The 70,613-nt window shown below is 45.0% G+C and overlaps 5 protein-coding genes across 5 annotated transcripts in view; 3 read left to right on the top strand and 2 right to left on the bottom strand.

The window, feature by feature from the left end:
- NRROS (negative regulator of reactive oxygen species) overlaps positions 1-2,034 on the bottom strand; it is a gene marked incomplete at its 3' end in the record, with an annotated part of 2,341 nt that extends 307 nt beyond the window's left edge. Inside the window, exons 1-2 of the mRNA XM_082003893.1 lie at positions 1,912-2,034; positions 1-1,661 (exon numbers count right to left, since the gene is read on the bottom strand). The exon at positions 1-1,661 is cut by the window's left edge and continues 307 nt beyond it. Coding sequence (XP_081860019.1) covers positions 1-1,661; positions 1,912-2,019 — 1,769 coding nt within the window. The 5' untranslated portion in view covers positions 2,020-2,034. The remainder of the gene's footprint in view (positions 1,662-1,911) is intronic.
- A 13,943-nt stretch (positions 2,035-15,977) lies between these two features.
- Positions 15,978-19,323, bottom strand: FBXO45 (F-box protein 45; the record flags this gene model as incomplete). Its single annotated transcript, XM_082003640.1, has 3 exons — positions 15,978-16,446; positions 18,485-18,841; positions 19,048-19,323. The coding sequence occupies 3 exons, from the start codon at positions 19,321-19,323 to the stop codon at positions 16,261-16,263; spliced, it is 819 nt and encodes a 272-aa protein (XP_081859766.1). The 3' UTR covers positions 15,978-16,260.
- Positions 19,324-21,071: 1,748 nt separating this feature from the next.
- WDR53 (WD repeat domain 53) lies at positions 21,072-25,027 on the top strand (the record flags this gene model as incomplete). Its single annotated transcript, XM_082003613.1, has 2 exons — positions 21,072-21,548; positions 24,440-25,027. 2 exons carry the CDS (start codon positions 21,072-21,074, stop codon positions 25,025-25,027), a joined length of 1,065 nt encoding a protein of 354 aa, XP_081859739.1.
- Positions 25,028-33,474: 8,447 nt separating this feature from the next.
- Positions 33,475-39,347, top strand: RNF168 (ring finger protein 168; the record flags this gene model as incomplete). The annotated part of the gene is made up of 6 exons (XM_082003342.1): positions 33,475-33,775; positions 34,677-34,753; positions 36,346-36,522; positions 37,220-37,344; positions 37,649-37,736; positions 38,280-39,347. 6 exons carry the CDS (start codon positions 33,475-33,477, stop codon positions 39,345-39,347), a joined length of 1,836 nt encoding a protein of 611 aa, XP_081859468.1.
- A 5,330-nt stretch (positions 39,348-44,677) lies between these two features.
- Positions 44,678-69,632, top strand: UBXN7 (UBX domain protein 7; the record flags this gene model as incomplete). Its single annotated transcript, XM_082003831.1, has 11 exons — positions 44,678-44,750; positions 47,957-48,104; positions 50,122-50,189; positions 53,269-53,334; positions 55,307-55,419; positions 61,634-61,780; positions 61,962-62,052; positions 63,149-63,276; positions 63,707-64,100; positions 64,836-64,915; positions 69,471-69,632. 11 exons carry the CDS (start codon positions 44,678-44,680, stop codon positions 69,630-69,632), a joined length of 1,470 nt encoding a protein of 489 aa, XP_081859957.1.
- Positions 69,633-70,613: the final 981 nt, after the last annotated feature.

The following is a 70,613-nucleotide window of genomic DNA, read 5'->3' as shown; positions in this document are numbered from 1 at the left end:
CGGCTGAGGTAGACCTCCTGCAGGCTCTTTCCCAGCGGCGTCCGCATGACATCCAGCGGGAGCACCGGGAGGCAGTTGTCCCGCAGGTCCAGGCTGCGCAGTTTCAGGACGCCCAGCGAGGTGGGGAAGACGGTCAGGGAGTTCCCCGACAGGTCCAAGCGCATGAGGCTGTTAAAGGCAGAGAAGTCCACTGCGGTGGAGGAGAGGCTGGTGTTCCTCAGAGACAACACCTGCAGTGTCAGAGCAAGGTCCTGCAGCCACTCCAGGTCCCCGGACAGTGCCTGATGGTTGTCAGAAAGGTCCAAATGCACCAGCGACGTCCCCTGGAAGGGATGGCCGCCCAGTCCCCGCAGACCACAGCCGGCCAGGGAGAGATGAGTCAAGCTCTCGACACCCCTGATGTCCACGCAGGGGGGACTCCCTGCCTCGCCTGCGACAGCTGGCTGGGGACAGAGGTCGACCCGGTTGTAGCTGAGGTCCACGGTAGCGATCTTCCTGGTGTAGGCGAAAACCCCAGGAGGAAGCACCCGTAGCCTGTTGGTGCTGAGGTTGAAGAGCTGCAGGTTGGGCAGGATGTCCCCGGCGTCCACCTCTGCCTCCAGCTCTGCCAGCTGGTTCTGGCTGAGGTCCAGCTCTATCAGCATGGCTAAGGGGTCCCCCTCCGACAGGTGAAACATCTCTAGGCAGTTCTGGTTGAGTTTCAAGTGGGTCAGGGAGGGCATCTGGGCCAGGAAGCCCTCCGGCAAGTACCAGACCTGGTTCTGGCTCATGTCCAGGAGGCGCAGGGAGGAGAGGTTGCTGTGGCAGATCTCATCCCAGAGGCTGACCGTCGTGACGTTGGTGGAGTTGCCATCAATGAGCAGGAACTGCACCGTGACGTCTGCCAGGGACGTGCCGTTGGGGAGGCGCTGGTAGAAGCTCATCTCATTGTCCTTCAGCAGCAAGGAGTGCAGCTTGCTCTGCCGAGGCAACACAGGGAAGAAGAGGAGGCGGTTGTGGGACAGGTCCAACACCTCCAGCTCAAAAAGGTCATCACTTTCTAGGGCCAGAAACCACTCAATGATGTTGTTGCTGACATTGAGCACCCTGAGCTGGGTCAGGCTGAACTCCACTATGCACGGGAGGTAGTTGTAAGCTATGTTGAGCCTTTGCAGCCTCTGCAGCCCTTCAAAAGCTTGGTCAATCTCAAAGATGTAGTTCTTCTCCAGGTTCAGCTCCAACAGCTGTGTCAGGTTCGTGAAGACGGATGAGTCCAGCCTCATGATGATGTTCCTGGCCACAGACAAAGACTCCAGGGAAGACAGGTTCCAGACCAAAACCGATACCATGTCCTCAGTGAGCCGGTTTCCAGATAGATCCAGCGTCCTCAAGGCTGGCAGAGCAGAAAGAGCAGCTGCTGTCAGCGAGTAGTTGGTGAAAAGGAGGTTGTCTGCCAAGGAGAGCACGTGGAGGCCCTGGCTGCTCAGGAAGGTGCCTGGCTCGATGAGCTCCAGCCGGTTCTTGGTCAAGCCAAGACACCGCAGCTGGTGGTATGAGAGCAGAGAGGCATTGCCCAGAACCTGGATAGTGTTGTCATCAAGCAACAGCTCCTCGGTATCACCTCGAAGATTTCCTGGGACGGAGCTCAGCCATCTCCCAGTGCAGTTGGCGGTGCTCTGCACCTAAGGCAAGAATTGGATACGTAACGCCACTCTGAGAAGCAGCAGATGGGGGGAGATGAGGAGGGAGAAGTTTGGGGAGCAGAGTGAGGATGGAGGAGGTGGCTCTATGGTTAGAGCCTCAGCACCCCAGTCCACTCCTTAGCTAAGTCAGTAGCTAGGAGAGTGAAGGTCTGGAGATGCTGAGGTGCCTGGGCTTTGCAGGGCAGGACCAAACAGTCGGAAGGGTGAGGGTTTGCAAGAGAGGACTTACGAACTCGCAGCCGCCGGGAGATGTTGTCCAGGCTGTGACCGCCCCGCTTCCCAATCCCACTGCCAGGAGGACCAGAAGCAGGGAGAGACCAGGGAGTGGGGCCTCCATCTCAGTGGCAGCACTCCTACGGAGATGGAGACAGAAGTGAGAAGGTCAAAAGCTGCAGACTGCTCATCCCAAAAGGCCCAGGTTTTCCCAGGGAGCCCATCACAGCAGTTGTGATCCTTGTGCACCGCTGGCCTCCTGCCCACGGCTGCTGCCTGCAGGCAGGTGTGCAGCTCCCGTTGTTGCCCCCAGGAGCACCCAGAGGCAATGGGGTCCCAACATGCTGTAGAGGTGGCCACCATTCCCCAGGAGACCTGGGCCACCACAAGCTGCATATGGAGAAACGCAAAGAGCCCCAGCACTGAGCCCGCCCACCCCAGCAGGAGCCCTCGTAGGGTCCACCAAGGAGAGCCTGGAGGGCAGGAGAAGAGAAGGGACTGGGAGGTGGCAGCCCGGTCCCTGCAAAGGGCAGCGCATGTGGGAAAGGCACCCTCGTCACTGCACAGCTGCTCACAAACGCCACTGCTGCAACCCTCGAGCAGAGGCTTCCCCCTTGCCAGGGCTCGTGTCCCCCCTCTCCGGTGCCAAACGCTCCCCCAGGGGACACCGACCCAGCCACCACTGAGTCCCCTCCAGCACTCGTCCCTGCCGGAGGTCCTCCCGGGGAAGCGGAGGCTCTCCAGCGTGAAGTGCCCCGTTACTGACTTGGTGGAACCGGAGCTGACAGCATTTGCATCTGGGGAAAAGCTGAACCTCAGGCAAATGAGCAGCAAGGTCTCAGCGAGGGCTCGGCGAGCGGTGTATTCATAATTGCCAGTGCTTCAAGAAGAAAAGAGGGGTTATTTTTGGCAGCCCGGGCAGCTGGAGCCTTGCAGCACGGAGAGAGCAGAGGACACGTCCTGGCTTGTCTCTTTCCTTAGGACAGCCAAAAGTGTTAAGCTGGTGTCTTATCAAAGCGGCATTCATTAATGTGGTGGGGATGGAGAGGAAGCCCCCGTTCCCTGGGCTGGAGCTGACACACAGCAGCTTGCACCCTCCCAAGCCCTCGGTCTCCAGCAGTGCCTTGCACCCAGACACGGTGGCAGCAGAGGGACCCTGCTGTGTCCTCACTGCACCCAAAAAACAGGGGCTTCATCTCCAGCTCGCCTTCGGCTCCTGAACCCCTCTGCAGAAGCTCACACTGTCCTTCACCCAGCTCAGCCTTTCTTTGGTGCCCAGCGTTGGCCTCCCCCAACATCGGAAGTGCCTCCATCCTCCCACGCTCCTCCCTGGGGCTGCGGGGATGGTACCTGCCCGGCCAGGAGAGTGGGCAGCAGCACCGGCAGGAAACCCCTGCCCGCAGCCCTGCGGAGGAGCCCACATGTGAGAGCTCTAGGAGCGCCCGGGGTGCTCCCCACAGCACACACCAGCCCCGGCACCAGCCCACACAGCCGCAGCTCTTGCGAGCGTGGGCATTAGCGATACACGGCCGCCACGGATCTGCAAGCTGGCAAGGAGGGCTCCCCAAAAACCCACGGCGGGGTCTTCCCCCCAGCAAAGGTTATTGGGGGGGCAGTTACTCACCGCGTGGGGCGGCGTGCAGGTTTTGCCGCACCTCATCCTGCGGCCAGCGGCCCCTCGGCTGCGCTCGGGGGGCTCTCGGGGCCAAGGGTAGGTGCGACCCGCTGGGTTTCTCTCCCGCCCGCTTTCTCGCTTAGCGCTAATATAGCCTTTGCGGAAGGAGCTAACGGAAACTGCAGTCACATGGAGGCAGAGAGCGCGGCCAGGCACTTCGCTTACTGATCTCAGCACTTACACCCCGGGTCATGCACTCGCAAACAGCTCCCCAGCAAGGAGGAACCGCAGGGGCCAGGCAGGCGGTGGGGGGATGCCAGGGGGAACCGGCCCCTGCCAAGGGCCACGCAGCTCCTGGCTCTCCCGCTGCTCCTGGGGACAAGCCAGCACTGGGGACAACCCTTGCACTGTGATTCTTCTGCACAGCTCCAGCAGCAAAACCCCTGCGAGGGTTTCGGGTGGCAGAGCTAGTGACCCAGAGGGGTTCTGGCCTGCAGAGCCGTGCCACCGACCCTGCTGGGGCTGGAGAAAAGCCCCCAGCTGGGCAGCACTCCCCTGCATGGCACGTGTCCCCATTGCATGCCTCTGGTCCCACGCTTGCCTCCAGCGCCCAGCACAGGAGCTTCGACAGAAGCCAGGGGATGCGCTGCCCGCAAGGGAAGAAGGTGGAGCTGTTACTTCCCGTTGCATCCCAAGCCAAGATTGAACATGGCCCCAGATGTTGAGTCCTCGCTTTGGGACACCAGCGCCCAGCCCCTCATGTTGTCTAGGTGAGATTCGGGATGCTCAGATCCCACCATCTGCAAACCTCTGGGTCTCCTGGGGCTGCTCAGGATTTCGGCAAACCCAGCACCCAGGTTGCAGGTCAGACCCATCCGGATACAGGGAGGGACCAAGTGCTGATCCCTGTGTGAAAGTCAGCATAAATGTTTTTTCCCACAACTGCCAAGGCAGAGAGGGACAAAAATCCACATTTCCAAGGCAATATGAACAGGCAGGCCCCCTTCCTCCTCACCACCATCTACCCCTGCTCCCCATCTCCCTTCCCACCCCATGTCCTCATGCACCCCCAAATCCCCAGCAAATCCAGCCACTGAGGGTGGAAATGGCTTACCTGGATTTACATAGCTGGGAAAGGGTTAAAAACTATGGAGAAAGGATTCGGCCCTGCAAAAAGACCCTGTCCAGTGGGATCAGCAGGTACCGCCCTGCAACGTCCATGCTCCATGTCCCAGGCACCAGCGCCAACGGGACATTCTGCAGCAGTCCGGAGATGAACCATGTTATTGCGGCACACCAAGCACCCCACCAAGGGACAACACAGCCTGGGTCACCTCCACCCGCCGGACCAAGTGGCCCCCAAACTCCTGCAGCTAGCACCAATGACTGGGGAGCTATTTTTTCTGTCTTCACCCTAAATTTAATTTCTTCTCTGGAAGGAGACTGCGCTCTCCCATGTCCACTCACAAAAAAGCCCTGTGGTTTCATTTCCTCCATTTTCAAGGAAGTTTGAAGTATAAAAATCAAGAAGGAAAAGAGAGAAGCACTTCTCATCCAAGTGAGCCGGAGCAGATGGCAGAAGCTCTGCAGCAGGGCAAAATTCCCATGGCGTCGCTCGAGGTCACAGGAAGGGCTCAGACCAGCTGACAATTACAAACCCACTCCTCATCCCCAAAACCCTGCCACAAGCCCAACACACATCAAAACCGCTCATCTGGTGCTTGGAGATGCAGGAGCCAGCAGAGATTCACCCCAGGGCTGGGGAGCCCTGAAGCTGTAAAACTTGAGCATCCTCACCTGTGGCAATACTCCACACTCCAGTGATCTGGAGGCTCATGGGAGTCCTTCTGATGAGGTTCCTTCATGTGGTGCCACCAGCCAAGGTGATGCCCCAATGGTCAAAGCAGTTTCCTCCCTGCAGCCCAGGAAGAGCTGGGAGAGAAAACAATGTGCTTCATCCCCTGCTTCACCCCCAGCCCATTGCTTTGGCTGACCGAAGCCAAGCCAGCGTAACCCCCTTTCCCCAGCAGGGAAGGTGCTCACTGACGGTGCACCGTGGATTGGGAGAGCCCCCGCATCATCCGGCCGTGTTTCGCCCACCACGCAAACCAGCCGCACGCCTGGGCTGCTCCCACAGAGCAGCCGCCGGCTCCGCGCTGGGGCAGCTGGCAGCACCGTTGCACTTTCCCCACATCCTGCAGCCAGATGGTTTTGAAAACATCCCAAAGCTGCTGCTTGCTCCCCTCCTCTGCCTCTCAAGCAGCATCATGACCCCATCCAGCCCTCCCAGTAAGGACTGGATGTGTGTGCTCTGAGGGGTTTTTTTATTGATTTTCTAGTATCAGCACGGGAAAGGGATTGAGCTGCCAGGAGCTGCTGGTCTGATCAGCTCTTCGTGAAGCTCCAATGCAGCTCAATGGCACAGGTGGATTAAACTGAAGGAGATTCAGCCACCTGGAGTGGTTGTCCACACCTGCAGCTGCAATTCCCGCTAGCGGTAGGACAGGACGAGGAATACACTTAAGGTTTTACAGCCAGTGAGCTTCCTCCATTCCTTTCATCTCCTCTTCCCTCCAAACCAACTTTTTCCCTTAAAAATCCTCAAATTGTCAAGCACAAACCAAAAGAAAAGTTGCAATGAGAGGGCAGCTTCCCGGCCACCCCTGGAACCGCCGCACCCAGGACAGCACCCCACGGGAAAGGAGAAACTGCAATGGAAAACAGCAACCCCATCGCTGCACCTCAGTGTGCCCCTTGCTTTCCTGCAGGAAACGTAATTTCTTCCAGAGTGGAAGCACCAAGAGAAAGGTCACTCACGGTTCACACACCAGCAGGACCACAGCCGCGGCGGTGTCAGGGCAAAGGGAAACAGAAATGTTTCTCCGTGGGCTTCCTCTACTCCCACTGCGATGGAGAGCTGGAGAGAATGAAACAAGTTGGTCTGCAAGGGAGGAAGGCACAAAGCATCCCTGGAAAGCCTCTGGCTCTGCTCGGTCTCCAGCATTTTGCCCGACAAGGAGAGGACACAGAGAGCAGCCCTGCAATGGGAAGAAGACATGGGGAGAAGAACCAGCCGCTCTGGGAAACGAGCCTAGGGAGGCTTCGATAAATACCTACAGAAACATCAGGCTCTCCAGCCTCATGGGAAGCTGCAAACAGCATTACAGAAGATATTAGGTAGGCTCGAGCAACTGACTATCGCAGCAATATCTCGCCTGTCGGACCTCAGCAGAAAGGGAGGAGCAGCCGCAGGGTGAAGATCAGCATCTCCCTCCAGCCATTCATTCCCGGGCACTGTAGTCAGCAACAACTCTGAAAATTAAAGAAAATCTGAATTTTACCTTTGAAACCCACCTTAAATTTTCTTTTGCTGCTCAGCTGAAGCAGTGTACAGGCAGTACAAAGGTATCAAACAAGTGCAGAAGTGATTTAATTTAAATCACCTCTTCTAGATGAAACAAGGGAAGCTGAAGGTCTACCCTATCTCAGAAGCTGCTGGTAGTGGTAGTTGCCTCTAATTAGAGATAAACAATGAACATAAAAACCAGATCATTCGTTACATGGCCAAAAGGGGAAAGCTAAAACAGCCAGCTGTATATGGCTTAACTTTAAACTACAGCTCTGGAAGCTCGCCTTGCTGATGGGGATGCACCCAGTTGATCCCCAGGGAATAGGGAAGGACATGTCCCATCCCAGGAAGGCAGGGATGTATCGATGTACACAGGCATCTCAACAGCACCAGCGCTGGAGCTGAACTGGAGCTTTGCAAGCAGCACAGCTTCCCTCCAGTGCAGGGGAAACCAAGAGACAAAAATCAGCAATTTGCAATCAGCTTCAGAATCTGCTTTTCTTTTCTTCCCCCAGCCGTAGCCAAACAACCTGCTTGGTTGTTTACGTAGCCACACTCGGTTTTCTTCCAAGGAAACACATGTGCTGGCACTAACATTAGTCACTAAACTAAAGCTTCAGGCTCCGGTTTCCCAGCAGCTCATGTGCCTGGGATCTCCCCGTACTGAAGGCATCCTCCTCTGGGCCAACTCCACCATCCCGCTCCTGCTCCCTTTCCAGCAGCAGCCTACACTCCTGGTGGGCTCTCGCTCTACAATTACCCATTTATCCACAACTAAGCTCACCTTTGCTCCCCCATTTTCAGCTGTGAGGAGTCTCCTAACTCTTGCCAGGTTTTCTGATGGAAAGAGGGGTTTCAAAAAAGTCTTCTGGGTTGTTCTGAGCAGAGCATGGGGCTTGCTCGCTTGCCTTTGCGGCAACATGCCGGTTGCTGACACCTGCAGACATCTGGGCTGCGCGAGCTCAGGGAGGAGAGGGAAGGAAATAACCCCACCAGACTGACAACATGCAACGAGCCCGCAGGGACCCAGGTGAGCTTCCAGCAGGAACAGTTGGGAAAATGATGTGTTTGGGCTTGGAGGACATTGGACCGAGGACCTAGACACCAACCAGGAGCCCCACAGCAGCAATTTTCATAGAGGATCCCTGCCCTTAGACCCTTTCGTTTTCAAAAGGTGCAAGTATCCTCTACGCGGCTCAGAAGAAAGGTCTTAGTAGAAAGCAAAACCATGTTTCTGAGAGCGCAGCGCTGTGCGGGAAGGGAAGAGGAGAGCTAGTCAGTGGCTCGGCCACAGCAGCTTCCTGGACCCCGCGCCAGGGGACGAGGCTGCACCCCGGTTCCCCTCCCACAGGCAGGTCCAGCACAGGCAGCTCTGTCCCTGCAGTCGCCGCTCTTCCTTCGCCCAGACCTGACAGCGTGCGAGATGTAAATGAGGAGGAAGCGGGCTGCAGAAGGGAGAGCCACAGAAGTGATCTCATTTCCCCTCTGCTCGGCCGCACGCGCGGCCGAGCCCACCCTGCGGCCGAGCTCCTGCCGCCTCGCGTAGCCTTCACCCACCCGCCTTTCCCAGGCCAGGGGTTTGAGGTCTGCACAAGGGATCCACCACCACGCTGAAGCGAAGCTCCTCCTCAGAGAGCGGCAGAGCATCCAGATCACAAGGTCTTCGGGGCAGAGCGTGCAGCAGGACGCATCAGGCATTGAAGTAGCAGAGCCTTGTATTTCTGTAGCAGCTGGAAGCCAAGTACATCTACTCCCTTACAGCTCAAGATCTGAGACAGACACTACTGGAAGTCCAGATGCTCTAGAGAACTGCTTGCAACGCATCCGCAGGAGAAGCAAGTACCTGGAGCTAAGAGAAGACAACTGACCTTTCCTCTTGGATCTCCTTCCAGGTTGCTTAGATCTACAGTTTGGTCTTTGGTTGCACTTAGACTTGAAAGTGTTGCCCAAGTTTTTCCCACAGGGTTGCCAGATGCGGATAAATTGATCTCAGTTTCGTACTGTACAATAAAATAAACGAATAAAAGCACTAAAAACACCCAACCCACCTACTCCAGCACATTTACCAAAGTTTTTAGCACAAAACTGTCAGGACTGGAGGCTCTAAGTCACCAGGAAAAGGTAAGGACAAGTCACTGCTGTGACATCATTCAGCAATGCAAATTGTGGCAAGAAAAATTACTCCCATCTGTAGTCACACCTACTCCCTTCCCTCTGCCGTTCCACTTAAGAGAAGTGAGTAATTGTGTCATTAATGAGAAGGGAAGTGAAACTATCTCAGCTCCTTACAGAGCTAAGCGTATCCCATCCAGCTTTGGCCAGGAGAGCCAACAGCCCTGCTACGCAGCATTATCTTACAAGCAGCTCCTCTCAAGGTGGACTGCAGTCAGAGGTGGAAGCAAGCCGGAGCGTTCACATTCCAAACATCTTCCTTTTCCTGGTCTTCAGCCTTGGGGCTCAGCATCCCTCCTTTCTAGCATAATACTTCTGGGACAAGTGACAAAGCCAGTCTTCAGGGTTCCAGGAGTGGTATGCCCTCTTGCACATAGGGCATATTCCTTGCTCTCACGTAATAAAAGAGAAAAAACCTGCCAGGATGTAAGTTTCTGTGGTTTTTTTAAACAAACTCTAACACAAAGGTGACATCATTGTTGCATCTGAAACCTCATCCCTACAGCTGTATCTGGGAGAGATTCAAAGCAGGCTTTCACCTTTCAATCTGAGACCTGAATTAACACAGGAATGCAAGAGGGGAGAAAGTTCAAACAGATGAATTGATTAATAAAGTAGATCTTCCCCTCTTGTACTCCATTTTCCTTCCAAGAAGAGCCACCAGCAGTCTGCCAGTAAAGACAAGCCATGTCGCAGAGACGCACAGCATGGTGGGTTGAGACTGCTGGGCCACAGGTTGACACTTAAAACCAACTTATTTCCATATTCCACACTCCCAAGTCCCACTAATGTTTGTTCCAACTCTGCTCCAGCTCTGCATGCGTCAATTAATTTTTCCAGGATAAGACAAAATTGTATGCTAAAGCTGAGATGAAAATCTCTTGGCGGTTTACAAAGCATGAGATCCTACCCTCGAGCTCTGCTCTTGCACAAGACCTTGCAGAAGGGCTCAGGTGCCCAATGTCAGATGGGATCCAGCATGTGCTCTGTCACCTGGGCACAAAAAAAATGACCAAACAAAGGCCAACAAAAAAACCCAAAAAGGTGATTTGGAAGTGGCAGACAGAGGCTGAAAAGCTTTAACCACTGCAGTATTCAGAATGTCATACAAAAAGCATTCTGGTCAACATCCATTTCCTTACTGGCAGGTTTGTCTGGCACTTCATAATTACGACCTCACATATTAAAGCTGGTGGAGCGCACTCCCTGAAATTACTATTTAAAAGTGACAGAATGCTAAGGAAAGAAAAGAACTTCATAACCTTAGTTTAATAACTTGCTTGCAGGCTTTCAGTCTCCAACTGCTGAAATCCTTCTTGCAGCTGAAGCTGCAACCAGCTGCTTGTTACCTGTAAAGAGGTACTGTGGAGGTTTTGTGGATGGAGAACAGCCCATATCCAGCTCGCTCTCAGATTTAACACGTCACTGAGCTACGGAGAGTCCAGGGAGTCATGCACGCAGCATACGCTCACCTACTTGGGTTGAAAATAGGTCTGTGCTTCCTGTTATTGATCAGGTTTTGTCCTGCCTCAATTTTCAACTCACCTGCTGCAAACTGAGGCTGACAGACTGCTTTAAACACAGGCATCAGGAACGGAGGATGCCAGTGTGTCTTGCTGCAGGCACATAACCAAGCCTGAATGTTTGCAAGAGAATGGCATTTTGTAGCTGTAGCCTACACACTGTTGTAAAACAGCTGTTTTCACATCTGTCCGTGTCTTTGGAGTGTGTCTCTGAAGATGCACAGACTGCACTGTGCAAACGAGAGCACATTCACAGCCTGAAATCAGAAGTTCAAGAAAGGACAATAAAATTTAAACAAACAAACAAACAAAAAAATCACTTTGCAAAACATACAGCAAAATATTTGTGGACATAAGCACCCATCCTGAGCAGTAAAACACTATATATATATACATAAACACACTATATAGATATATAAAGGTGACATGTCCCAGGATGGTCACTCATTTACATGCATGGTAACGCTCCTGCTCTTTCTGGATAAAACTACCAAAAGTTTAGCTGCAGAAACTGGGAGCCCACAAAGAAGATCAGACACTACACAAAAGACAAGAATAGGCAAGGTTATACCTTCATACTTTTCCCCATTCAAACACTGCCTGCAGGTAAACACATAGCTTTTAACACAGGTAGAACAATATGGATTAAAAACACAAAATAAAGCAAGCAAACATGAAACAACTCCAGCTAGCTCACAACAAATCTGCAAGTGCGGGCATGGAAGGAAGATGACACCCTTGCTTGTTGAGCTTGTAAAACTACAGAAGAATAAACAACATTTGCAATACACAATGAGTTTTATTTTTAAATCCCTTTTCAATGATTTTGGGGTTTTTTCCTCAACTGCACTGGAATATATCTAATTTTTTTAAACATCTTTTCATGATACCAGTATTTCCTGATCACAAATGCCCCTGAAGAAGAAAAGCAAGTCTGGCAAAAAGTAGACCAATAAGTGACTGACTATGGGTACGTCCTCCCATTCAATGGCAACAGTGACATTTTGTTTGAGCGCCTCAAATCCCTTTCGGTCTTTTTAAGGTGATCGCAGCATCTCAGCTCAGTTCACTGTCACTGAAAATAATTTTCTGAACTGCAAAGATTTGCTCAGCCTAATTTCAGGATCAAGGGTTAAATGAAGAAGTATATTTAAAAAATTCCACGTCTGTTATCCACTTCTCCACGATCACCTGTTTTGTTGAGGTTTGTTGGTTTGGTTTTTTTAAGAGGCCAGGAAGCAAATGCTCACAGAGAAGGTTCCACATTAAACAGTTCTTTTGCACAACACTTAGGAAATTCAAAGTCTAGGCTCCCACAGCACTGTTAACTTTGCCCTCTTGTGGGAGGCGTGAGAATTCGTTCAGAAGTCACACAACATGTACAGCGTCATCCTGCAGCGTGCAAAAAGTTGCTTAAAGTATAAATTAGTAGGTTCAGGATCACTGCAGGAAAAGCTTTCTGCAGTCATTTACCGCTTAATTAATCTTCCTTTCAACCGAATGACACCTCAGTGCGAGGTGGAATACGTCACGTACAGAAATCAAACACATCACGCTCCTAACCATTTAATAACCTGGTTTGTAAATGTAGAAAGGATCCTAGAACGGATTTCAATAATGCCGTTTGCTGGCTACAGATTTCACCAAATTATCTGTATCGTGCAAGAACCGGCACTGTTCCAGAATGGCAGCGCATATAGCACTAATAGCTGCGTTCCTGCCAGTGCCCAGAGCTATTTATAACATGTAATGATTTACCTAGAACCGAAGTATTGGTATGGAAATACAGGAATCACTGACAGCTGGTTACCTCTCAAATACTTAGAGAAAATAAGTTTTGTACGATCAAAGTGTGATCGGGCCGAGTGGTATTTTAATTCATCACCGCTGTCATCATCCCAGTGAAAATGGAAGAGGGGAAAAAAAAAAAAAAAAAGAGACAGCCATCTGGAAAACCCACCTGCATGTTAAGGGAATTTAAAAATGTAGACCCTCGGTAAGCGGAGAGAAAAGCTAGTATGTTCCAGCTTGCTATCGGATTCAGAGGCAGGCAGAGAAGAATGTGTCCACACCTGAGGCAGCAGAGGTTCAGCCCACAGAATCAAGGCCATCTGCTCCGGGCTAGTTTTGTCACCTGAAACATGGCCAAATGTAACAAAACCAAATGGCGTTTGCTAGCAGAAGGCACACTCGGGACTCTCAAAAATGCATGCTCACCACTGCATTTTAAGTGGAGGAAGAAAACATTTTCAAGAAAATATCCCTACCAGGGTGAGTTTCCCATGCCATCTTGATTTATTAGTTCGTTCCAGCAACATCTCTGTCTTCTTACAGAAAAAGAAGTCACGCATCTGACTTCAGGCCAACACAACCAGCCACCACTGAAGCCAAGAACAGATTCTGTCCCAAAATAAATGGCCACATCGAGCTCTTCACTTCCTCAGACACAGAAACATGACCAGATCAGACGATTACCTCTTAAGCTCCCCACACATTTCACCACACACTTAAACGACCAGAAATTCTGAGTTTTATTCATTCAAATGATAGAAAAAATGCTCACTTATAAAAAAATTCTGGACATCCTGTGGAATTCCGAAGCCAAGACCTGTGAATCGGACTGATTTCTGTTATGGGAGCTATGAACAGTTGATGTTCCTCATGACCAGCAGTTAAATCACTAGTTGGGGTAGGGAAAATACTTCAAACAGCTGTGTAGCTGACTGAAAGACCTCAGACTAGAAGAAGTGATTCTACATTTTTGGCGAGCCAGCATCAAACCTCTTTGCTCCTGAAGAAGCTCGCAGAGATGTGAGCCAAAAGTTCACCGCTTAAAAGCAAATTCTTGATGCAGAGAGTTTGGAAAGTGCCTCGGAGCTCACAACCACAACACAGTCTCCTTCTTCCTAAAATCACCTACTTATTCCTAAAAGCACCACAAAATATTGAACTTCACATGGAAAGCTAAGGAAACAGAGAGAAGCCGAGAAGCTGACCTGGGAAGGAGGCACCTCAGTACAGGAGCAGGGCAGAGCAGCCACAGCAGCGAGCACAACACCTCAATTCCAATCAAGAGAACTCCAGCCATCAGGAAAGCCTTTTCCCACACTGTCACATGTGAGTGTCCCCATTTTGGAGGATGCAATTTCCCAAGCACGGCTATTAGACTACCAAGTTTGCAAGTCCTCATTAACCACTCATCAGTTTCTCTCTTCTCAAGCAGTCACACAGCGAACCACGCAGTCCCAACGCCTCCATCTTCTTGGTGCCCCATTTTTCCTATCACCACACCACGGATGTCATTACAACAATGCACACCAATATATCCTTCTGAATTGTAGCAGAGTTTATTTTAATATTTTGTACAGCCAGCACTGGTCTCCAGGAATAAGTTATAATCTTACATAAGTGAGTCCCCCCCAAACCCACCCTTAAGGAATGTTCAACTTTCAGCACTTCTAATTTAGAGGGAAATTATTTATAGGGTAAGATGCAGTCTGAAGAATGGAAATCAATCTTAACTTGTGAATAAAACTCCTCGGAAGTTCTCAGGGTTTACTTGCATCTAATTGGATTCATCAACAAGCACAGAGGTCACATCTTTCAGGACTGCACTGAGAATACATTCATCTCGGGGACAATGTTATTTTCTGAAATTGGACAGGGTTTTCCTTCCTTTTTTTCCCTCCTTCATGCCCCATGGTTCTGCTATGCAGATACATACTTTACAGTCTAGTACAATCAATGCTTGTAACAGATTTTTTCCCAAAAGATACTCGTATGCCCATCCCACATCATTTATTCAGATGTTCCCTGCACCACTTAAAACATCTTCATTTCTCACTGCATATTTTAACACCGCCAAGAGGAACCGACCTCGATATTGCCTTTAAGCAATAAACAACACGCCAACCAAATAAATACTTTAAAATCCTTTTAAATGGTAATGACATACACGCTCCATTCAAGTGCAGAACTTTGTTATCTACGAGGTAAAGAGTAGTTCAAGGACAGCTCCTCAGCAGCAGACTAGGAGCCTCACTCACCTGCTTGCACCGCTCTCCTCGCACTACTCGAGTAACGGGGGGAAGAAATGAGCAACAGCCTAAGAGGAATTCCTCTCTCTCCCATGCTCCGAGAATTGCCAGAATTAAGCAATTCACATTCTCTAGAGCAAATAAAGCAAAAAGAAGTTGTATAAATATTTCCTTCTTCCTCTCTGAAGCAGTTCAGACAGCTCTGGGAAACGCCAACCAACAAGAAACAAGAGTCAAGAGCTAGCTGCAGGGCTTACAGATTTTAGTGGCCTGTTAAAAGAAGCCTTTCTGGGGCTCCCTACAGACCTTTCAACCTCAGAGGAAAGCAGTTTCAGCAGAAAGTCCCTCCTTACTACACCCCTCCGCTTCACAGCCTCCCCAGCCTGCCCATGCCAGCACACCGACACACCAGAGGGGTTTCTACATGGTCTTTAGAAAACCAGTGCAAGTGAAAAGCCCAGATATTGAACCTGATCCAGAACCCCCATCAAAAGGTTGGTGAGAGTTTTACTCGTCCTGACTGAAAAACAGGCAGGTGAATACTTGGGTACTGGGGGATTTTATTTAATTAAAGAAAGGTTCAGCCAAGCCTGAAAGCCTTATAAAGCCATTTAAGCTAAAAACAAGGTCTGGATTCAGAAACTGAATGCTCCTTCCCCATTATTTTGAAACATTTCGCAATGGTGAATAGAAAGCGCAAGAATGCTTTTAAAAGTTAGTATCTTTGACGTTGAAAGGAAGACAAGCTCACCCCTGTGTTGTGGCCTCCTCTCCTAAAGGGGATCACAAATTATGGCGAAAGGAAACTCATGGGGAAAATGTTTTGTGTTTTCTACAGAGAACAAAACTTTTGCTAAAGCTATGGAAACTTTCACAGAAAATGACCCGATGTAGCACTGTACTGCACAAGAGCATCCCAAAATGCTATACAATACAACAGAAGAAGTACACTTACATGAATGTTATATACCTGTCTGACGTATATTTTCTGATGCCACGTAGTGGGGGGGGTTCCCTTTAAGAAACTATGTCCCAGGTAGAATAAAGCAAACCCTTTCTTTTAACTGTTCTTTTCAACGTGTTCTATATATACAACCCTTAAAATACACTTAAAAATAGCTGCACACATTTTGTATCATTATACTAGAGAAGGGCAGTCCAGACAGACCATGCTTCTCAGTATGTTAAAAATTGTAAATTGTAAATAAAATCCAACCAGGCTCGGTCTCCTCCGGTACCCACGTTGGCCCAAAGGAAGGAAGGGAAGGAACAAGCAGTTTTTAAATGGGAGTCTTTCACAAAACGCGCTACTTACAAATCTCAGGCTAATTTCCTCAAGCAGTTTTGTATCAAATCCTTTCTTAAATATTTGAGGTCACACACTGCCATCTTAGCAATGAAATCTGTTGCAACATGCATGTGTCAGCTTCCCACTCAACCAACTGCAACCCTGAGGATTTTTCTGGCCTGGTAGAAAGAGGAAATATAACACAATTCCTGAAGTATGGCTGGTCCTCCATCTCAAAACTCCATGTGATCCCCTCGGTGGTTCCTGGACACACACCCACACTTTTTTTGTTTTTCCTCGAATATACGTTTCCCTCCAACCAACATGCAGATTTCTCCTCCCAACTATCCACATCTCGATGTCCCAACGAAACAATCCACGTCATCCATCCAAAGGTTTTCCCAGGTAGACCAAAGTCACTTCTGTGTTACCATACACAGCAGACACCGCTGGATACAGGCAAACTTTTGGCAGTCCTCTGAAGGCAACTCCCAAGAACTCATAGCCCCTCTCAAACGCTAATGTTTTGTCTTCCATGTCCAGGATAACTCGAATCCTTTCACCTATCTGGAAACAGAGACAGGAAGGGGGAATAAAAAAAAACAAAAACACACAACACATAGAAAGGGTCAGCATATTCAAATGGAGGCACAAAAATAAAGCATAGACCATGTATAACGCAGCAGGTAATTTTAAAGCAAGGCTTTCCTGTTTCTCGTGATCGCATTGCTTTTATGATAGGAATTTCTCAATTTCGCTCCAATGCACTAGGATCCCAAGCACCTCTGCTGCTCGCTTCCAGCAGGCAGGCTGCATCTAACCACCTACACGATAATAAACATAACCCTTCTCACGTGAACCTTGCGAGCGCACCGAGAGTGAGCATACTGCATACCACATGCTTCAGAATAATGCAGTTTTGAACTTTGTAATGGCCTCCATGTTACCTGAATTCCGTATTTAGTTGTTGCTATTGCTGAGCTGTAATTGCTCTGTAAAGAGCAATTTTAAAGACAATGAACTTGTTTTGGAACGGTAAGTGCCATGTACAAAATATCCCACAGCACACTACTACGCAGGTGCTGTCACTGACAGAAATATTCCCTCACCAAGGCAGAAGGAAATTCCAGTTGAAAGCTTAGGCAAAATAAGCTTGAGAACATATATATATAAAAAGATATATACACACACACACGAGTGAAACCAACACTGAACACAGCAAGAGACTCGGATCTAAGCATGCACAGTGCTCCCGGCACTTGTCTAGTACATGTTATTTTAGACATAAATACAAGTCCCAGACACCAGAAGCAAGCGCAGCAGGACACTGCACAAACTTCTGATTCTTCACTAGCCAGCCCCAAAGCTGGGGATTTCTTCCAGCCAACACATTTTTCTTCTAACCAACACTAACACACACATGTGTTTCCTTCAAATATGTTTCCTGTGAGCAGACCACTGTACATGTGTTAATAAACACACAATCCTCTAAAGGATCACAGATTTGAGCTCTCACCAATTTCTACAGAGAAAGCAGCAACTGCCTTCACCCTTGAGTCCCCACACGAGCTGGGGACTCAGCTTCAAAACCTTTCATCACCCTGTTGCTGCAGAAAGGCCTAGACAAGGACAGCAGAACGCAACCACAACGGGTCATGCCTGGCAAGCGCCAACTCAATTTCCATGGTAGGGAACATGTGGATGGAAAAAAACCTAAAACTCTTTGATTACACTCATTTTAGGTATTATTGCCAAAAGCAGCAGGTATAACCTTCAGACAGAATTAAGTGCTTGGCGGTGAACTTTTACATGAAATTTAGGAACAGCAGGTGCAAGTTACTACACAGACCCTCACCCCCAATTGAAACATAAGCCAGTACTTGTACAGAGCCACAGCATTATGAGATGGAAATTATAATGCATACAGCTTGAGTTGCAATGTGAGGAAAGCCAGCAGCCAAAACGTAGTTGTGTGAGTAGCCAGAAGAACAAAGATAAACACTTCTGTAGGGACAAAAAGGTGGAATGGCACCTGCTCTTTAATAGCCTGAAATTATCTGAACATCACAACCCAGAATGCCAGCCAAGCGATGTCACCTATGGGAACGCTGTCAGCGAGCAAACAAGCAGCACTCAGCACCGCTGCAGGTTTTTACAGGAAGACTCTTCCCCAAGCACTAACCTCAGCTCACACTGCCATAAAACAAAAGGCTAAAATACCACAGACTTGCTCTGGGGCAAGTCGTTACTTCAGAAGGCTACAACAGCCTTTTCAGCTTTTATTTCAAAATGCAACATGGTTTCTAAGCAGACACCCACGGTACATGCTTCGCACTCAGTATTTGAGACAGAAATGCGGAAACAACTGAGGGTCAGGTCCGTTGACCACCACACACACAGGTGTAGCCTGAGGAAGCAGTAAATGAAGGGGGAAAGGCCTCACAAGGCAGAGTCATTTGCGTTCTGCAGGGAAGGAAGAGACACCCTTAGGTGGGCATTTAGGACCAATTCAGCAGACAGCCAGGACATGCGAGGGAGGAAGTTCTTGACAGCCGGCTGCCGTCAAACATGATGGAGCTTCCAGCCCGCGCCAAGTCCCACTCACCTGGTATTTGGGCGCGTTATTGCACTGGGGGAAACTGCCGTTCACCTCTCCATTATGCAGCAAGTTATTGTCCACCAGGTTCCAGCCCCAACTCTGGTCGTCACTCCCCAGCAGGGCCACATAACCCTGGCATTGCATGGCAGCCCGCTTCGTGGCGATGCCGATGACGGCCACGGTGCCCAGCGGGCCCTCCCACCACACCTCCCAGGCATGGCGGCCCTCGCTGAAGCCGATCTTGGTCCGCGCCCCATCTGTACTCTGGGCAATGGGGTTGCGGTGCAGCGTGAAGCCGTTCTTCTTGATGTAGACGTTCCGCGAGCAGTCATTGGTGCTGAAAGCGTGGTGGAAGGCACGGACCTGGCGGAGGAGAAGAAGGAGGGACAGGAGGGAAGATAAAATTCTGTCATGTTTCTTCAGGCCCCTCCTTGGTTTCTAACGACGGCCAGGCCGAGCGGCTGGGAGGATATCCCCGAGCGGCTGGGGGGTTGCCGTGCGGCTAAGGAGAGGTGTCCCCGAGGGGCAGGGGGGTGCCCCCGAGCGGCAGGGGGAACTGCGGGGCTCACCTTGCCCTTGTAGGTGGGCACGTTGCAGAGGATGTCAGTGCGCAGGGCCTCCTCCGCCAGGCAGCGGGCTGCCAAGCTGCGCCACACCTCGCTGTTCTCGTCGCCGTGCAGGACGCGGTGCCACAGCTTACAGACCAGCGCGCAGCTCCTCAGCTCCCGCAGCTCCAGGTAGGAGAAGACCAGCTCCAGCACACGCCCCGGCAACCGCCAGCCCGGCCCTCCCGCCGCCGCCGCCGCCGCCCCCCCGCCGCAGCCGCCGCCGGGGCCCGCCGCCATCGCCTCCCTCCCCCTCCCCGAGCGCCCCGCAGGCGGCGGGCCGGGACGTGGGGGCCGCGCTGACCCTCCCCTCGCCGGCGACAGCGGTGGCGGCGGGCCCCGGGCCGCCCGCCCAAGGCCCTCACGGCGAGGGGGCGCGCGCGCCCGGCGCCGCCATCACCGCCGCGGGCAGCCCGCCCCGCTCGGCGCGCATGCGCGGGCGGGGCGCGGGAGCGGCCGGCGGAGGCGAGGTGAGGCGGCGCGCGCGGCGCCGGGGGGCCTGGCGGGGGCTTCGCACCCCCCGCTGTCGGTGCCCGGTGCGGGCCCGCCGCCCTCGGGGGTCGGGCTGCCGGGCTCGCCCGCCCGGGGACAGCCGTCAGAGCCGCGCCGTAGCGCTCCTGAGGAGTCGCTTCCCCGGCCCCGGGGCGGCTGTCTTCCGAAAGACGGGAGTCGGGCCTACCGGGGCGGAAGGGGGCAGCCGGCAAGAAGTTACCTCAGTTCCCGAAGTACGGGCGAGCGGCTGGCCGCGAATGTGCCACCCAGGTTGCAGGTAAGGTATACGGCGCTTTCCGTAATTGCATAAGTTTCCGTAATTTAATCGACAAGACGGAAATTTTCCTGGCGAATTGAATGAATTTTAGCTGCTCTTGAGGCCAGGCTCAACAAAAATCACATGCAAAACATAACACGGTTAAAAACAAACAAACAAACAAACAAAAAGAAGCCCTTTATTGCCCAAGAATGCAATAAAACCATCGACGTTAAGGCAGCGCCGTGGTCACTGAAGCTGCTGCTGGGACAGCCATAGCTCTGTCCCGCAAACACGGCGTTGCCGTCTGCGCCCCAACCCTGGTATTAGCTCTCCTTTTCCCCTACAGCATGCCAGTCTCTCCAAAACTTGTTAGGCTTTTGTGTTGCTCGTTTTTTAACCCCCACTTAATTTTCTGCTGATTTGGTCCCCTAAACAGTCCTGTCACAGGGGCTGCTGTGGGCAGTTGCGACAAGGAAAGGGCCCGGAGTATGGTAAGCTTGATGGGCGTCCTTTGAGGCCCAATTAAATGTGTTGCAAACCTGTAACTACCCACCTTAAGCTGGTAATGAAATTTTTAAAAAGATGCCATTGTTTATCTGTTTGTGCTATTACCAGTCACAAGAAAATTACCTTCACTTTGGGAACACAAAGTACACAAATTAAGGCAGTCCCTTTTGGTATTAATCAGTTTATCCCACTCTCACCAGCACAAGTTTCTTGCTCCAGGTATTGCAAGACTGCTTAACCTCGGCAGCTGGATGAAAGACAGGCATCCGCATGTGCCTTCACCCAGACTAGAACAACGTCACCTCTCTGCAGATAGACTTTACCCATTTGCTGTCTTCCCCTTGCTCCTTTCCAGTACATCCCATTAGGAACCATGCCTCTCTTTTGTCAGGTGTGCTATGTATGTCCTTATGCACCAAGGAAACAGCTGTCACCTAGGCAGCCACGTCAGAGCAGCAGATCTACTCCATGTATGGCACAGGTACAGGTGCCAGCACTGCTGCCGTTCTTCGCTGTGGTGGCTGATGTTGATGCTATTTGAGCCAAAGCTTCATTTGGGTATTGATCTGTAGAGGTGCCTGTTTTAATTGGACACTAGAGTTTCCAGTAGTTTGCATCACAGTCAACAGGATGATCTTGTGGCTTCCATAAGCTTTCTGCTGTAGTAAGACCAACACCAGCTCAATTCAGGGTTGTTTTTTTTCGTTTGTTTCAGAGGTGTCCCTGAAACATGGCAGTCAAATGGACTGGTGGACATTCGTCCTCTATATTGTGCTTGAACATAAACACGGAAGGGCTGGTGGCTTCGGGTGCGGAGAGAGGCGAGCTCACACTCTGGGATGCAGGAGGTGCTCCGGCAGGACAGCTCCAGCTCCCGAAGGCAGACGACGTGACCTCCGTGGTGTTCTCTCCCCGCTGCCCCACCAGGCTCTACACTTCCCATGGAGAAGCTATCAGTTTGCTGGATGTCCGGTCCCTCAAGGAGCCCGTTGAACGCTTCCATGTGAATGAGGAGGAGATCAACTGCCTCTCGGTGAACGAGACCGACAATTTTTTGGCTGCGGCAGATGACTCGGGAGCAATAAAGGTTATGGACTTGGAAAACAAGAAAGTCAGCCGGTCCTTGAGACACTCAAACATCTGCTCCTCTGTTGTCTTTCGTCCTCAGAGGCCTCAAAGCCTTCTTTCCTGCGGACTGGACATGCAGGTGATTTGCATGCAAGTAGATGGTTATTAGAGAAGTGAAACAGTAACTACCCACCCGTGCAGTGAGGCACCAACAGACTTTCACCAAGAGTGAGGGTGTACAGCCCGCAGTCACCAGAATGCTCCTTAACTATCCTAAAGTAGTTTTGTCAGAGAAACTTAGCATCGAGGCTGTTTGTGCCATTTTCTACACAGCGGTTCCTCTCCTTGTTTTTATTTTCCTTGATATTTACAATCTAAAAACGAGCAGGGTAGGGGGGAAAACAGAATATGGTGCAAAGCACACTCATGCCACAGTAGCTCCCTGTTGGGCCGAGCAAAACCAGAAGTTGTCCCTAGCTATCAGTTATGGCTGCAGATGACACGCAGGTGGTAGTTAGGAAAAGGCAAAATGCCTGAAGCAGAGAGGATGCTAGCAAGAATACTTTACTGCAGGTTCATAAATATCTTTCCAAGTGGTATCTATCACTGTAAGGACAAGTAATTTTTATAATTTATCCTTTGTTCTGATTAACCTCTTGGAAGCTGTCGTGGTTTAACCACAACATTAAATGTTCTTTTGCCTTTTACACTTCTGTATCCTCATCAAGAGGAAACTTTGTCCTTTGCACACCACTTGTGGAAGCGTTCTGAGAAAAAACGTGCTGGGAGTTAATGGAGTCTTGAGTTACGTTGCCAAAGTTGGCCACCCAGAACAGCTGTTTTTCAGTAATTTCTTTCCAGTGGTTGTGATCTGACCACATTGCTGGTCTAGCCTGGGATTAAAACTGTCACTTCTACAAAGATTTCTGTGGTTCTAGTGCTACTAGGGTGAAGTTTTCTTTGACAGCATTGAGCAGTTTCACCTTATGTTCTTAAAACCGAAGCGCATCTAACGCCCATTAGAACAAATAGATGCTGATATTCAGTATAAGCAGTATTTTTTACATGCTGGTATTTAGTATAAGCAGTATTTTTCCGTATTAAAGCCATAGATCATAGGCATTCAGTAAGTATATATATCCAAGTAGGCTGATTGATGGAAGTCTGCCAGGTTTAGACTTTGCCAAATTATCAGAAATATTCCGACTTTTTTTTTTCCTCCTTAGGTTGACTAAAAGATGGATGTAGGGTTTTAAATGAAGTACTGTGAGAAACTTCTTTTCAGAGGTACCGAAGTGTCAGTCTAAGAGGAGTAAATGCTCAGCACCTTAGCCGGTTGGCTTAATTCAGGTCCCTAAAATGCAGATTCACAAGCCTATGGCTGGAAACTTTTTCTCAGAATTGTAAACATTTATATACCACTTCCGTGTGAGTGAACTGGTTATTTTTGTGACTTTTTAGTTTTAGTGTGGTTTACTGTACCTCGGCAAATTGGTTTTTAGGTGAACGTCAGTATCCCAAAATAGTAGGAATTCATTAGTGTTTTTTTGTACAATGAAAAGAGCATTTTTCTGCATCGAGGCTGGCTTTAAGATACATCATTTCACAAAGAGCAGCTGAGCAGCAATACTCTGAACTGCTGTGCTGCAGCATGTCTTTGGAGAAGTTACGAGCTCTACGAGCGGCTCACGTGTCAAACCCTCAGTGAAGCCGTAGCTGATGAGAACTGAAATTTAGGTTGCTGGAGTTTTTTCAGAAGTTCTGTGGAAGCAGGAAAAATGCCACAAGGACAGAAAATACTTAGTTTGCAGAAAACTTGTTAGCACATGATGAATTCATAAAGCTGTTGCAATGCTGTCCGTGATGAAAATGGGAGTATTTGCTTTAAGCATTAGGACTCAGCCTCTCTGATTTCCTCTGCTCTGCACAGTCATCGTGGAAAGTTTTCCCTTTCATCGGTAGCAAAGTGGTTTTAATGTAGCAGCAGCAACAGTCGCTAAAACAGAAAAGTGACAGGAAAACGACATATTTTGGATGTCTTAGTCTGATTTGGATTCCAGAAACGCAGAGCCAGTGTGGCAACTCTTTTTGTGGGCCAGATTTAAAGACTCCTGTACTTTCCACCAGAGATTACTAGCGAAGGAATATTTTTATTAATAACAAATTAAAGCTTTGGTTAAAAAAAGCAAACAGCATACCATTACTGCATTAGACTGACTTGTGCTTTCATATCTTATTGGCCTTGGAAAATGCTCATCGCCAATCTAGATCCTACAAAAGTTTTGAGAGAATTATTTTTAACTGGCGCAGTACAAATCTATAGTACTTGCATGACTGTATGAGAGATGCAGGATTCATTAGAAGGTGCGGTTATTGCTTCATGAGGGGCTTGGAGGCATTTTAAAAGCAAGTATAAAAGCACAACCTCCCCGCCATCTCATCAGGACAAGCACACCATACCTCAATACGGTAATAGCACAAACCAGATCTACTCATTGTATATATATAAAAAAAAATACATATATCTCTGTTTAAAAATGAGAGTTTCTGTTTGCCTGTTGATGTTCCATTTTTCAAACACGTTCATGGAAGTGATTATTTTAGGACAAGTATGTAGCAGAGAGAAATAAAATTCAGGATGATAGTGATCTCCATTTACTGCTAGCGTTTCCGTGTCCCTCCTTTTAAATAATTAATGTGCAGTATATCATGATTACTACTGCTGAGATGAATGTAAAAGCATTTAGAACAGCTTTTTCATCCATTTTGTGGTCTAAAGGTCTGAGGCATTGACTCTGCTGAGTAGGGCAATATGAGGGTTTGGAAAGTGTGCCATCAAGATTTGCCGTATTTATCAGGTGAAGTTCCACCATTCCTCACAGCACGTCTTGCTTCTCTTGCACTCATGCACAGCCTTTGGTCTGCTGGAGCAAGAAGTGTGGATGTGTTTTGGGGTTTTTTTTACTGTTAGTGAAAGATCTGATTTTACCTAAAATGGACAAATCATTGATTCATACTTTTTTCCCCAAGGTTATGCTGTGGAACCTGCAGAAAGCCCGCCCCTTGTGGACCACAAACCTGCAGGAGTGTGAAATGGAGGAAGAGAGTCCACAGTCAGCTGGCCAGTTCTTTAACCCGCCGCTTGCACATTCCCTGTCTGTCGCATCGTGCGGCAACATCTTCGGCTGTGGAGCTCAAGACGGTAAAGTCAGAATATTCAGAGTCACTGGTGTCAAGTTCGAATGTGAGCTGGAGTTTCAAGGTCACAGCTTGGGAGTATCACAGGTCCTCTTTATGCCAGAAGTGTACTGGTTGTTGACTGGAGGAAATGACGGGAAAGTCTTGCTCTGGGATGTCAGCAGTGACGTCGGAAAGCAGCAGAAAAGTCCAGCAAAATCTCTGCAGAGAAGGAAGGTGCAAGGACCTGCTTCCAGCAGAAAAGATGGGAAGCTCAACAAAGGGGCTTCAAATGAACATGCTAGAGTTTTACCAAAGCTAACCATTGAGCACAGAGAAAAGGTGAACTGGATTTCGTGTGCGGAGATCAAAGGCTCCAAGAGAGTATTAGTTGCTGATCAGAGTAGTTCTGTATCTGTGTATCCACTGCCAGAATCTTAGACATTGAGATATTTAAAGAAATTTATGGGGGAAAACCACTTCTCAGAGCGTTTGAAATAAGCCCAGTTACATCCGGAACAGTGGAACTTGCTGCATCCCTTGGGAGGGGATTTGCTGCAAGTACTCGTGATGTAACTGGCCTCACATTACGGTTTTCAGTGGCTGTTGGTATTTGCTGCAGCCGTTTCTTGCAGGGTTGGCAGTTTGCTTGTTGCATTTAGGTGAAATGGATTTCAATATATTTAGGGGTAAATATTAGTTCATGACTAAGCTGACATAATTAAGGTTGGAGGAAGAAATTCAGGCTAATGGGGACACCCACAATGCTAAATCAGGATGCTGAGCAGTAACAAGAGATATCATTGGCTGAGCTCCTTGCATTTTGAACTATGGCAGTGCTTTATGTTACTCTCCCCATTAAAGTGTGTTGCAGTTAGCCTAAATTGGCCGTAATGGAAATATATTTTTCATTAGTTTGTCAGCAGCTGCATATAAGACTAGAGAAGCATCAACTAATGAGTAATCAAATTAGTTTAACTGTCATTGCCAATTGGATTTTTTCACACTGCAGTAAACAAAGGAGCAGGAGAAAATGTTAACATCTGTTTAATGGGTCAGCTGTCTTATGCATTTAGTTGTTTATCCCAGGGAAAAATAACGATTACACTTGTCTTAATAAATGCTTTCTCTCTCACTGCTCCCTTGTGCTTTATACTCACTCTAATATTGCCAAACTGACACAAAATTGTGTCAAGCAGTGTATTGTGAACCCCATCACAGCGGGAACATGAAGGGCCAAAGGCACGCCTCCTCCTTACCCAGCTACTTCCAGTCTCTCCCCAAAGCTTTACAAACACAGCGAGCAGAACTTGGCTTGCTAGAAACGTCTCTCAATTTGCAAGTTGAAGGTGGGGAGAATGTAACTATGGGGGAATGCTGCCACTTTTGACATGTGCAATTCATGCTGGATTTCCTGTGGAATAAGCAAATAATTAAAAGTTTTTAAAAAAGAGTTTTTTTCTCAGGCTGTCCTTTTCACAAAACTGAGTGCCTGGTGCTGGCTGAAGACCTGCTTCAGTGATGTGGGGTTTGTGCTGTCTTGTTTCACCAGCTGTGCTGTTACCAGAAGCACATGATCTGTTTTCTTTTTGATGGAAAAATTTCCAGCTCTCTTTTTGCATAACCAGCTCCTGAAACTCATCAGCCAGTTGTGCTGGCTGTCCATCCTTTATGGAAGAGATTCCAACCATTGCAGTTTTGCTATCCCTTACCCTCAAATCAGCTCCCTGCAACCAAATACACATCATTCTCATCCCAATCTGATTTTACCATCAGACCTTTAAAAAAAAAAAAAGGCAGCAAGCTGCTTGTACAGCCTTTGCCAGCAGGAGACTTTGGCCCAAGACACGAACTGGTGAGCACAATGCCAAAATGAAGCCAAAAAAAAAAAAGCAGAATAGTGTAGGTACCCCCTTCCATGTCACCTTTAAATTAATTTTGTGTATGGAGCCACAGGCTGTGTACGATCAGTGGGTCAGAGGAAGCGGTCCAGACGTGTAGTTCCGTAGGTGATCTGTTCACAAGCCTGTGTCTGTGCATCTATGACCTATATTTGGATATACAGTCTATAAAAAGCCTCGGCACAAACAGCTTCCAGCAGGAGTCGGATGCCCTGTCCCTGTTGTTGCTGCCTGCTTCAGGAGGGAGGATTGAGCCCAACTCCGGCTTTTCTTTCTCCTCTTCGCGTTCTCCAGGAGGATGGCTAAGGCCAGCATCTCTCTGCGCTCCCTGAAGGAGACGTTAAACAGGTCATGGCAGGGTGGTGCTAGTGCTGCGCTGAGGGACAGGGAAGGACGAGGGGCGTAGAGGACCGGGGCAGGGGCGAGGAAACGAGACTCTGTTGGCGCGGTGAACCTGTGCCTCCTTGGAAGTTTTCATGGGTAACACGATGTTCACATATGTTATGTGTATACGGGGAAGGGAGTAGTTCATGAGCAATCTTCTGTTTCTCCTTTACTCGTTGGGGAGGGAAGGGGGACAGAGCCGCACGCTGCACCCTTTCGTGAACGCCGTTTGTGCCAGCTGTCAAACTGCTAGTCCTGGCTGTTTGCTGCAGGGTTTGCGCAATCGCTCCATCAGCAAAGGCCTGTCGCTGCGTGAAGCGTCACCAGGCGATTATGGGTTAAACGGGAAATTCGGCTTCGCGCTCTGCTACTGTCATAAATGGGAGATTTGGGATGAACTTCTAAGTTTGGGAAAATGTCTCAGAGTCTGGAGGGTTCAAAGATAGGAAGTAAGTGGTTAACAAAAAAAACCCAACCCTGAGAATGGACCTTTCTTACAAGTTTAAAGAAAGAAAATCACTGTCGCTGGGGAACCGGGACATAGGTGACGCTGATTCACCTTCCATTTTCAAAGCCTGAAGAGGGACGCTTGACCGACGGGCTCATGGGCTTCACGTAAAATAATCCGGCCCAAGCTGCCCCTGCTGGCACTGGTCCACATGTTCAGCTGCAGTGCGACAGGCGCTGGCAGACGGCGTCTCTAACCAGCTGGGCAGACAACAATCACGGGATCAAATGTAAGCCATGAGCACAGCTCTTCAGCAAGAAGAGTTGAGAAAGGGTCTGAAATCCTCCACAGATGGAGACAGGCGAGACGGTGTTCCCTCTGATTTTCACATACAGATTTTCATATATTGCCTTTAAAGGCACTGTGCAAATGGTATTGAGCAAGAAATTTTCAAGTCAGCTTAGGTATCATACATTTAACTCTGGTTTACCTTTAGTAAAAATGATCACTGTCTATCAAGTGTGTCACAGCTCATGGAATGCAGTACTTCTGCTTATGAAATTAATGATTACAGACTAACACCAGCTGACAGACTTGGTAAGAAACCACTCCTCTGGTCAAGATACCAGCAGTGTTCACCAACGGCTTTTATGACTGAGTCACACTACGGTAACCGCGAAAAAAGATAGTACCTGACCAGAGAGAGAAACAGAAACACGGGAACCGCTCCTGAAAGAAAAAGTGAAAATTAAGTCTGTGGGAAACTGATGGAAGACGTGTGTGTCTAACTGGTACCATAAAGTAAGCGTACAGGAAGAGCTGTGGAGAAGTACGGGGCTCTGTGTTGGCCTGGAAAATAGAACCGATGCGACAGCTCTAAAGAAATTAAAAATGTCATTTTCTGTAAATGCCTGAACAGCCGAAGTAAGGTTATGCGTACAACCACGCTTTCAGAAAAGTGGGAGTGCTAGATCTCTTACTGCAAATCTTCCAAGTACGGGTCTGTATGCTGATGAGACGAACTTTAAAAGCTTTCTGGTAAATGGGGATGTGGCTTGTGCATACACTAGGCAGACCCTAGAGGTCACCGACTCAATGGTTACTTCACTTGCATTAAAGGAAAAAGTGTTTAGAGGTTGTGATTGAAATGAAAGCAGGAGGTTTAATCCATTCTTCCTCGTTTCATTCAGAACTTGGATCAAGAGACAGCAGCACTGATTCCATCAGAATTCACAAAAAGCTGTAGAAGATGAGTTATGGAGATCGGTTGTACCATGGTGTAACTGAAGCGACATTTTTACAACCAAAATTAGCAAATGCTGACACGTTTGCCACAGGTGCTTAAAAACACACCAGAGTAACTTACAGACAGGCAATATACCCGGTACCAAAAAAGTGCTGGCAGGACAAAACTGGTCCCATACTAAAGCACCAGACTAAAGGCTGCTGAAAACCAACTACAGCACTGACAGTAGTATTAACTGTTAGATCTTTTGTAACTTTACTATTATTTGTAGAGAAGAAAACTCACAAGAACAGGCCATTAGGAAGCTTATTTAACTTGATAAAAAAGCTGCAGTCAGGGAGCATTTCACAGGTAAGTATCTGCCCCAGAACAGCACTCATTATCCAGCCAGCAAACCTTGAAGAATATACTCACTTTCTGACAATTACTCCTTCTCTCTCAAAGAGTGCTTGCACCGTGTTATTCCTAAAACTTTAACCATGGGGGTTTCTGTGCTATCCCATTGTATTATCCTATTACACTAGAGTTCTCTGCTTGTGCAGCTATAGATACAAAGTGGATCTGAAACTTACAGCAAATACCGACCCGCCTCACCTCAGCTTAGATGCTCTCTCTGTGTCAACAGACTCGTTCCCATTAAGACGTTATCAACTCTTCCAATTCCTCTGAACTGTTTGCATTTCTACATCACAGAAGCTCAATTTTCCAATTAAAGTTTTGTTTCAGTCCTAAAATTCTCTTGGCAAGCATGCACACATAAATACATTAGAATGGGTGAAGCCCCCGCAAAAGTTAGTCTAGGAATGATGATGTGCAACATGAGGGACGATAATTTGTTGAAATCCAACAATCCAGTAAGAACTCCGCAGGAGACAAGAGGCTCTGAGAAATAAAAATCTTGCTGAAGCAAGACAAGTCCTCCCAAAGCAAGATTGGGATGTAAGCAGCTTTCACAAGATGGCAAAGGAAGTCTCTCAGCCTCAGGAAACAACAGAAAATCGTTAGACAAGGATCTGAACAAGCTGCCAGAAAGACCAGGAATCAAGGTCAGGGAGACTTAGAAAAATATGCCACTGTTGATGCTTTTTTACTTTCTCCTCATTCAGGTCAACTGCAGACAGTACCCAAAGCAGAAGAGGAAGGCAAGGTACAGGGGGGAGCTAGTGTTGGCAAAGCATTGGCCTTCTTGGTCCTTCTCTTAAAACGACAGGCTTTAAAATACCGTGGAGTATGCATGAAAGGAGGGAAAACTATTGGTGAATTATTTAATCTGCTGTTTATACAATGTAAAGTTAACCTCTGTGGTTTTTGTCCTTTTTTTTTTTAATGTAATCACCTGAAAGCTATTGTGTATTTTGTTCTTATAAAAAAGTTCAGCCAAAGATAAACAAAACAGGACCACAACAAACAAGGTAAAGACCTCGTGTTTAACACAGGAAGGTCACAGTTTGGAGTCCAATTTCCTAAACATTAGAACAATACAATAATAATAGTAACAGAAGCAGTCGAGCAAACTATGGATGAAGAAAAAGAGGCTAAAGAAAAAAACGTAGGGTCTTCCCGGAATAAAATTAGCGATGGCATAGTTTTTGTTTAACCTACACAGCCTGAAGTTGTGCCAGTAAAATGAAAAAGAAATCACAAAAGTCTATAAGGAGTAGCTGCTGTTCTGCTAGTAAATGGCTTGCCAAGTACATAGTACCAAGTTATTTGTTCAGCATTTAGGAAGGAACTTTGAATGATTCATATTTCAATAGTTTTGGGTTCCTCAGGATTCTCAAGAACACACCTCAATATAAATCAGCTAAGTGAGGCAAACTTAAAGAAAACTGTCTTTATGAAAACCACGCCTGGAAGGGCAGAAGCCCAGCGTACCCTACTTCTCGAGTAAAGAGCAGCAAATGGGTACAAGGCATAAATACTTGCATTTCCTCACACTTTGTCCCTAAACACAGTAAGTTCTTTTAAACCAGGCAGTCTTCTTAAGCAAAAGTGGAGTAGCTCAAACTCAAAAAAAATCAGCTTTAGGATAATAATTTAAGAGAGTACAAAGATGCACTTTTTTTTCCTTTTCTTTTTTTTAAATAACGAAAGACGCAACAGATAAGAAGTAATAAAAAAGCAGCTGATAAGTACCAGCTACAAAGCATTTTTCTTATTGCTGTTTCACTAAGGTCTTCTTATCACACAGTTCTGTGGAAGGACAGTCCTGTGAAAGGGAAAACCAGGAGCTGACGGGAAAAGAGAAACACTGCGGGTGGCTTGTTTATTATTTGCATCATTTTTAAGCTGAGGAAGAATGACAAGTTCTGCTCAACGTCAAACGAAAACATTTCAAAAGATTACGATACTACAAGTAAAAGAACAAATCGCCTCCAAATGTATTAGCGAAAAAAACTGCGCTGCTATCGTTGATGCAAGTGGTTGATACCTGCAGATATATCTGAATACAAATCTTGCATCTGTATTTACAAGTTGTAAGATCTCTGCACCAGGGAAGGGCCAGAAAGACCTGGGCCATGTCAAAAAAACTTAATTTCTAGTGGCGTATTTTCTCCAACGGCTTGGGAGGAGCCTCAGCATGGGCTCTGGAGCCGTTCGCAGTGCAACGCACGTCGCCCACCATCACAGGAGAAGGCACCACCGTTGATGCCCAAACCCTTATGAAATGCCCTTGTTTTTCCATCCCTCAGAGTAGAAACCAAGCTGCAAACCTTGGAGGCTCGGTTCACAGACCTGGACTCCAGCTTGCAGAAGCTGGCGCAGAAGTTCGAGCTGCAGGCCGAGACGCTGGAGAAGGACATGAGCCAGGACGCCTCGTGGACGTGGGCGCCGGAGGAGAGGTGAGCGCAGGGGAAGCATGGCTTGGTCCTCAACCCGCGCACGTGGGTGATGCCGGTGTGACTGTGGGTGCGAGGCCATTACAACCCACATATTTACCTTTCCTGGCCGGGATTGCTATTTACTGCAGAAACAGGCAATATGAGGAAAAAGTACAGTTCCGTTGATAGCGGTTTCTTTAAAAGACAAAACCAACCACACAGTCTGTGAAATATTTATGCAGTAAAAACAGCCGTGCCACTTCCGAGATCCCAAGGACAGCAGGCCCGTTTGCCTGACTCTGTCCCCCAGTAAGTGAAGAAAAACAAAACCCAAACCAACTCATTAACACCACGGTTACTTTCCCCGATTAAATAAGGCCAGAAGATTCATATTTTTAGCCCCCAGGCTAGGCTTATGTACGTATTTATAGCCTTTCCCTCTCCTGAGCGGGAGCTTCTGCAGCCGCTCTTGCCTTCCGCACGCCCGGGACAGAGGCTCAGACCCGGCTGCCCTCCAGCACGCCACCGGTGGCCACTCACGGCCGAAACACCCTTCAGCCAACGCGGCGGCGCAGACGGGCCCCGGCGAGCCCCACCTGAGACCGCTGGCTCTCTCTCTCTCCCGGCAGGCTCGGCTCGGCGGAGGAGGAGCGAGGGGCCGGGCGGCGGGAGAGGCCCGCCAGCGAGGGACGGGGCGGGGCGGCGGGCAGGCGGCCATTGCGGGAGGCCGCGGCCTTGCCTGCTGCCGGGTGCGGGGGCCGCCGCGGTCCCGCCGAGCCGCAGCTGGGTGGGTGCTGACTCCTTGTTCTGAGCGCTCGGGGAGCGGGGGCGTGCGGGGCCGGGGGCAGCGGGGCGGGGGCAGCGGGGCGGGGGCTGCCGCCGGGCCCAGCCTCTTCCCGCGGTGGAGCGGCGTCCCGGTGTGCCGGGCCGCGGCGGTGTGTGTGGGGCTGCCCCGCCGTCCTGCCCCCCACACCCGCCGTCGCCGGGCGTCCGCGCCTCGGGGGTTTTAGAAAGCGTCGTTTCTGTCTGCGTGCGAGTTGAAATTAGCCCGGAGCCCGTGGACGTGGATTTATAGGTCTTTTTAACAAACTGCCTGTAAAAGTGGGTGTTTCCATGTTACCTGGCATCCTTTTTTTTAAAAAAAAAAACAAAAACAACTTAAAGAATTTGTTTTATCAACAAAGGGAGAGCAGAAACAATAAAACCCAACTTAAAGTATATTTGTGTCCATGTCGAGTTCCTGTGTGACTGGAATTGCAGCCATTCTCTCAGAAGGAACTCCTGTCTCTGTGAAGCCAGCTTTTTTTAAGAAACTTGTAAGAGCTTTCTCAAGTTCCTGTAACTTAAAGCTTTTTGATGAACTTGCCTTTTATATTTATTTTTCTGTTCCACAGTATTTCCGGGCCAAGTGGAAAAAAAAATCCTGTGAGGAGGGTCGGTGATAGACTGGATGATCCCCACCATTTTAAGCTGTACAAGAAGATGCCAAAGTGTTGAATGCATTGGTTAGTTCTTTGCTTATACTAACAAGAAGTGTTTTGACTTTTTAGTCCCAGCTTAAGCAAATGAATGAACGAGGAAGAACCTCCTCTCCTCTGATGCATAGGGATGTTGTATGTGCTGGAAGCAAGTCTATACCAGAAGCAGCTTTTGAAGGATGCGCATATACTGAAAAATTGACTGAATGGAAGGCTAAGGTAACTGTGATAATGTATCCACCAGATGTGAGCACAGCTTATTGCTAATTGAGAGTAAATCCTGGAAAAACTCTCGCCTCCTTACCACCTCCTTGCTATCCCCGAAGCACCTGTTACAACTCACAGGAAACTGTGGTAGGAAAACCTGCTGCAGTTTCTCTGTGGCTTCTGGAAAGACCTGTGTCTTCCTCTGAAAGTTGGGAATCTCTCTCGGGTCGTGAGCAAAAGTAACCGCTTAAGCGGACTTAAATCCACTAGTGCTTTCATAAAGCAGCTGTACAACTGAGCACTTTCTATTTTCTTTTATATTTATTACAGAAAGTAGAATACATGTTTCTTTCTGCTTGCAGGTACTGATGTACTAGTCTTGCTCCTCTACTTTGAGTCAGCATGTCGAAGAAGTCGGAGGCTCCGCTTTCCTTGTCTGATTGCCTCTGCCAAATTTGCATGGAGATCTTTGTGGAGCCTGTGACGCTCCCATGCAACCACACGCTGTGTAATTCTTGTTTCCAGCTGACCGTTGAAAAGGCCAGTCTGTGTTGCCCTTTTTGTCGGCGTCGAGTCTCTTCTTGGGCACGATACAATGCCCGCAGAAATACTCTTATCAACTGGGAACTCTGGGAAAGGATTCAGAAGAATTACCCGAAGGAGTGCGAGCGTAGGATTAACGGCCAGGATTTGGAAGAGGAAAGTAAGAAAGATGTCTCTTGTTCTGGGATGTCTGTGCTTTACTAAAGTAATTACTGTTGGTGGACTTTGGATGTTGTGAAATAAGAAACTGTGCATGGACAGGCTGTGTTTAGTGAAAACACAGTGTCAGAGCTCGCCTGTGAAAGGGGCTTGCAAGGCAGAGAAACAGCCCCATGTGCCTTTTTTGTTTGTGGTACAGAGGGTAAGGTATCTTGCCTGATCATTTAAGCGGATGTTTGTTCGTGCCTGTGGGGCAAAGCGTTGGTGTATGGCTGCCTGGCCTTGCAAAGGCAGTAATTCATTACTGGTACAACGAGTACTTGCGTGCACATGCGTGTTTCTCACTATCAAGTAAGTGAAGTCGTTAAATTTTTTTCAAGTCTTAGATGCTATTAATTAGTTTGGTTAGAAATTCCAGGGATGCAGTCTATCCAGGAGTCTCTGAGTCTAAAATTGTGGTGTCAGAGGGAAGGAAGTGAAATCTGCTTAACTCTTTGAAGAAGTATTTTGGGGTTTATTATGTTGTAAGCTCTCTTGGGGGATGCTAATGGGTAGGCTTGCTCTTTGACATGTTGTTCCTCTTGCAGTATTATGAAGTCTCTTTAATCACAAAAAGTGAAAGATGTAACTTATGGTCAGCATACTTATTTGCTTTATATACAGTGCTTGGAAAGCACTGATGACTCTTGCCACTCTGTTAACACAGCGCTGCTTTATTTTGTTCCTTTGTAACACAAAGTGCTTCCTCCCCCCCCCCCCGCCCCGCCCCCCACAACAGCACTCAATTTAAGTCAAGTTGATCCCGTGATAGGGTATGGAACTCATCTTTTGTTAAAATCTTTTGATTGACTGTGATGATCTTGCTTTGTTCCTCACTTCTTTTTTCCCTTCCTCTCATTTAGTCTGTATCCCCCATCCGCAACACCAGCTGAGCAAGCCTGGGGAACTGAGGCAGGAATATGAAGCAGAGATTAGCAAGGTAAGTCTAAAAACATAGTTAAAAGCATAAATGCTTTGTATCTAGTTATTTTAATTGTTCCCACACACAGCTGTAACGTTATTTGATGAAAAAGAAAGATACTTAAAAGGGCATTGCTGCTGCAAGAACACACTGGTCATTCCCGAAGCATGAATTACATTTTTATCCCTTAGGGAAGAGGAGAGACTTACTTACATTTGACATGAGGCAACATTTCTCATGTTTTTAGTTGATCTATACCTACTGCCTCATGCTTTTAATCAGTCCAATAACATGTGCTGCCCCGCTCCTAGCCAATACCTCGCACTTCCCAAAACTCTGCAGAAAAATTCTTTCAGGGTTAGTGTCATTTCGCTGTCTGCATCCCTGCCCACACATACCAAAATGGCTTTTGTAGGTCATCAGATGCACCTAAAGTATTTTAGACTAGCAAATATAAAAATTTGGGACTGATTTGGCTTTGGTCTTGTACTTGCCCTCATCATTTCCCTTCCTAAGTAGCAGATGGCAATTAGGTGAGCCTCAGTAATGAACATACAGCATTTTCTTTCTTATTTGCTCACTTCCTTGTGTTCATTTGAAAATCAGAAAAGGTTTTTAAGAACTCTTAATGTTTGCCTGCTTAAGGATCCTTCTTCCCCCAGTTTAGACAGTAGTAATAAGAATTATAGTTGGAAATAGTATGGGAATGCTCCTTTCCCTGACAGCTCCGTTGCTGGATGTTACAAGAGCACGCGAAGCAGACAACCGTGGGATTCTCTTTTATGGCGGGGATAAGATTGATTGGCAGCAATAGTATCAATGGTTAATGGAGGTGGTGCCCAAAAGCAGTGAAATAATTAATGGTGTCTGGTGCCAATCATAAGACATCAATACATGATTTGAAACAAACTCTAACAGAGCTTGTGTGATATTACAGTTTGACGCTCTTCTCTACAGCAAATTTCCAAATTCCATTACCCAGTTAAGAAACCTTTATTCATTCTTGATGTACTTTGCTGTCCTTGTGGAGTTACTGACAGCTGATTTGCCAAGAGTGGATGTCTGCCAGAAGGAAGGCAGATTGAAAATTCCTGGTCTGCCGCTTTGGGTTTTGCGTGTTTTAAGAGAGCAGAAGGACTCTTCTAGAAGAGAGATGTGCTGTCTTTTAGGCATCTTGTGCTAATACTGAGATAACGATGACATAAGCAGGTTGAGCAAACGCTGTGGTCTAGCTGGCATCCAGCTTTATAAAGAATTTTAATATGAGTTTCTCTGTAGATCCATGTATTTGGAGATCTTAGTTTTTGTTACTAACATTTTGAAAAGCTGAGTACTGGAATTTAACCTTGCATGCTAGCAAGGTTAATGGTGTAGACTTACAGAAACCAAAAGGTAGGTCACTGCTATCACACTGAAGACTCTACACACAGTATCAGTTTGATTCTTAAATCTTTGGAGATTTGTGTAATTAAATACTGGCTTTGAAGTGTGCAGAGTGTCATTGTGAATAGTGGATCGTTCACATTTAAGGAACGTCAGCTGAGAGGTTCTGGTGTAAAGTGTGGTATTACAGTGGTAACCCTTAAAAAAAAATAAAAAATCTTTTTTAGGTGGAGGCAGAAAGGCGAGCGCATGAACAGGAGGAGAACAAGGCAAGTGAGGAATACATTCAACGGCTTCTAGCAGAAGAGGAGGAGGAACACAGATTGGCAGAAGAGAGACGGAGAGAGATGGAGAAACAGCTGAAGCAAGATGAAGAGTTGGCCTGGCAGCTGAGTAACAGTCTGGTGAGTTAGGATCAAGGGGGACAGTAGAAAACGCTGCTACAGTGCAAGCAACTTAGACTTCTCAGAGAAAAAGTTAAAATTTTGAATAATTTAAATTTATTTTCATTGTAGTTGGGAGCTGTTGTCAGCCCCCAGTACTTCAGATCGTTGATTGACAGTTAACTTCTAAAGAACCAGTGCGAGGGTGCAATACCCCAAACATTTCTACCTTTGTGATCCTCACTTGAAACGCGTGCTGGATGTTTTCCATGTGAAACATTTTAAAACATTGTTTTTCTTCTGAATACTTTCTTTTCCCCATGATTTTAAAAATACTTCTTTGGAAGAAATTGATGTCTGTAACCTGTACTGAAAAAAAGGAACGTACAATGAAAGTTTACCTTATGTTTTGGGGTTTAGTTTGTTTGTCTTCTAATTTGTTTTGGGGTTTTGGTTGGTTGGTTTTGCTACCTGATAATAGTCCTAATGAAACCTGTTTACTTATTTGAGCAGAACATGTTGTCCCTTGGTGCCAGATACAGGAAAGTATACAGAGCATGTAACATTTCTTTTCCCATAACTATCCATTACTTACAGTACTAGAATTCTTTGGACAAGAGTACCTAATTCTGCAGCAGAAACAAAGTAGTTGTCTGGGTTTTCTCCAGTTTGTGTTGTGTTTTGTTTTATATAATGCTGTTTTCACTCATCTTCGAAGAATGACAATTCCCAAGGCCATGTACTCAGCAGTCCTTCACCAGCAGGCAGTGTCTCATCTGAAACGTCCCCAGCTAATTTGTGCAAGGTGAAGAACAAACCAAGCAACTCTGGAGACATTCAGAAGTAAGCAATTCAAGTTTTCTTCTTTAATTATCACTCTGTTTCTTGATATAGTGTCCCTATGCTTCTTTTGCTGCTTTGGAATTCTGTAGTCCAACTTCCCTGGATAATCTGGGGCAAATTTAATCTGTTGAATGTTAAAGCATCTCCTCACAGGACGATATGGAGGAGAAAGGAAATGCTTGCCCTTCTCTTGTTGTTTTTGTTTGTCAGAATGCACCTGAAGATCTTGATTAATGTAAAGGACTGACAATTCAAGGAAAAAAAAAAAGTTTAAAAAGGTAAACTTTTTTTTTTTCCTTTTAAGGTATCTGTCTCCAAAGCTTCATCATATGTTGGGATCAGCATCATTCTCTAGAACAACCGGAAGAGGCAGGAGTGACTCTGGCTTTGTGGTAACTACAACCATTTTCTTATAAATCTCAGTGTTAGTAATAATGGGTTATTTTCCCCTTGCCTATAGGATTGCCAGTCCTATAGTCCCCTTGCACATCGGCGCTGGGCAGTTCATCTTCCCCTTCTTGAACTATCTTCAGTGTTCATGACTCCCCAAAGTGGAAAGGGAATAAACCATGCTGGACAGTCTGCTGATGCACACCTACAGCTCACCTCAATATAACTATCATATTCCATATGTCTGTCTGTCTGTCTATATTTCCTGTTAGGCTTCAAAAGGCGATGAGCAGGCTTGGACAGTTGATTTGAGTCATTGATAAGAGGAGAATGCTGCTGTTGTGTTTTCAATCCTTTAGCTAGGATTCTGTAGACTGTGTTAAGTATTTTCATTATTACTAAACAATTTTTTTAAAAAAGAAGCCTATTTAATATCCCAGAGTAGTTAAGAGCAGTGCAGCTATGAGAAGTGAGATTTGCATTTTATTCATACCTATTGGCTTTTGATAAATTTACTTTATTAGTGGTCTCTCCCTTTTCTTCAGGAGAGCAATAGCAATGAAGGCAGCAGTTCTGCGTGGCAAGATGAGCAAGAGGAAATGCCAACACTGTCTCCACAGCTGACCGGTGTGATTAAAGATTCCAGTGCTAAGGATTTGTTTTTGGAATCGTGCATGAACTATTTCGGTGCCTCAGCTTCAGGGGAAAACACTGCTGTCAAGCAGGAAAAAACACCAGGACCAAATTGTCTAGGAGACGAAGTCCCACATGCGCTTGATGGAACCACAAAAGGGGAATGGTCTACAGCAGTTCTTCAGAGATCCGAAGGAAGAGGTGATGGAACTGAGTCAGACAGTAGCAGTTCAATACTTGTAAAAAGCATAAACCTTGAAAACTCTGCTGAAACTCATGCCTGTATTCAGTCAGCAACAAATTCTGTGATGTCTGACAGCAAAAGTGTAACATGTGACCTCACGAAGGTGGCTAGACACTCAGATGGAGATAAACCAGAGAGACTGCAGGACGCTAAGGAGATTCCAAAGAGAAAGTTGGTGGAGCCACCAGCTGAAGCAGTGGTTGACTTGTGCATGCTTGATAAGAGGAGAAGAACTCTTCCGGAGAGTTTAGAGGAGCAAGGGGAGCAGATAAATGATTTTAGCTTGCAAATGCAGAAAGCCTTTGAACAGGAGTTCTATGAAAGGCGTATGCAAGAGGAGCAGGACAGGCTTCTCGCTCTGCAGCTACAAAAACAGATCAACAAGGAAGAAAGGACACTTAATCGACAAAAGGGCTCTCCAGATGAGTACCTTCTTCGCACCAAACCGCCTCAGTCTGTGAAAGACTCTCCTGCTAGAAAGGGAAGTTCAAAGATGGCAAAAGACTCAAAGGTACCAAAAAAACAGGCTGAAACAAATCACCGCAAGACTCGAAAAGGTTCTTGCAATGAAAACTGGCAGTCCCCTACCAGGGTTCGAATGAAATCACCCAGCATCACGGGAGGAAAAGTTTTGAATTGTGTGGTTAATACCAGTGACGCAAATGATATTTGTTCACTACCTAAGAATAAGCAAAAGACGATTCTTCAGATGTTTAAAAGCTCTGTTGCAGAGTAGACCAACAGAACCACAGACACAGGGTGGTATGAGAATTAAAAGCCTGGGAATGCTTTCTCCTGTTTAGGCAAAGCTTCCTGTAAACAGTTTTAAAGTTATTGGTTTTGAGGGGGATTGCTTTGAGTCACAAAATTGTGTATTCTGAGAAGTTTTAATAACATATGCCCCCAGACTTGAAAAAATTCTAATTGGTCTTTTCTTGACTACAGCTTATTTTCTAGCACTTGCATTTACATAATTTTGAGTGTGAATACCGTTAGTGTTTAAAAGCAAAAATAACTGATGGTCTTATTTTAGAATGTGAATTTGGAGCCTTTTATGGAAAGGATGCACATTCCACGGAGGAAAGAAGCAACAAAATGAGTCTGTATTTCCAATTGTCTGCCAGCTGCAAGGTTGAAGCTTGACTCGGCACAACCACTGTTCCTGTAGCCTAAATCCCAATAATGTGCTTTGGTTTATTTGTTGAATTGCATTGTTTGTGTGACAGCAGGAGTGTAACCAGACAGCTGGTCTTGCAGACTCCTTTCCCTCTTGTATACTAACTCCTTTCTTAGACAAGAGGGAAAAAACAGGCCATTCTCACGCAGCCAAGGCTAAGGATCTTTCATAGATGCCAATTATATAAGAGGTTGTGGGCTTTTATTTACCTCGGTTTATAGAGGTCACTTCAGCAGATCTGACTCTTGCCGTTGTTCGGAAAAAGAGACTTATGTTTTCTTATTGCTAGTGTTCTGCAACTTTATTCTTGTACAAGAATATTACCTATCTTTAGTGCTGTTTTAATTTTCACACTCAAACTGGTTTGAGTGATTAAAAACACTTACTATTAAAAAAATAGTCCAGAAGACCATTACAATGGAGAAAGTTAAACCAGAAGGGGGAAAATCAACTGAAAACTGGAGTTGTCAGTAATGACGTAACTATAATTAAAGATTCAGATAACGATGCATGCCTGGCTGGAACTGTTTCTGCCCCCTGCCTCCCCCTCCCCCCCCTGTTTTTAGAGGGACTATCAAATACTGTCTTCCAGTTGTGTTTAACATTATTGAAAAGAATTACAATTTAGATGTGTGGGGAAGCTTGAGGCCTGTGGGAAGTTGAGGCTGGTGAAGAGCTAACCAGCTGCTACTCAGCAGAGGAAGTATTCTTGCTAGATTGTTTTATCTGTTGCTATTATGAAACCAGCTTTTGGCCTTTATTTGCTTGTAATGAGATACTTTTCCACTGTACACATTTGAAAGAGAGCAAAGCACCAGTCTACATTGGTGAAGTGTGTGTGCTAGTCACCAGAGTTAGCAAATGTTTTAAATGTCTGCTTTTTTTGATCCTCATTGATGATCTTTAGACTTTAACTCGGTCCTGGGAAATTTGTAACAAAAAACTTCAAAGAAGTATCTTCTGATATTTTGGGGTTTTTAAAAAAAAAAAAAAAAATTATTGAAAGCATGAACAGCACACCAAGCCAAAAATGTGAACTGGGTTTTTTCTTTGCCTGCATGTCTCTATTAATGGGTTTCTCATAAGTAAACAGTGTTTTCTAAGACGCTTTTTGAGAAGGTTACAACAGGTGACCAGTTGCAAATCATTTGCTGTTCCTCTTGCTGCCTAACCATTGTGCTAGAAGCCTTCCTTCAATATAGTTTCTCTTTAATCCTTACCTTTGTTTGGGTTTTCTGTCTTACACATGCAGTCAAATATAATCTTTTGTTAATTAAAATGTTCTTTAACACAGAGACATGGACTGTTTTCACGCTGGTGGCACTGGGCCTTTCCAGTCATAATAAGCATGTAAGAAGTAAACTCTCTATTTTCAAAATTTTCAAGGTGAGGAGAAAGAGTTTATTTTTTTAAGTCTGTTCAGCCTCATTTTACAATTGATGTGTGAAGTCTGATGTCTACTTTAACTTGCTCAAAAGATGGTCCCTGCTCTGGCCTTCAGCTCCTGCTTCGCAGATACCACATCTGAGACTGCTGCCTGTTCTCAAGTATGCCTGTGCAGGGGCACCATGTGCTCCTCTGATTTATTGCCATTTTGGTGGAATGGGTTGTTTAAGGATTTTTGAGCAAGTTGGAAACGGTTTGGAATGGTGCAGGGTAGTTCCTGGCCTCTTCCCACGCTGGTCATCCCTGCAGCGACCTGCTGCCAAAACCCTGAAGTTTACACCTGATGCAGCTGTCTCTGCAGTTTGGGATGCTTTGTTTTTATGGTCCTGACAGCGCTGCTGTGCCCCTCTAAGGGTGCTGAGTGTTTTCCCTGTTCTCCATCGCTGCCTTTCACTGAAAGAGTCTGAATCTTGAGTGTTTTGAACTGCTGGCTGTTCATACATAAGAAATAATCTTGAATGTATTATGAATTCTGACCCTGGTTAACTACTGTATTTTTCTCAGATCAACCATCATTATACTTCAGTACAGCAGTGCTAGCTTTGGAGTTGCTTTTATGGCTGAGTCCTGGTGTTTGATAGATACTTGGTGAAAAAGAAAGAAAGGGAAAGCATGTGTGGTCAAAATATCCAGAAGAGCTGAATGGAATGAAGCTAGAAATGGAATGCATATCCCCTAACAGCTTTGATCTTCATTAGGGTTAAACTTAATCAACTGCCCTCATTGTTTTGGGGCTAGTTCTGTCCCTGACACGAAATAACATACACTTTGTCGTAAGATAGGAAGCGTTTTGTTTAAAAAACGCAGTGTGAGAGCTCACTAATTCAGCAGGATCACGCAGTCAAGCTACGTACACCTCAACAACAGGCAGTGAGCTGCTGTAACAGGCAGGGGTTCTAGGCTTGTGCCAGCTTTGGCACTCGGGGGACTTTCCACAATCTAATTCCAGATGCTAAAGGGGTGGGGGGAGAGGGCAAGGGAGAAGGGAGAATTTCCCTTTCTGGCAGCAATGAGCCATGAACAACTAGTTCAGCTGTGTGTGAAGCCATGTCCCAGCATACAGGATTGCTGCATTTAACACCAGTTTCATTCCCTTTTCTGCCACAAGCTGTTTTGTGGGCTCTTTCTTTTCCCTTGTAATGTGTCCATTACATGTCTCTTCCCTATCAGTTTTATGAAATGCGCTAAATAAGCCCAGTTAGAAATGTGATGGGGGGTTGGCTTTATGCATCTTATTCTTCAGACTCGTGCAAACTCACATCCTTGCCATCAATATCAAATCGTACTCCTGTGACTCAGTTGAAAATCAATGTGGAAGTTACAGAAATTAGCCATTTCAAAGGTCTAAATAGTACAGAAGTGTATTTTGGTGTATGTATATATATTGGAGGGTGTGTTAGAGTGTTTGGGGGTTATTTGTGTTTTCCCAACTTACTGGATTTTGTCCTCCGTGTAAGAATGAGGGTCTCTCTTACATAAAAATCTTAATTTTTTACAGCAGGATGGAAAGAAAGCAAGACTAGAAAGTTGATCATTAATTAAAACCCAACTTTAACTGCAAAATATAGAAAACCTATAACCTATACCAGAAGGCCAGCCCAGCAGCCTTATCTGAGGTGGGGTACTGCAAGCCTTCAGGTCCCAAAGATGATCACATTCCTTGCTGCGTGCACGTCATAATAATCCTCACCGGGCAGCTCTTCAGCCTGTCCTTTTAGATTTTTCTTGTTAGAGAGTGGAATTTAGCCACTGCTGAGTGCATTTTGGTTGCACCAGCACCCTGTTTCCGTTGCTGTGATCCTGGGAACTTTGAAGCAGGTGAAATCAGCTTTCACTGGTTCAGTGGTGTTTGTGAGGCAGGAGTGTTGGAGATACTCGAGGAATGAAGCTGAGGGTATTGTTTAGTCTCTGTGAGTAGTTAAGAAGATGTAACCTTGAGGGAAGGAAAAAAAGATAATCACAAAAGGAACCCAACTGCTGAACTTTGAGTAAACTGTCCTAATTAACATCTAATTAACATTTAATTGGCATAGTAGAAACACACCCTTGGGTAGGGAAGGCCCCCTAACCACAGAAGCCCCTTCCTCACTGAGCATGTGCAGTAACAAAGAAGGTGTGGGAACCAAGAGGAGCCACGGTGACTGATCCAGCTTGCAAAAAATACTGATAACTGTTTCTCGAAGTGTATAAATATTTTCTGTGTGTAACTGAGGTCTGCTAGCTGTGTGGACCTAGCACCCAACTCTGCGCAGATTTGGAATAAAAGAAATAACTCTGTGTCATTTTCGGCTCTCTGCGCACTAGGTGGAAGAACCCATGTTTGGAACAAGAAGAGTTCTGCATGTAGGCTGCCTGAGCTGGTGTAAAGGTTCACTGCTGCTCAAAAGGGTGAGCTCACCTTCTGCCTTCAGCCATGTCTAGTGATTTATTTGTCCCCTTTGTGAACAAGTTCAACTTACTCAACTGGCAGAAGGGGGAAAAAAAAAAAAAACAAGTAGCAAAGAAACCAAACACTTTGTCAGGCTTGGTCACTTCTCTGAGAGCCAGAGATGGTGTGGGGATGGGAGGTAGGGAGGGAAGCAAGAAAGAGAGCAGGTCTAGCTGTTTTCATGGCAGCAAGTTTTTTAGTTCTTAAGCTCCTAGGGAAACCTCTGTGGTACTCACTTTGGTTGACACTTGTTAGGGACAAGGTGGCTCTGCAACACTCTAGCCTGCTGACAGCATTGGCAGCAAGCCAGCCACATGCTGTGCTATGTTGTAAAATAACTGAAAGCAGTAAGATGTTCCTTTTCAATTTCTGCAGGTAGTGTGGAGATCAAAAACACTCAGTGTGCTTGTTTTTGAGGCTGTTTCTCTTCTGACTTCTGAAGCAAAAGTATCCCAATAGCAAGGGGAAGTCCTGTAATGAGCTCCCTTTACAGGAGCAGCCACACCATTTGTTGGCCACTTCAGGCCCTACCTCCTCCCTTGCAGCACTTGTGGCCCCTGTACATGCTTCCACGTGAGGGCCAAGGCCTGCCAGACCCCTTGCTTAGCCGTAGGTGTCTGTGATGAGGTAAATCTGCGCGGGAGCTCTGGCTTTGTGTCACCAGTGTTTCATTATCGCCGCTGAGGCCTCTGCTCCTCGAGTCCCGCGATTAATGAAAGCGGAGGGTCTGAAATGTGGGGGGGAAACTCTTGCCAGCAGCGATAGCATTTTAAAAGCCACGGAGGCCGCTGAGGCAGCGGGGCGGGCCGCGTTGCTACGGCAACTCCCGCCTCTCTGGGTCGCTGAGGCTAAGGGCGGGACGGGGGTTGCCGTGGCAACTCCCGCCCCGCCCCGCCCGCGGCGGCCAGGCGCGGCGCCTCCCCGGCGGCGGGCAGAGGAAGGGCGCGGGCGGGCTTTGCGTCTGCGCAGAGCGCGCGGGCCGGCGGCGTGCGTGTTGTTGTGCGGCGGCGGCAAGATGGCGGCGCACGGGGGCTCTGCGGCCTCCTCGGCGCTGAAGGGGTTAATCCAGCAGTTCACCGCCATCACGGGTGAGCCACACGGAAGCTGGGGCTAGCCGAGCCCGGCCGAGGCTGCTACCACCGCTGCGCTCTTAACGGTGCGGCTCCGGTCCGGCCCCTGCCGCCGCGTCAGGGTCGGGAGGAGCGGGCCCCGGCGTGAGGCGCTGCGCGGGATAAGGCGGAGCAGTGCCGGCGGGCGGCCCCGGGCGCGCTCCCCCCGTCCTCTGGGAGGCACGGGAGAGGCGCTGGCGACGCCGGGGCCTGTAAGCGGGCGCGTTCTGGGGCCCGGCCCGCCGCGGCGGATGGTGCCCGAGGCCCGTGCCGAGCACTCGCGCTGCCTCCGCCCCTGCACGTCGTGGGGTCCCCCTCGCTTTTAGCGGTGGCTTGGAGGTCCCCGCCCGGCCGAGCTTCTCGGTGGTGCGGGTAGTTGCTCCCTCCTGCCGGTGCGCTCCGCCCCGGGAGCCGTGTCCCGCACCTGCAAATAAAGCTGGTGGCCGGAAGGGAGACTGGAGCTGAACCCGCAGTCTGCATTTAAAAAAAACCCGTAAATCATGATCATGATTTAAATCATGATCGACTTACTGAGAATTTTAGTTTGTTAACGAAAATAGCAAGTCGCTTTTAAACTGAAGTTTGCGGCAGGTGGTAATTCCTCCTTTAGCTTGTGTACTTCGAGCTCTTGACCCACTTTGTGTTTAATCTGATCTGCTATAGTTCCCCCTTGCTTATGGCATGACATATCAAATACTGAAGGAGTGTTTCATGAAGCATCTTTGGCTTTTTAGTTGATATAAGTGAAACTGCTTTTAATTCGGTTACTCTAACTGTCTGGATTTAAGTTTGTGTCCCCTGTGTCCCCGCTCAAATCCTGAACAGGGATATTTAGTACACTGTGAACATGCCAGTAGGGTAGACTGGGAAATTATTGGTCACTCGGCTATCCTTAAAGAAGCCTTTTAGGATAAACCCTCCGAATAAAAAGAACTGACAGCACATATCTTTTCATTATAGTATGTGCTTGTGTGTGCCTTGTGTTTTCTTTTCAGTATTGCTTGAGATACTTGCTAAAATTGAACAAGAACAGGCGGAGCCATGCTAGTTTGTTCTTCCTTACAGCTTTTTGTGCTTATACAGATGGTTTATGTTAAATGTAAGAGCACCCCCCTTACACTTTCACAAAGGGGAAAAAAGAACCTGCTGGGCTTCATCCATTAGCTATTAGACTTTTGAAGTTTTGTTCCTCCATTTTAACAGAATGTAAGGTTATATCTAAAAGCGCATTGTCGTGGAGCTTGTCTTGCCAATATTGGCATGATTTGGCAGGTGCTCAGGAGCACGCACTCTCAGTGGCTTGTGTTAGCAGCTTTCAACTTTAAGTTGTAACTAAGAAATCACTCCTGTCTGTGGGGAAAAGGCTGAATGAATACTATACAGCAGTTTGATTGTAGCGTAGGTGATAGTGAGGAATGAGAAATAGTCCTTGATATATTTCTCTTATCCAGATGGCAGAATTGTGTTTCTTTGATGCTTGCATCCAGAAAAGTATTGCTAAGGGGATGTAGCTCCTGTGTATCTTTACCAGTGAAATGATGGGATCTCTTTGAAATTTGCTTTAATGAATATTTAGTATTTTCTGTTTGCCAGTGCAAGCACTGAAAACACTCATATGATGACAGTTTCCTTAGGAGTGATGAAGAATCAGTACAAGCACTTTCTGTGTTGGTATCTCTTTAAATAACAGAGGGTTGAATATAATTTTTCTCCTAGTTTTTCCTGCATGAATGACTTCACATGACTGTAGAGTGAGGTTGTAGGGTGGTGTGCGTATTACAAACCACACAGGTATTGTTTAATTGCTACAGTTGACATTGGAATGAGCTGAAAAATGCCAAAGAGTGGTTTGTGTGAAGAACGCGAACTTGATGCTCTCGCATCATTTTTTGAGATGTCATTAGTTTTTATTTTGCACTTTCTTCATCTCAGTTAAGGTCTTAAAATACAGCTGACTTCCATATGAGGATGCTTGTTGTGGCAGGTTGTTGGGGTTTTTTTTCCTTTTGAAAAACAGTTCCTCAGTCAGTTTGGCTTTCCCTGTGATTTAATGTAATGGTGCAAGTCATTTGGAACTGATTTATCTCGATGGTTTCAAGTGTATTCTCTCTTCAGACTAGAGCTTCTTGAGTCTTTCCCAGAAAATCTGAGAGACATCCAAATGCGTTTTGCCAAAACTGATGTTACCTGTGATTCTGATGCTGGGGAAAGGGTTTTCTTCATTTTGTTGACTTGCAGTGAACCTAGTAAGAATTACTACAGATCCAAAAGCTACTGCCAAGCTGGTTCAGCTGCATTTTGCCACTCTTCCTCCCTACCAGCCTTCCCATATGAAAATAAACTCTTTGACAGTCCACCACCTATAGAGACAGATGCTGTAGTGAGTAGACATTTAAAGGACTGGGTGCAGGAGAGCTTCCACTGATGAGGGTGCTTCTGTTGATGGTATAGTTTTTGAGGAGAAGCTGGGATGCAGAGGCTGACTCTCTGAGGAAAGCGTTACAAGTGATGCTAAGACCTACCGTTTCATCTTGAGCTTCAAGAATAAGACTGGATTTAGTTGTGCTTAGGAGAGATTTTAATAAACGTTAGTTATTATACAAATAACTGTGTAGACAAGTGCTACTTTCTCCCTCTTGGCTTTTTTTTCCACCTCTTACGTGAGCTGAGCTTCTGCTGGTTTGTTTTTGCCTTTTAGTGCAACCAGTAAAACAGGGTATCTTTGATATCATCTCTAAATATCTGTTCTAAGTGTTATAAGGTCTGTTTATCTGTTATAAATATGTTAGCAGCTGATTTAGTATTCTCCCTGTTAAAATATTAAGTCAGATTTTCATTTTTTTTGTATATGCCTAGCTAGTGTTTGAAAAATTGTACAGGGGAAAAAGGTCTAACCTCTAGAAAAAAAGAAAAACGGTGCTAAAATGCCTCAGGTGGCTTCTACTAAGTTTTCTCTTGATGGAAGGAAGAAGTCTGGCTGTCTTGCATGCGGGCATGCCCTTCCCCTCTGAGATATGTGTGTTTGTCTCCTTTCATAGTTGTACTTCAGAGATAAATGGCAACTGATGAATTGTTCTTTCTCATTATTAGTGCTTTGAGAGAGAAAGCTTGCCGGTCAGCTGTTCCTAGTGCTTCCAATCAAAATGCTTTCCGAAGAATGCTTTAATTTTTCTTTGGCATTACAGGTGCTAGTGAAAGCGTGGGAAAGCACATGCTTGAAGCATGCAACAACAATCTGGAGATGGCTGTCACCATGTTTCTGGATGGTGGAGGCATAGCAGAGGAGCCTAGCACCAGTTCTGCAGGGGTGTCTGCTGTTCGACCGCACACGGAGTATGTACCTGATGACATGTCTCTATAAATGAGTAGTCTGACATAAGAATTTAATAGTGTAAGGCAGAACAAATAAGGCAATTGTCACTTCTAACCTGCTGTCAACTCACTGTAATGTGTGCTTCTTTGATAGCCTTGTTAAATTGATTGCTTCAATCTTGTTCTGGGTAAATAAGTTCTTATTATGTGTTGGTATGTAAACCAGCATAAGTTAGTCTCTCTTGCATGTACTTCAGAAGTCTTCTGTAGCTTATACATACTGTTTTTTTGCAAACAGAGCTCAAGGCATTAAAGTGGGGATCCTGTAGTAAGAGATTCTTAAATTTTAAACGGCTCCAGCAACCTTGCTCTACGTTAATTTTGCAGTTAGAGTTTTCTGTTGTTTTGGTTCTTACAAATGTAGTGACCTTAGTCCCATTTGCAAGGGTTTTATTGTGTTGTTTTACGTGTAAACAGATGTGGGACTGAAAAGGCTAGATCGTGTGCACTGGTATGCAGAGGAATAAGCAACTACAAAATCTGCATCAGTGTCTTACACATCAGATGCCAGTAAAGGGAAGAGTTTTTCCACTTGAGCATGGCAGAGAGTCTTTCAGTGCTGCCTGGCAATGTGTCTGCTTGGGATAAATGGAGTATTTTGAGTGGAAGCTAATTGATATGTCACATTCATTCAATGTTCTAAACGAAACCTAGCTGTGGTTTCATCTTTATGAAAATCGTACACTTCAGGAAAAAAGATAACTAACTTTTAAAGAAAATTCTTGCTGCTTATACTTCTGAAGCACATGTATAAATTTAAACAATTCTTTTACTACTAACCTTTATAGTTGTTGTCAAGTGCCTTCCTGTTTTAACTTTTGACAGGTAATGAAGTTAAAACTCTGTATCTAGAGGTGTTAGAGTTCTTATTTCTAGACAACTTCTGGCACATCAGTGACTTAAGATTCAAGTTTTTATTGGAATACTTTCTTTTTTATACTTGACACCCTCCAGGTGCTGGTCAGCTTAGTGTTACTTCTAGGAAGAGAGAACAATAAATATGCAAATGCAAAATGGAGAATAACTAGCTTCACAACAGCAATCAAAGATGTGGAGGTTAATAGCAAGGTTAGTGCATCTTGCTGACATTATGAGTTACTTTTTAAAACCTACATGGCCAAGAGCCACCAACTGCACACTTTACAACTCTGAAGAGTCCAAGGGAAGAGGGCACTTCAGGAACAGTTCGTAGGCAAGATATAGCAATGGATCTCCTTGGGTGAGCCCATGCCCTCCTTCATGTAGGTCCATGGGCCAGGTGGCCACACTGAGTAAGTGATACTGTTTCAGAGCCCTTGTGATTTCCTCTCTTCTAGTCATAATTTCAGATGATCTACCAGTCTCTGCCAGTGTAACTAGCTGTTGATTTCTGAGGGAACTCAGCTATGGAAGCAAAGAATTGCTTCAGAAATGGGGGGAGATGGTCATTTTGACGATCTTGTTTTCCTTCCCCTGGAGAAGAGAGGTCTGTGAGTTTCAACTGGAAGTAAAAAGTCTTCCAACAGAAGAAAGCTTGTAATAAGGAAGATAATTTTTTTTTTCTCCATATAGATAGTCAAGGGAGGAGGATGGCAAGCAGTTTAAGTAGCAGCCTTTCCCAAGTTTTAAGATACTTTCCCAAGTTTTAAGACAGTTACTGAAGAAGAAAAATGTTTGAATAGTAGGTTGACAAACCCTGGGATCAAGTCACCCAGGGATCTGGGTAACCTTCTATCAAGACTTAGAAAGGTCATCTATGCCAGATCTTAACATAGAGCGTACTAGGTCCTGCTTCAGTGCCATGAGGGGAATGGATGGTCTCTTGAGGTCCCTTTTGACCCCAAACCTCTTGATTCTGTGCAATGGTACAACAGCATCCTTAGCTGGTTCAGACTGCAGGAGCCTTTGGAGCACAATAGGATGTGGTTTATATAGTACTTGGAATATTACCATCTCTCTGATTTTTCTTTTTTTATTTATTTTTCTTCCTCTTTGATAGGGATGAAGTACGAGCTCCGATTCCTCAAAAACAGGAAATTTTAGTAGAGCCTGAGCCCTTGTTTGGAGGTAGGCTTGTGTTCTTATTTTGTCTTTTTTTGTTTTCTTTACCTTGAGGTGGGCTAAGCGACAAAAGAAAAACAGAACTTGCTGAATGTGAAGAAAGCATTGTATGTATTTTTATTCTCTTTTTCCCTGCTGCAACTTTATTGCCGTGTACCATGATTGCGTACTTGGAAATACACCAGTGTTATTGAAAACCTCGCACATTAGAGGTGCTACATTCCCAGTGATACCAATTTGCTAACTCCAGTTTCATAATACTTTGTGAGGCAACAGCCACTTAGCTATGATAAGTATACATCTGTGTTCTGGGGGCTCAGAATCCTGTGATACTGCTGTGAAAGCATTCAAGGTGGTGGGCTAAAAGCTTGAGCTTTGGCTGACGAGTGGAAGTGAAGAGGACAAATGCATGCTTCTCAGGGAGATGATAGATCAGAAAGGGCTGAGCTATGTGATTACTCATAATTTTTTTCCACTTCTCATTTAGGAACTTAATTTGCTCTTTAAACTGCACCATGCAGCTAGTTTTCTTGTTTGTTTTCTGAAGCTGTTCATCACTCCCACTTTTGAAACATTTTCTTTTGGTCTAAGGAAACAGGTGTGGAAATGCTGTTTTCTTTTGGGTGCTTTTCTAAAACACTGTTCAGTACTCATGTAATACCCTAATGTTCTGAATTTCATAACCTCAATCTCAAACCTCTGCTGTAGTGGTTCTTTTACAAGCAGCACAGGGATGGAACTTCTGTTCTAGAAAGGAGAAGGAGGCCAAGCTTCAGGTTTACCCTGGAACTGGTTTTCTGTTGATCTTGTTTTCCAACATCAGAGAGATCTTTAGCCAGGATGCACAAGCTGAGAGGTGTCCATGTCTGTATGGAGATCTAAGGCTCTCTTTTTTTTTTTTACACTTGCTTCCTGTAGCCTTGTGGGGCTCTGTGCTTCTCTTGTTGACTAGGCCATTTCTGTCTGTCTCTATGGCTTTTGCCATGTCAAGTGAATTGAGTGTCTTCCCCTTTTTATTGAGGAAGGGCCTGCAAGTGCTTATATTTAACATGGTCTCATACCCATAGGAAATGTGTTTTTCTATTGTTTAGTTCCTGTGCTAGAAAGGAGAAGGAGGCCAAGCTTCAGGTTTACCCTGGAACTGGTTTTCTGTTGGTCCTGTTTTTCAACATCAGAGAGGTCTTTAGCCAGGATGGCACAAGGTGAGAGGTGGTTCCAGAGGGAGATGTCCTGCTGAGAGCTCTCTGAAGACGCTGCACCAGCTTGTTCCTCTTGTTTTCTTTGCGTCCCAACAGAGTTTTTGACAGGTCTGTAGACTCCTATGGGTTCAAGAATTGAAAAAGTGCAGGAGTAAGGTCTGCTGACCCTAGTGCTTGGCCCTGTTCTACCCGCCTGTCACACACTACCTCAGATGCACTGTCACTGACTGCCTTCCTGAGTCGATCTGTGCATCACCAATAGCCTCCTGGCACTGTCTGGTCCACCAGTGCTAATGCTCACTAATGCCACTTCTGCTTAACATGAAACAGCCTGACAACCTAGCTGAAACCGGAGAGATACTTCACTTGTTTTTTTCTGCTCTAACCTCAAAGCAGGGGACGTGCTGGTTTCTGGTTTTAACAGTGTCATATTGAGGTGGTTGAATGATCTTAGGTTTTCTTCCATCTGAAGAGATAACCCTGCCTATTTGTGCTGTGCCGGATATGTGGATCCCATCTTGCAGTACAAAGGATATCAGAAAAACATCTACCTCGACTGCTGCGAATGTCTTCACCAGCGTGGCTGGGCTGTAGCTAAGCTGCCAAGGGAAATGCTGCTTTTGCTGAGTGGTCCTTCAGTTGCTATTCTTAGCTGCAGTTTAAGTTGCTCTGAAGTCTGCTTTCATGGGTTGTGCTTGTGCCTAAGCATTTAGAGGTAAAAGAGATGTTACTTGCTGGAGTTAGAGAGGCATTATTCACAAGCATGTTCCTCATTCAGGCTTACTTTATTGTTCTGTGATATTCTGTATGGGATACACTGATTCTTTCCTTCGTACTCTGTACAAGAAGAATGTAAGGAACAAGAACTGTGTACCATTCTTTATGGCCTTGGTGTGGCACAAGGTGAAAGTTGCTGCATGCACTATGCGTGCAAAACCAGAAAGGTCTCCTAAAATCAAATTTTGGAGGTACTTGTTCTGTGACTTATGCGGAGGTCGTGCTTTCTCACCATAAACTTTTCCTTACTACAAGTTTCTGATGGGCATGCATTGTATTTATATTACTCTGTTTAATTTGTTATTTATCATGTCTTGTAACAATTAGGCTTTGAAAGTTCTATCTTAAAATTGTTCTGCTTTCAGTTAATAGTAATGCAGGTAAATAGTTGGAATAAGGCTTGGCAGGCAATTTTGTTTTGCATCCCAAGTACAGTGGCTGTGCTGTACCATAGGACTTCAATGGTACTTTTAGATACTATTCCAGTTATCTGCCTGGGTTGCCATCTCTGTCAGCTGCAAATAATCTATTCTGAAGGTTTCCTTGCAGATAGTGTTACTGGATCCAATGGAAGAGTGTGGATGTTGCCAATCCAGCCAAGAAGTTGGGACAGGATCTGGATAAGAGATTAGTAAAGAATAGAAATGCATTGTGGAAAAAACAACTGTGGCTCCTAATACATACAATATTCTCCTGTGTGGTTTACTCCTTTGAAGTTTTAAATCTATCTGAAGGCCTTTTGTAAAAATCTTGACTGGAATTGTGACATGTTGATGCTATGAGAGCACTTCCACTACATACTGATGGGCTTTGGTGAGCCCATCAGAAAGGGCTAGCTTCAATCTTTTGTGTATTGTTGATGCGTGTTTTGTTTATGGGGTAAGGTTTGCTGGAGGGAGGATGTGTCAGGGAATGTATCTCACAAACTACCTACTCCCATCTTCCCATCCTTCTCCAGCTCTTTGTAATGACCTTACTCCCACATCATTCATGCTTTGGGTTCCTATTCTGTTGTCCCAGACATGTGATGCAAAGTACTAATACGTAATTATTTTGATAGCATACTTTTTAAATAGTTGAAATACTTTTTTTTTGTTTGTTTCTCTAAGCTCCGAAAAGACGCAGACCTGCGCGCTCAATATTTGATGGCTTTCGAGATTTTCAAACAGAAACCAGTAAGTGTCTACAGATCAGTAAGCTAGAGGGTTCTATTTTTTTTTAAAGCAAGTAAGATTGAAAAATAGTTTCCATCGTAGACTATAACAGCTTTCAGTTTGTTTGAATGTTTTTTACATTGCCAACCGTATAGCGGAAGGGTTTTTTTAGTAAACTTACTAGGCTATTCATTTCTGTAGTGTCAGTACTGTTTGCTCATGTGTCTCTTCCATGCTTGTGGTACAGTTAAGGTTGTTAGTTTATTGTTCTGGGGTGGCTGAAGGGAACGTACCACGTAACGGACAGATGAAGCAGGTAGTAAAGATGCTGGTCCAAACACTTGCCAGTGTCACATGAATAAAACCTGCAGACAGTGTATTCTGTCTGCTTTTGTATGACGTATTTTCTTGATAACTCTCAAAAAAATTACTTTCGCTGCTCCAGAGGGAATTGAAAAGGGGGAAGTATCTAAGACCCATGTAGAAATTAAGTTCATCCACTGAATTTTTCTTAGATAGCCAGTGGTCAAGCTGGCACTTGAATTAGATTTGAGTAACCCTGAGACTTCTTCCTTGGCCGCACACAAGGTTCTCATGAATTTAATTGCTGTTTGCCACTGTTTATCTGCTTATATGCAGAATCTCCAAATGACGAAGCATTGGCTGTTATTTAAGCCATTAAGTTTTATAGAACAGGATTATTTGACAGCAGAACAGATAATTTCACAGCTGAGTTAGAGCTGTTGTGCAGTTGTTATCGCTGACGTTGCTGCAGTGTTTAAGAGGTCTAACCATGGACCAGGTTCCCATGTAGTTAGCTGCTGTTGGATGCTGAACTGAAAGTAAGTATTCATAATTACTTTCTTTCTCCTGATAGTTTTGGTCAGGGTTTTCCAGTAACAGTGAACATGTCAAGTACTAAAGTCACTGGCAGCTGTGTAAGTGAAAATACACCATTTATAGAATCATCATACCCTTAAATTACTTTCTCATCGTCTCCACTTTGTTACAAGACATTCAGAGATGCACAATATATAAAACCATTGTGAGGGTTTATGATAAAACTTTATCATGCGTTTTGGTAAAACTTCATAGATGAACGTCACTGGCTATCTCTGAAAAAGCAGTGCTGGCCATGAAAATCAGGATTATTTCCTGGCTCCTAGGCCTGCTCCACAGGGATGTTTTTTCCCTGTGGGGATCCAATATCTGCTCGAAAATGCTTTGTACACTGTGACCCATTGACAGCTCCTTCCACTACTGGAAAGTTTTTGGTCATGAGATAGTTATTCCCCATTTCAGCTGACTTGGTTCCATAAAATATGTTGTATCACTTAACTTTTAGGTAAGCAGTTGCTGTGATTTACCTTTATTGTGTATGATCATGTGTATGTTGGAAATACGGTCTGTATTATTTTGAATGGAATTGATACCACTAAAAGAAACCTGCTCAAAGTGTGGTACTCGGGGATAAAGAAGTCTGAAAACCCGTTCACCTGAAAGAGACAGTGGTATCCTGAGTGGATTGTGGGAAGAGTAGGTGTTTAATATAAACATCCAAAGATATTTTCTCCATGTGAACTAAGTCTGTTTCTCTTCTGTGGGATTACCCTACAGTCAAGAAACACTGGCTTAGAAACATTTCACATAAAGGTTATGATGCTACAATCTAGCTCAGTTTCCCCTTTTAAAAGCATCACTGAGGACAAGTCATAGGTTTTTTTGCTCATTCGTTTTCAAATACAGGCAAATGACCCCCTATGCTGATATGCACATTTATTAAGATGTTTTTTAAAAGTGAAATAAGTGCCCAGTGCTTGAGAATGCTAGGGCAAGCTAGGTTCTTGCCTTACATAGCAGCTAATCTTGTTCAGTGTGGTCTAACCTTGTGACTCTAACACCGAAGTTTTGCGTATGAGCATATAGCAAATAATAAATCTGTTTTGTGAGTGTTTTGTCTAATTCAGCTTCCTTTCCTCTTGGGGCTGTGCAGTTCGACAGGAACAGGAGCTACGAAATGGAGGGGCAGTAGATAAGAAACTCACTACCCTAGCAGATCTCTTCAGGCCTCCCATTGATCTGATGCACAAAGGCAGCTTTGAAACAGTAAGTTTTGAAATTTTGGTGCAGTTCTTTATGTGATGACTGTGTACAGCGTGGAAGCCGTGTGTTAGGCTGCTGGCATGTATGGATCTATTTGTCAGATGATCAGAAAGTTACAAAGGACCACATAGTGATAAATATTTGAAGGACTGCATATGGAAAGGTTGATGACTTATTGAAGGACTTAACTAAAGAGGAGAGACCATGTTGTTTATGTTTCAATGTCAGTGTGGCAAATCACACTTGGTAAAAGACTTTAGTGCACAAAGGAGGCTGGTCAAAATGGAAAAATTGCATCCCTTGAAGTATCACTGTATAGCATCATACAGAAAAAGCTAAAGTAAGATTACCTTTCATAGGTGAGCAAGTACTTTGCAAAGGGCTATATAGTTTGCAGCACAGCCCTGCTAAGAAGCTCAGGCAAAATTATGTTAACATCGCTAAGTGGTTTCTGATACCTGAGCTCGTAACAGTTGAGTGTGACTTTGTCATGAAGGCACAACTTTATCCTTAGTAGAGGTCTTGCTCTTCTGTAAAATCACAGTGGTTGTCTTTTGCATCTGGTAGTGATGGAAAAAGTATCTAAGAGATTGCCCTGAGAAGGGCACTGACAGCTTTAAATGATTTCAGGTGTCACCTTTTCTGTCTGTGTAGGCTGGTGTGATTCTAGTCCTAAGTTGTTATGATATGGATCAGTGACTTAACTAATGATTAGAGAATATGCAAATTGGTATATATTTTTATTTTTTGAGTCCATCATTTCTAGATACTCTTCAGAAGTTGCAGTTACTACTGCACTTCCACCTGGTCATCTTTAAGTAGCTGATTGATGATGATGATTATTATTATTATTATTTGATGATTTAATGAGAACGCAAACTAATGATCAAATAGTGAAATACAGATGCTGCAAACAGTGCTGGAGATCTGACTCCCTGAGCGGAACAAAAATATTATTTACATTCTTTTCACGTTTTGCCATGCACAAATACTAGAGCACTGCTGGAGAATTTTTGGAGAAATGCTGTCTGCCTTTATTGAGTCTCCATTTCTCATCCTGTTGGCCTCATCTCTCTTTTTTTATGCTTCTGAAATGACCAGGGATCAGTTGTCTTGTCACTAATTACTGTGTTCTGACAGTGTCCTCCATATATTTAATCTTCTAACAAAATTCCAGGTTTGAAAGGATGCTGATGGAGAATAGCTGTGTCTGCCTCAGCAAGTCATTTGGTGCAGTGGAAGCTGATGAGCAGACTGAAGTAGTTGATGCTGAGGCATCCCTGCCTGGTGATACGTGGTTCAGGGTTTATTTCAGAGTTGTGTCAGATCCTCCAACTGATGGTCCCTACGGGGCCTGTGGTTCAGAGCTGCTTGTGAACCAAGTGAATGCATGGTTAAAGGCAACAATAAAGGAACTCAGATGAAAACAGCCAGCTCTGCTCCAGACTGGAACATACGCAGTCAGCGAGTGCCCGCTGACCTCTGCAGTGGAATTTGAGATGTGTGCTAGTCTTTCCTTGTGACTTGCTGAAAACATATCAAGGCTTTAGCAATGCTGATTGTGGCATCTGCCACAGTCAAAAGTAGTTTCAGAGGATGAAAAACTGATTTGATTGTCCTAAAGTCTCTGTATTCTTATTCAGTCTTGTAAATTAAAATAAACAAACAAACAAAACAGATGGGGAGGTGATGGTTTGTATATACACAACTTGTCCTGTTCCTTGCAGTAACTCAAATTTAAAGACGTGCACTTTCTGGTATTGGTATTCACCTTTTTGTGTTCTTGTACAGTTCCTTGTCCCATGGGGTACCCTCCATTTCAAAGTGATGGTCCTCAACTTCACTGCAATAAAAATCTTCAGCTTCTTAAGTTTTTGGCCATTATGCCTTCCATTTTATGACTGTGCTGCTTCAGCCTCAGACAGTATCAGGCCTCCTGTGAATCCAGTGACCAGAGTCTCCCAAAATTAATCTCTAGCAAGCTGCTGTTAGCTTCTTCCTTCTCTATACACTTAGATAAACATATATAAACTATACAGTAACTCAGAGATGTTTATCACAATCCAAAGTACCAAAGACTGAATATTGTCATATTGATGCTCTTGGAGTTTAGTGTTAATCTAAGTGGGGTTTTCTTATTATTGGTGTGTGATGTATTCTAATTGCTGGAGGCATGTGCAAGAACATTCTGCCAATGTTGTGCTACGTACATTTATCATAGAATCATTTAGGATTTATGTCTTTATTCGAACTTGGCAAAAATGGTGGTATCTGGTATTACTAAGGTTTTCAACTATCTTTGTTGCTCATCATTTGTTGCTCCTCTTTGGGTACTCTAAGGTTGATTTTGATAGCAAGTAGATTTAGTTATCCTTGTTTTTCTCCAAGAAACCTCCTTTTTCTGCAATTGCAAAGAAATGTTATCAGTAAGATGCAAAAAGTTGCCATTTCATTTTAACTCAGTAATACCTAGCTTTTAAGAGTAGGTGAGAATTAACTTCCATTGAAGAGGAATTTTCAAAAGTGTTGAATGACTTTTTTTTTTTTTAACGTGCTATCTGTGAAAAAGCAGTGTGTTTCACATACAGAACAACTTATATGATCACTGTACTTGTAAAGTGAAGCATGTGATTAACTTAATTACACCATAGAAATGTGGTGAAAAAGATTGATACAGAAAATCTGTAAAAGACCGCATTTTAATCCTGCAGGCCTCTTGAACACGATGGCTGAGCCACTAGATGTTAATTAGCTAGTGGCTGGTGGAATGGGTCTATATAAACCAGAGGCAAACGAGTGATGTGCCAGCAAGGTGTTAACCTGAACTGCCTTTTTTTTTCCTACTAGAAAATTTCAGAGAAACTACCAGAGTTTAAATACACAGTATGACTAAAAAGTCTGCATTAAGGAGTGTTGCATGGTTATATGATTAGGCTGTTAAGAGTCAGTTAAGATTGCGCAAGGGGTTTTTAACTGTTGTTTCCTGATTGTAAGGGGTTTTTAACTGTTGTTTCCTGACTGTAATATTGAGCTTTAATGTGTATTAAGCTTCAGAGTTATCTCCTTAACGTGGAATCTGCTAGGAATAAATCAGTAGAGTATAATAAATACAGAGCATGTTTGGTGTGTAATGTATTTAAAGAACAGCATGGTTTTGTTCTGATGTCAAAGACTGCTTTCAAGAATTGCAGGTGTTCATCTGTTTACGCATGTGATGCGAGATATGATTTAATTTGTGGGGGGTACACACCAAATTGTCTTAGTTTACACTTGTTTAAGGAGGAGATAGTTCTGGTACATGCAGTTCTGTGCCTAACACTCAGTAGGATTTCAGTACTTCTGTGAAGTGACTGTATGTAATGTTGCAGAGTTTCAAGTCTGTCTATATGAAGTTTCCTCATTTTACAAGTTAAACCGTTTCTAGCTGCTCCCTGCTTTACAGCTGATGCTGATTTTTTTTTCTTGGTGTGTAGCAACCAGCAATAGTGTGGAAGCTAATCTAGTCAATGTACTCAAGTGGTGCAATTGTCTTTGCATAAGGTGCTTCTAGACTGGCTGTTGGTGTAAGCGTAGCCTGCAGATGCACAGGAACGGCTGGTTGGTGAAAGGATGTATGCCCTGTCCTGCACTGGCTCAGGCAAGACATGTAAATCTAGCACAGATAGGATATTTCTTGTTAGATATTCTCCTTGTGCTCTGACTTGCTGTCACCTGTTATCTTCCAAATTAAATCATGCTTGATTAGCAGATATCCAGAAGGTCACAAGATGCTGGCTCTACTTCCTTGTTTCTCTCTGCTGGCTTAAAGGAGCAGTGCATTTCAACAAAGCTGAGCAAGGAAGAACCGCCACAAAATTTGTAGAAAAGCCAAATGAGAAGAAAACATGTTATTAGTAGTAGTGTAAGAGCTAGAGGTTATCCAGTACTGATTGTAAAACAAGAGTTCTTTCACATATTGTCTAACCAGATTGCTGATTTGTTGCTATAAGTTGTCATAGTGATGAAAAAGGTGAATGGGTAGAAGGGGAGAGGTAAACGTAAGGCAGATTGGTTTTGTTTTGGTTTTGCCCATTGTATCTGAGATCCACTACCTCTGTCTTTGAAAGTTCCTACTCTGCTGATTGCGCAGAACTTGAACAGAGATGCTTGCAAGGAGTGGGTGTTCTGTACTTGCCCTATCTATGTGCTCTTTAAGTGCCTGGTGCTAGCCTTTATACCTCAGAGGAGGAGAAATGGGGGGCAGCTGCTGTTGGAAACACTGGCTCTAAAGCCATCAGGCATAGCTTTTGAGATGGGCAAGCCAGTTCTTGAGCCTTCCCTTGTTCTTTTTGTCACTTACCAAAATGACCCACAACTGAGATTATATATCTCTGAACCCACGGTGTTTCTTCCCCCCCTACTCTTTTCCTTCCACCTACCTCAACCCCCCAGAAAAAACCCAGTAGCTGTGTAAGAGCAGAGTTGTGTGTGTGTGAGATGGTAGCAATTTAACTGTCCTTTTAAATGTTAAATGTGAAGCCTGTTGTTTTTAGGAGGAAGTTAAAAGTAGTTTCAAAAGCTATACCTGCTATATTGATGAAAACCCATCTTTGCAAATGTTCTGTGTGGAATTTCCTGCTTGCATCCCTTCGAGGACCTTAGCTGAATGGAGGAGAGGTAGATCCAGGTTTTCACTAATATTGAAAAATACACAAAGTAAGTGTAGAAGAGTGAGATGCACTTTCCAGCTCTATAATTATATATTTTTTGAGTTTGTTCTTTTAATTCTCTATGGATTATGTTAGAACACAGGACTAAGGCAATCCAGTTGACTCAAGTAACATAGGGATTTATGATCGCTTTAATCTTGGGCAGTACCTCTAGGCCTTGTCTTTAAACTGATTTCCTATAATTAGTTCTCAAAATGCACAGTTAGCTCAAAACAAGTCTTTTACTGAAAAGCATAATGACTATATTTAAGACCCTTACCAGTTACTTAGGTGTCACCTGCCCCACTTTCCTGGTGACCAAATACTGGATTCTGACACTGTCATGTTAGTGGTAAGTAGTTAGCGTGAGGTCCCTTGCGAGAACAGGAGGACTCTTCTGTGCTTCTACATTGATTTCCCCCCCCCCCGCCCTTTGAGCAAAATAGAAATTGACTCTGCAGGTCACTTGGCCATGCAGATTAATTTTGTAGACTGAGATTCTTCACTTTGTAAAGCGAAGTGTGTGGGGTTCACATGTCTGTCTATCACACATTGGATAGGCTGACTATTTGAGAGTGCACTGGCTAAAATTCATTTTAAAAGTAAAAACTTTGGTTTGGGTAACAAAATATTGCCCAAAACAGCAAAATCTTGCATCACATCCTAATTCCTTGAATCTGCTGTTAAGTACCTTACCAGCAGGATGGTGAACACACTTATAAATAAATACATTTTTTCTTTTGTAAAACGAAAGGGAGTTCATATGCTAGTTCCAGTCTTTCCAGGTGGTAAGAGCATTCCTGCTGTTGATATAGCCCTCTTTTTTTCAACAGGTATGACAGTTCAGCGATCAGGATTACATTCTTGATCAAACTCCTACCATTAACTTGCAACCAAGCAATCAGACAATGCCAGCTTTGTGACTCAAACCAGTAAGATTTCTTCCTGCGCCTTCCCGTCTTCCTCCCCACTTGCAGTCTGGATAACGAGCATCAAAAAAGGGTGCTTAACTCGGTAGTTGCACAGTAATAGAGTAACTCAAAACTTGGAGAGAAAAATGAAAACATGCAGAGAGGGGGTCCTGTTGAATTGATGCAAGTCCTCTGTCAATTATGCGATCTACTTAAATAGAAGATGATACCTAGGTTTATCTTAGAATGAGCAGGTCTTTCGTCTGTTGTCAGATCAGTGTGATTGACTACACTCTTCCCCAAACAAATATTTTATTCAGCGTCCCTGTGTGTGTCCCCCGCAAGTTGCTTTTCCCACTCTGTGCTTGGCTTGTTGAAATCCAGCAGCTCTGTTCATCGTTGTGATTCTGTAATTCAACCAGTCTCATTTTAGGCAGAGCCTTCAGCCCTGCCTTCTGTTTTGTGGATGCCTTTTCACTAGCACTGTCCATCTTTATCACTACAAAGGGGTTTTGGTGGAAAATCTGACAGTGTTAGAAGCCATCACTGATCACTGCTGGCATTGGCTACGTGTGACTCTTAAGTTTTATCTAATGAAACTTTTCTCTCTGCTTACAGGCCAAGGAGTGTGGTCAGATGCAGAACAAATGGCTCATGATAAATATTCAGAATGTGCAAGATTTTGCCTGTCAGTGTCTCAACCGCGATGTCTGGAGCAATGAGGCTGTGAAGAACATAATCCGGGAACATTTCATTTTTTGGCAGGTGAGAAATTTAATGGGGCCATGGGGGTAACTTGGTGCCCTGGTGGATAGGGCAGTGGAAAGAACTGTACATACCATTTATAGCATATACTGTAAAATAGAGAAAAACTTTGTACATTTTCAAGATACAGTTTGTGTTACCTCTCCACCCAGTAATTTGCTTCCAATGTGGTGTTTTGTAGGTATACCATGACAGTGAGGAAGGCCAGAGGTACATACAGTTTTACAAATTAGCAGACTTCCCTTATGTCTCCATACTGGATCCCAGGACAGGTAAGATAACTGACAGTTGGTTACATATATCGGGTGAGAAGGACTGGCGGTTGTAGGCTAGAATACCATCTTTTACAGTATGTGTTACGTTCACCCGAAGAATCTCAACTACATTGTTTTCCTCTCTGAGAGACCTTGTTGTCCGCGAAGAAATGAAGCAGTATGTTTTGGAGGAGCTAGGGGGATAAAACTCCCAAGGCTTGCTGAGGTTTTGTGTATTTCGTTACTGTACTTCGTAGAGTTTAGCAGGTACTTTGCTTGGAAAGTGAAAATAGTACCACCTTGTGGTAAAACTCTGAAATGAATTTTCTTTTTAAGTGTCCTTTTAAAAGCTACTTGAAATCATGCGATGAACAAACTACAGTATTTGTAAGCGTTACAGGAATCTGCTTCCTGCTCCTTGCACAGAAGCTTTGTGACGCTCAAAGATGACTTATTAAATTGCATCTTCATTTTGAAAGACCATTTTGGCTTTGGGTTTTTTTTTTTTTTTTTTAATGAATAATCAAACTTCTACCTCCCCTTCCAGCTGTTTTGAAATTGTTACTTTCTCTTTTGTATCCCAACACCATTTTGTCTTTTATAATCATATAATGCCACTATATTAATTGTCTGGTCTCCTGCTTCTCAGGACTGAAGTAATAGTGTCTATAATCAGAGCTGAGATTTCTTGCCCAAAAACTTTTTTTGATGTTGGAACCAAAATTAGGATACTCTTCTTAGCACTTCACTTATGGAAACAAATGCAGTTTGCCAAGGTTTAGAATCAAAGCAGGCAAGAATGTAGAAATGCTTCTTCATAAACTTAGTGGCTTGGCCTTTTTTCATTTTGATGCCTAATTCACCATTCTGTGCACACATTCCCATAGATGAAAAGAAAAGAATGGAAATAAACAGGGTCTGTCCATGATTGAAACCTTTTCAAGGGGGTGGAAGGAGGAAGCTTCATAATTTTCAGCTGGTAGCCTGTAGGAAGCTGCAGTTCCACCAATGTGGACTCTTGCAGAGTGCATGCACAGCAGTGAATTGGTGTGTTTGAGCGCTAGGCTGCAATCTTGTGTTGAAATTACGTTTCATGACACTTTTTATTCCCTAGGCCAGAAACTAGTGGAGTGGCACCAGCTAGATGTGACTTCTTTCTTGGACCAAGTGACTGGGTTCCTGAGTGAGCATGGACAGCTGGATGGCCATTCTACTAGCCCTCCCCAAAAATGCTCTCGTTCCGTAAGTATGAGGCTCTCTAGGAGGACTGGAGAAACCAGAAAGAAAATGCTAGCCTGTCTTTATCCAGCCGTACTGATTTCCCATTTGGTAGAATAAACATACTTAATGAGTTAGTGCAAGAGCATGCAAAAATGTGGTGCACCAGGGAATGCCTTTTCCCATGGTAACTATTTTTGTTGTGCAGTTTGTGCTTTCAGCACTTGTTTTGGATTTAACAGTCATAGAATTGTGCCTGTGTGGAAGGAAAATAATGTCACTCCATGTGAACTCCAAGGAGGAGTCATTAAGTAGTCATAGCAGGGCTAGCTTCCCGTGGTGTTTGTTCCTGACAGTTTTAGTAGCTTCTCTTTGGAAGGCTGATGTCCTCTTGATTTTCAGTACATATTTAAAAGCAGTTTTTATGTATTTGTGTTATGTCTGTATTCAACAGGAGAGTCTCATTGATGCCAGTGAGGACAGCCAGTTGGAAGCTGCTATCAGAGCCTCGTTACAGGAGACACATTTTGATTCCTCACAGGCCAAGCAGGAGAGTCGGTCAGATGAGGAGTCGGAGTCAGAGCTTTTTTCTGGAAGCGAAGAGTTTATTTCGGTTTGCGGCTCTGAGGAGGAGGAAGAATCAGAGAATCCTGCCAAGTTGAGGAAGTCTCCGCACAAGGACTTGGGGTATAAAAAAGAGGAGAGCCGGAGGCCTCAGCCTGAGCCCCCTACAAGGACTGAGCCTGGGACAACGTCAAATCACAGAGTACTGCCTTGCATTGATGCAGGAATACTGGAGGAGTCACCCGAGAAGCCTGAAAGTACATTTCAGGGCCTAGATGTGAATGGTAAGTTGCCACTTTTTTTTTTTTTTTTTGAGTGACCTGTGTTTTGGGTTGTTTTTGTGAGCATCTTTATACGCTGACAAGCATGGTTTCACACCTTGCTTTGAAAAGCTAAATCTTTTCTTCTGTCTTACTCCCTCCTTGACACCAGACATTTTGAGCAATTCACCTTGCCAGCAGCACCACTTTGGCATAGTGCTGCCAGAAACTGCAAAGTTGTGTTAGTCACTGAGCTCAAGTTTCTTAGTTGGAGACCTTGTCCACAAATAAAGTACACGTTGGTGTAACGCAAGCGCATTTTGGCAGGGCCTTTACCAGTATGGTAGAGAGAAGCAGAATAACATCAACCCCACCTCATGCTCAGTTAGCTTGGCTGCCTTGACAGTCTGGGCTGAGTTTTAGTAATGCAACTTTGTCTCTGTTCCTCCCTGCGGTGCCTGAGCTAGGATGCAGCAGAGTGAGGTTGTCTTAGAGGCAGAGGTAGCACAGTGTGCTTTTCTCTGGGAACGCTGACCGGTTTCAGTCACTGCTATTAACTCTTGAAAGAGTTCTGAGTTTGTTGTGTATATTTTAAACACATGTGGTAGAAGTATATCTTCATAGACTGGAACCTTGTATTTGTCTCTAGTCCCTAACCCTGCTATCCTATGCAGTAAAGTGTGCCACCTAAAATCTACAGAAGAGCTCAATTCAGCTGCCTTGTTCTTTGTTAACTTGTAGTAACTTCCTTTATGCTAGGACCAAAGGCACAGCTGATGCTAAGGTATCCAGATGGAAAGAGGGAACAAATTTCACTGCCTGAACAAGCTAAACTTCTGGTGAGTGGAGTTAACTGGAATCCTTGTTTGAGTACAAGAGAGCCGAAACTGGAGAATTTATTTTCCTGTGGTGCCATTATTGAAATCGGATCTAGGGAAAGTGGTATATCCAGGGAGCGCTTGCACTGTCATTCTGTTGTGTTTCTTCTGTGTTACTCCTTTTCTTCGATTCAACAGACTCTGCTGGCTCCGTATGTTTCCATTGCTGCTTGGCTTTTGTGTATGCTCCAGTGTCTTCCTTAGTCCCAAAACTGCTAGTTTCCTTTCTAAAATTACTCTAAATGGCTTTTGCATTAATCATTAAATTACCATAAAATACTCTCAGCTCACTTGTTTGTGTGTTTGTTTGGTTTTTTTCCCTAAATGGAAAAGTTCAGCCGTTGCTTATGGTTGGACAATGGTAAAATCAAAGGCAAAACTCTTCATTCTTGTTCTCCATCTCTTTCATTGTACTTGGATGTGGATGACAGAGCAGACTTTGGAGGAAGTTCTCCCAAAACAAATTTGTTACAATATTATTTAATTACCATGCTTCAGGTGTGCGTTTCAACGGTGCTTTGTGCTTGTTTACCTTGGAGAAGTCGATGTGGATGGCATTTCCATGAAAATTTTGCAGGTGTTTTTCTGGAAGCAGTGTGTAAAGAGATCACTGTATTCCTGTTAGCCATGAGTTTTCATGACACAGTGGCCAGTTAAGCTAATTTTAATGCAATCAACTGAAAAGCTCTGTATTGAAGCTTTAGGGAAGGCAAAAATACACCTCTTCCGAAGAATCTGTGCAGATTTAGAGAAGTGTCACATCTCTTACAGAAAATGAGACTATAACCTAGTCTGCAGCACTCAAGGAATGTACAGTGTCTCAAGCTTATATTCTCATCCTTAACTCTCTTGCTTGAAAATAAAAGGAAAAATACCCAACAACTTGCTTTTGTTATGCCATCATCTCTCTCAAAACCATACGTAAGCAGGTAGGTTATAGACTGCCTGTAGTGCTACACGTGGAGTCCTGGGGCTGAAATATAAAGACTGAGGAATGCTGGCAGAGCATCACTCTTGTTGTAGGAACCAGCTTTACTTTCAGACCCTCATTCTTGCTCTGTCATAGCAGGCAGGGGTGTATAATCTTTTTACAACTACTCTTTTGTATCTTAACTGCTTTTTTGAAAGCAGTCCATTAAATGAAGTTGTGTGTGTTATGTAGCACTTCTGAATACTTAATACATTTAGGTGTTACATAGGTGTAATAGTGATATATCCCTGATATGTTCTGGTTTGACTCCTTTTATGGACTGCGGTAGTTAAAGGAAGTTAATCTCTGCATGTGATTTCCTTTGCCACCTACTCTACAGTCAGCAGAGGAATTTAGGTGAGTCAAGATAAGTGGGTAAAGATATCTTTTTGTTGCAGAGCTGAACAGGCAGCTTTTGTGCTCATGTCATGTGATCTTTTAAAGCCATTTCAGTCAGATCAAGATTGAGTCTGGGATGTTTCTTTGTGAGCATCATTTCCATGGCTGATTTTATTCAGCCCTTAGTTGCTTCCATTTTAACACTGTCCAGAACTATAAAAAGAAATTCTTTAAGGAGACAGTTGTACTTTAGAAGTTTTAACTAATGATACAATGTTGCTTTCTCACCAACACTGGCTGTTGTGTTTTGTTTTTTTTTTTAACTTTTTTTTCAGTCATTGCATTGTTATCAATCAATAGTGGCTTCTTTACACAGTTATCTCCAGGATGTGCAACACTGCCTTTTTGTAGAAGCAATTGCTCATTGTGTGCAGTTAAGTAGCTGACTTCAGTCTGTTCAGCAGCTCAGCCCTTCATCTGCATTGCTGACTGGTTGCCTGAATAACTTTTGTTGTCTACCAAGTGGTATAAGGTGTGCAGGAAAGTCCTTTAAATGGGTTAAGGGGAAGATGTGGGCAGTAAACTTAACTGAATTTTTAAATACAGTGGTTTGTAAAGGAATTTCGATTATCCTTGTTCCTTGAAAAGGAAGTCAAACCCACTTACTTGCACTCCTCATCAGACACAGGCATTGTAATCTGCAAAGCCTGTTGGGAGAACAGTCCAGGTAAAAGAGGAGGTTGGGGCAGTAGCCTCCTCATACCAAAGGTTTGTGTGTGGATTTTGATGAATTCGGATGAAATCTCTGTGCAGGTACTTCCCTGGTTGTTCTGTAGTCATCAAATCTTGGAAAAGTCCAAGTTTGAAAAGGATCCCTGGAGATCATCTGGTCTAAACCTCTGTTGAAAGCAGGGCTGTAGGTGAGGTTATCCAGGGCCCTCTCAAGCTGAGTCCAGAATACTTCCAGCAATGGACATTCCACCACTTCTCTAGGCAACTTACTTTAATTTCTTTTGTGGTAAGGAATTCCTTCCTTACATCCAGATGACACTTCCCCTGGAGCAACTTGTGTGTATTGTCTCTTGTCACCATGCATCTTTGTGAAAGAAATGCCTTTATCTTCTCTATATTGGAACACTGTGATGATATTCCCACTAAGCCTTTTCCTTTCTAGGCTGAACAAATCCAAGTCCTTCAGCCTTTCATCATGTACCAAGGCGTGCCCTATAACCTAGTCATTTTGATGGCCCTCCTCTGGATCCTCTCCAGTTTTTCCTCATCCCTCTTGAATGTGAAGGGGGCAAAAATGAACACGATATTCTAGGTGTGGCCCAGCAGAGTGCTCTAATGGCATCCCTTGATCTGCTAGCAATACTCTTGTTGATGCAGCCCAGGCTTGCTGTTGCTGCTGCAAGGGCACACTGCAGACATGTTGAGCTTTCTTGATGGGTTTTGACAATCCTGAATCTAGGCTCTAGGCAAGCAGGAGGCCCCCAAGACTCGGAGTTAGGTTGGCAGTTGGGTGCGTCAGTCCCCCGCAGAAGGAGTCCTCTCCACCATCATGCCGAGCTTCTCCCTGCTGGTTTTAATGTGCTGAGTAGGACCAGTGGATCCAGTTGTGTCTTCCAGTCAAACTTGTTTATCCTTCCTATTTATTGCCAAGACTTCATACCATTTTTTCAACTGTTTTTCTAATTTTTTTTTTCCAAATGAGAAGAGAGCTGCTGTTTTGCTGCCACAGGTCTCCAGGGTGCCTTATCTTGCAAGTTGCTGTCCTCCCTGTGTTTGAGTCTTGCTTCTGGTCATCTCATTCTGTCTGCACTGTGAGACCTCAGTTCTTGCCCTTGCAGTGTCACTACCAGCATCCTGCTGCTTTCCTGCTCATCTTCCCTGATGCAGCAGAACATCCTGACCTCTTCCTGCAGCTCCTTGACCTTGTGCTCATCTGCATTGATGCCCCTGAAATATTAGGGAGAGTGCTGCTGGCTGTTGTTGGAGGCCATGTCCTGTGTCGTGTCAGCACCACATGACTGACAGCTTTCCTACCGGAACATGAACACCAAAATGAACAGCCTGCCCAAGTGATCTCCCAAGCCCCTTGCCTGTGAGCTGCAGCAGTAACTGCTAAGTGCTTGCTTGCAACCACTTTTTTCTGTGTGCTGGGTTGCTGTGGTCCCGAAGTGGCAACTAAATAGTGAGGGGACACTAGCAGACTAATTAGTACTAGTAGAAGCTTAATACTGCTAGCTTACTTTACTGCTATGCTTAATTTACTGGCGTAAGTTACCCATCAAAACTATGTGAACAGTATTGTTGGGACCCCCTTATTTTTTTCATACTTTCTGTTTTATAACATACTAATTGTCTTTTTCTCCTTCTTTAAAAAGCTATGACTTTTCATTCTGTGAAAGTCTTGCTCTGTTGCTGTATCTCCTACTGTTCTGCCAATCTCCATTTCTCTGTCCTTATTTATTTGTACTTTATGCTCTCATCTGCTGTGTTTTCTGATGAACTTGGGAAATCTTTCTCATTGTAGCATGGACATTAGCTCTTCTTAATATGTTGGGTTGTGAGGCTGATACCCCCTCATCCCAATGCCCTCTGTGTCCTGCCCCAATTGCTATTGTAGGCAGAGAAGTCAATGAATTGAAAAGAGCTTAAAGCAAAAAAAGAGAAAAAACCCAAATCCTCATGCTTCTTGAAGGCAGGAAACAAATTAAATTTTTAGTAACAATACTGCATTTATTTTTTTTCAATGTTACCTGACAAAAAAGCTGCTTTGGTGGCTTCTGGATTTAATGTAAGGGTACGATCTGATAAAGAAGTGAGGGGGTTTCTGTTTTGGGGCACTTAAGGTTTTTGGGGTTTTCTTTTTTTTTCAAATCTTACTTTACTGTGATTTGAATGTGTGATATGGAATTCAGCTTGCTTGAATTAGTGTACTGTTATGTAGGTCTTCCTTGTATTTAAAGAATCGGTTAGGTAAGAGATCACTTGGTAATTAGTTTTTATGATTATTCATACTGTGTGTGTCAAATTAAATCTTAAAGTAAAAGAGGGTCTATACTATATGGAAAACTTCAAAATTTCCTAATTTCGTTTGTCTGTGATTACAAACTTCCTTTTTAAAGGAAAACGGGATATTTTAAGTTCTTTTGTGCTGTTTTGAATTATATGACACTGTAATATGCCTTTCTTTCTCTCCAGGCTCTTGTGAAACATGTCCAGTCAAAAGGATACCCTAATGAACGCTTTGAACTTCTCACCAACTTCCCTCGAAGGAAACTCTCCCACCTGGACTATGAGATCACGTTACAGGAGGCAGGCCTGTGTCCTCAAGAGACTGTCTTTGTGCAGGAAAGGAATTAGCACTGTGGCCTAAGTTCTCCCAGCCTTCCTCCCCTCTCCTCTTTGCCTGGGACACCAACTCATTAAATATGCAGTTGAAGGTCATAGGATTGCAGTGCTGAAATCAGGCAGGCAGCTGGCTGGCCCTTCTCTCTCTTCTTCCCTTCTCCTGCTCTAGTGACCAAATGAGAGTGTTCAGAGTTTTATTTTCTTCCTCAGCTTGGGCCCTGTGGAGAGCATTGGGAAGAACATCTTTCCTTTGTTTTCGTGGAATAAAGTAAAACAGTGATCTCTGTATCCAGTATGCCGGGGCTTGGTGTGGCCATAATACACATACACTTCTCGCTGCTATTCTTAAATCTATTTTGTTTAATTTATTTTTGAAAATAGTGTGTGATAAGGCACTGAGTCATCTCTCTGTAAGGAGAGAGTGTAATTTTCAGTACAGTCCTTGTTTTCATTCACTGCACGAAAGGTCTCCATTAACCTTACAGCCTTCTCAAGGGTTCACTTACCTAGTGCTCTGCAAAAACTTGTTTTTTGGGAAGGAGTTGAGTTGAACTGTGGTGAGATACTCTGCCCCCGTGCAATTTAAAGGCTTCTAGATTGCATGCATTTTTTCCTCCTGCTTAAAGTGCTGCCAGTGGATGTAGTAAAAAAACAACCAATCAAAAAAAGCAGAACAACCCCACTATACTCAGTGTGGGATTGACTGCTTGTCCCAAAGGGAGAGCTGTATGTCCGCTGTCGGAGCAGAATTGACTCCTTGGTAGGAGTAGGTGGGGTTTCCATTTGTACATCCCCTAAGTGTCTCCTTTTTACTTGCTCTCAGGATTTTGCAAATGGTGATAGAAGGTGGCAGGATACTGTAAAGATCTTGGACTCTCTGGAAAACACATTTTGTAAAAACTTGACAGTTAGTTGGCTTTTTTTCCTTTATGTGGTGTTTTGTTTTCCTCATGAGTGACTATCTTTGCAGGGGCTTTAGAGCATTGACTGCAA

Source organism: Phaethon aethereus, assembly GCF_964289735.1.
Source record: "Phaethon aethereus genome assembly, chromosome: 9".
NCBI classification, from domain to species: Eukaryota; Metazoa; Chordata; class Aves; order Phaethontiformes; family Phaethontidae; genus Phaethon; species Phaethon aethereus.
Note: the sequence above shows the minus strand (reverse complement) of the source record. Positions and strands in the feature narration are given on the sequence as shown.